At 45.8% G+C, this 70,000-nt stretch overlaps 6 protein-coding genes across 7 annotated transcripts; 5 read left to right on the top strand and 1 right to left on the bottom strand.

The window, feature by feature from the left end:
- The first annotated feature begins 22,590 nt into the window (after positions 1 to 22,590).
- Positions 22,591 to 29,954, top strand: LOC121542995 (interleukin-11-like). Its single transcript, XM_041852665.2, has 5 exons — positions 22,591 to 23,000; positions 23,989 to 24,155; positions 27,362 to 27,454; positions 27,601 to 27,762; positions 28,060 to 29,954. Exons 1-5 carry the CDS (start codon positions 22,994 to 22,996, stop codon positions 28,243 to 28,245), a joined length of 615 nt encoding a protein of 204 aa, XP_041708599.2. The 5' UTR covers positions 22,591 to 22,993; the 3' UTR covers positions 28,246 to 29,954.
- Positions 29,955 to 30,380: 426 nt separating this feature from the next.
- LOC121543839 lies at positions 30,381 to 37,717 on the top strand. Its single transcript, XM_045208326.1, is given in 10 exon segments — positions 30,381 to 30,513; positions 30,979 to 31,585; positions 31,911 to 31,983; positions 32,147 to 33,037; positions 33,244 to 33,429; positions 33,852 to 34,206; positions 34,387 to 34,541; positions 34,904 to 35,146; positions 35,312 to 35,538; positions 35,540 to 37,717. Coding segments are annotated over 9 exon segments (4,455 nt in total). The 5' UTR covers positions 30,381 to 30,513; positions 30,979 to 31,085; the 3' UTR covers positions 37,365 to 37,717.
- A 147-nt stretch (positions 37,718 to 37,864) lies between these two features.
- On the top strand, positions 37,865 to 42,662 carry LOC121542946 (N-acetyltransferase 14). 2 transcript variants are annotated; one of them, XM_041852585.2, is made up of 4 exons: positions 37,865 to 38,186; positions 39,198 to 39,381; positions 41,616 to 41,918; positions 42,088 to 42,662. In XM_041852585.2, exons 2-4 carry the CDS (start codon positions 39,301 to 39,303, stop codon positions 42,544 to 42,546), a joined length of 843 nt encoding a protein of 280 aa, XP_041708519.1. In that variant the 5' UTR covers positions 37,865 to 38,186; positions 39,198 to 39,300; the 3' UTR covers positions 42,547 to 42,662. The 2 variants fall into 2 exon arrangements, with proteins under 2 accessions (XP_041708519.1, XP_041708520.1); XM_041852586.2 differs by lacking the exon at positions 37,865 to 38,186 and having other exon boundaries at positions 38,199 to 39,381.
- Positions 42,663 to 47,717: 5,055 nt separating this feature from the next.
- aicda (activation-induced cytidine deaminase) lies at positions 47,718 to 49,915 on the top strand. The gene is made up of 5 exons (XM_041851790.2): positions 47,718 to 47,737; positions 48,328 to 48,493; positions 49,256 to 49,544; positions 49,628 to 49,743; positions 49,828 to 49,915. Exons 1-5 carry the CDS (start codon positions 47,718 to 47,720, stop codon positions 49,876 to 49,878), a joined length of 642 nt encoding a protein of 213 aa, XP_041707724.2. The 3' UTR covers positions 49,879 to 49,915.
- Positions 49,916 to 50,378: 463 nt separating this feature from the next.
- On the top strand, positions 50,379 to 59,505 carry LOC121542944 (adaptin ear-binding coat-associated protein 1). The gene is made up of 8 exons (XM_041852584.2): positions 50,379 to 50,507; positions 51,507 to 51,607; positions 52,188 to 52,292; positions 54,951 to 55,032; positions 55,416 to 55,524; positions 55,734 to 55,992; positions 57,625 to 57,730; positions 57,828 to 59,505. The coding sequence occupies exons 1-8, from the start codon at positions 50,413 to 50,415 to the stop codon at positions 57,880 to 57,882; spliced, it is 912 nt and encodes a 303-aa protein (XP_041708518.1). The 5' UTR covers positions 50,379 to 50,412; the 3' UTR covers positions 57,883 to 59,505.
- Positions 59,506 to 60,026: 521 nt separating this feature from the next.
- Positions 60,027 to 63,732, bottom strand: LOC121542943 (microfibrillar-associated protein 5). Its single transcript, XM_045208602.1, has 7 exons — positions 63,651 to 63,732; positions 62,632 to 62,700; positions 62,485 to 62,517; positions 62,297 to 62,365; positions 61,767 to 61,854; positions 61,516 to 61,589; positions 60,027 to 60,383 (listed from the first exon to the last, which is right to left on the bottom strand). The coding sequence occupies exons 2-7, from the start codon at positions 62,672 to 62,674 to the stop codon at positions 60,268 to 60,270; spliced, it is 423 nt and encodes a 140-aa protein (XP_045064537.1). The 5' UTR covers positions 62,675 to 62,700; positions 63,651 to 63,732; the 3' UTR covers positions 60,027 to 60,267.
- Between the last annotated feature and the right edge of the window lie 6,268 nt (positions 63,733 to 70,000).

Here is a 70,000-nt window from a genome sequence, read left to right as displayed (position 1 = left end):
GCCTCCAACAGAAGCCCCGGGGCTGACGGAATAAGGCCCCTGCCCACAGCCCCCCAAGCCCCCGAGAAAGGAAGAAAAAGAGAGGAAAAGGTAGAGGGGGAAGAGGAGAGGAGGGGTGCAGACATTTTAGGAAAAGACCACCAGGCCCCAGTCTGCAGCACTGACCCCCTCCCCAATACACACACCCTTCCAGAGAGCCAACGGCAGGACAGACAGCCGACAGAGAGAGAGAGACAGAGAGAGAGTAGGAGAGAGAGAGAGAGAGAGAGAGAGAGAGAGAGAGAGAGAGAGAGAGAGAGAGAGAGAGAGAGAGAGAGAAAGAGAGTGAGCAGGGCAGGGCAGCAGGGTGGTTGGTGGCGGTGGCTGGAGCCGCCTGGGAGACTGTGGGGCTTAGCTGGCTAGCCAGGCTAACAGTGGGCAGCCTCAGCATGTAGGAGCTGACCTCACAGGGGCTCTTTATAAGCTGTGTGTGTGTGAGTGTGTGTGTGTGTGTGTGTGTGTGTGTGTGTGTGTGTGTGTGTGTGTGTGTGTGTGTGTGTGTGTGTGTGTGTGTGTGTGTGTGTGTGTGTGTGTGTGTGTGTGTGTGTGTGTGTGTGTGTGTGTGTGTGTGTGTGTGTGTGTGTGTGTGGAGGAGCTGACGTAACCTGCTGGGTACAGGAGTAAACACATTTGTCCCCTAGGGAGACCTAGGCTTCTCTTCTGCCCCAACCATAACCTCAGAGAGATTCCACACACACTCACACACATAATTCCACATACACATAGAGATTTATACACACACTAACCCTCCTAGTCCATCTCTAACCTCATACACAGATTCCACCCTCCAAGTACCACATACAGTGAGGGAAAAAAGTATTTGATCCCCTGCTGATTTTTTACGTTTGCCCACTGACAAAGACATGATCAGTCTATAATTTTAATGGTAGGTTTATTTGAACAGTGAGAGACAGAATAACAACAACAAAATCCAGAAAAACGCATGTCAAAAATGTTATAAATTGATTTGCATTTTAATGAGGGAAATAAGTATTTGACCCCTCTGCAAAACATGACTTAGTACTTGGTGGCAAAACCCTTGTTGGCAATCACAGAGGTCAGACGTTTCTTGTAGTTGGCCACCAGGTTTGCACACATCTCAGGAGGGATTTTGTTCCACTCCTCTTTGCAGATCTTCTCCAAGTCATTAAGGTTTCGAGGCTGAAGTTTGGCAACTCGAACCTTCAGCTCCCTCCACAGAATTTCTATGGGATTAAGGTCTGGAGACTGGCTAGGCCACTCAAGACCTTAATGTGCCTCTTCTTGAGCCACTCCTTTGTTGCCTTGGCCGTGTGTTTTGAGTCATTGTCATGCTGGAATACCCATCCATGACCCATTTTCAATGCCCTGGCTGAGGGAAGGAGGTTCTCACCCAAGATTTGACGGTACATGGCCCCGTCCATCGTCCCTTTGATGCGGTGAAGTTGTCCTGTCCCCTTAGCAGAAAAACACTCCCAAAGCATAATGTTTCCACCACCATGTTTGACGGTGGGGATGGTGTTCTTGGGGTCATAGGCAGCATTCCTCCTCCTCCAAACACGGCGAGTTGAGTTGATGCCAAAGAGCTCGATTTTGGTCTCATCTGACCACAACACTTTCACCCAGTTCTCCTCTGAATCATTCAGATGTTCATTGGCAAACTTCAGACGGCCCTGTATATGTGCTTTCTTGAGCAGGGGGACCTTGCGGGCGCTGCAGGATTTCAGTCCTTCACGGCGTAGTGTGTTACCAATTGTTTTCTTGGTGACTATGGTCCCAGCTGCCTTGAGATCATTGACAAGATCCTCCCATGTAGTTCTGGGCTGATTCCTCACCGTTCTCATGATCATTGCAACTCCACGAGGGGAGATCTTACGTGGAGCCCCAGGCCGAGGGAGATTGACAGTTATTTTGTGTTTCTTCCATTTGCGAATAATCGCACCAACTGTTGTCACCTTCTCACCAAGCTGCTTGGCGATTGTCTTGTAGCCCATTCCAGCCTTGTGTAGGTCTACAATCTTGTCCCTGACATCCTTGGAGAGCTCTTTGCTCTTGGCCATGGTGGAGAGTTTGGAATCTGATTGATTGATTGCTTCTGTGGTCAGGTGTCTTTTATACAGGTAACAAACTGAGATTAGGAGCACTCCCTTTAAGAGTGTGCTCCTAATCTCAGCTCGTTACCTGTATAAAAGACACCTGTGAGCCAGAAATCTTTCTGATTGAGAGGGGGTCAAATACTTATTTCCCTCATTAAACATTTTTGAATTTTTGTTGTTGTTATTCTGTCTCTCACTGTTCAAATAAACCTACCATTAAAATTATAGACTGATCATTTCTTTGTCAGTGGGCAAATGTACAAAATCAGCAGGGGATCAAATACTTTTTTCCCTCACTGTAGAGGGATTCTGATTCCACACCCTCCGTCCTGTTCTAATCCAATAAACTCTCTCTCTCATAATAAATGGCTTCTGCTTGCTGATACAGTATTAGAGGAATCATTCATTGTTGTACAAGATAAAACACATTAGGGGATTGTATATGGCAGTAGGGCAGGCTGCTTTAGGATTTATGACATGATGGGCTAAGGCCAGATGTGAGTTTTACTAACACACATACGCATATTACACACACACACACACACACACACACCAACAGCGACACACCCAACGTCAGTTACATACCATGAGGCAGCAGATCACCTTCTATTGCTTCTAGGGTAAATAGTGTATGTAACTCCTCCCAACACCATTTCTCATCCCTACCATCATATATAGACTACTGTACAGTACATACCATATATAGAGATCATAGATCACAGTTCCCCCCCACCCACCCTACAGCATAGTTTCAGGCCACACCTCGCCGTGCGGTATGTGCTTGCTCACGGATGAAGGATCCTGGGAGGTGATGTAATCCAAGGGAAACGGGGGGAAACTACCCTGGTGGTAAAGTAATTTGATCCCTCCCCGGGCTATTTAGCTGCTGCCTAAAACCATTACTTTCTGCTCCCAGATCAGCCCCAGCATGCACAGAGATGAGGTTAAAGCCTCCTAGCTGCTCCCAGTGCAGCTCAGGACTCAGCGACTCCCAGCGATTTAGCTTAATCACTTCATGTGGAGTTGGATGAAGTTGCTCATAGGAAGTGATCCAATGTCAGTTTTGAGTCCCTTCCCTGCTATGGGTTGATTTGGAACTGGAGCTAATTCCAGTGGCACACTGATGTCAGTGCAGACAGAGGAACAGGGCCTACTGACTCACACTGCCCACATGAAAAAAATACTACTGTACTAAACACTGTATATCCCTCGATCATGTGTAGTACTTACTATAGAATGTTGTAGTATACTGTAGAATACTATAGTAAATATTACAGTATTATCCACAAAAAAACCACTGTAATAAATACTTCAGAACAGTCCTCAAAAACACTACAGTTTTTTTAAATGTATATAGTAAATATTTAATTTGCAAATACCCTGCCCATTCCCCTCCCCCCAATTTGTGCCACCCATATGTGAGAAACCTAAATGCCAAGTATAGACCATATATTGTGTTCCATACAGGTTATAGAAAGAGCAGAATCTCTGAACTATCCATTCAGAACCCAGTCCTACCTTCCTACAGGTTATGGAAAATGTCCTCTTTTAGTATTTCTCCAGTAGGTTTCCTCAAGGAAAAAGCCTCCACTTCTATGTCAAAGATAATAAAACAATAATACTTTAGTAAATACTACACTAATGTTCCCAAAAACACTACAGCAAATACTACAGTATACTACAGTCTGCAAAAACACTACAGTAATTACTTTAGTATATACTACAGTTTCACTAGTATTTATACTATACTAAACTGTAAATACGAGGGTTTCGAACAGAAATTATATTCCAATTGTTCAGTTCCAACAGAAACCAATGTACTGGACAGAAAATAAAGTTCTGAACTGGTTCGAACAAAAAAGGTAATGGTTCATATTGTACATTTTAGTTCATTTTTTAACCTGTGAAATCAACATTGTTTTTACATTTTAGCTCATTCATTTACTCCACCAATTAGCGTTGATAGAGCAGCTTGCTGTGGAATGGGTTAGATAGTTGTTGACATGTTTGATTGGCCAGATAGGCCTAAGTGCAGGTGCGAGACGTGACTGAATTTCTTTGTAAAAACAATAATAATAATAATAATAATATGCCATTAAGCAGACGCTTTTATCCAAAGCGACTTACAGTCATGCGTGCATACATTTTTGTGTATGGGTGGTCCCGGGGATCGAACCCACTACCTTGGCGTTACAAGCGCCGTGCTCTACCAGCTGAGCTACAGAGGACCACATGAATACTGTATGTTTATTGTCACATACACCGGATAGGTGCAGTAAAATGTGTTGTTTTACAGGATCAGCCATATTAGTACGGCACCCCTGGAGCAAATGAGCCTTGCTCAAGGGCACATCGACAGAGAGAGGGGTGGACATGGAGGGGGCTTGGCTTGAAGAGTTCAGCATCATGATGTGAATTGGAATGTGTTAAGGCTATTACTACTGGAATTTGAAAATAACGGTTCTGTTCCGGAACAGAGATCACTTTCGTTCCCGGTTCTGTTTATTTTTTAAATGTTCTGTTCTGTTCCCTGAACCGGTTCCAACCCCTGGTAAATACTACAGTATACTACAGTAAATACTACAGTATTCACTGTAGTGTTTTTGTGGACTTCAGTCTGAAAGTAACACTACAGTGAATACTACAGCAAAGTCTTTCTATTATGGAATACTTCGGAACAGATTTCTTAAATTAAAATCACTTGTCTGAGACCTAAAGACTTGTGTAAGCTCCCCCAAGCTAACGTATAGGCTTTAGCTCAGTAGGGTAAATACCATCTTGAGTCATACGGGGGACCCAGGCTCGATACCCAGTCGGTCACAAAGAGGGTCCAGTGGAGGCAGGTGGGACAGCTCTGGATAAGAGCGTCTGCTAAATGATTAAAATGTAAATGTAAATGAGAAAGGGCCTACTGAGTCACACAGAGGTGTTGTCACACACAGCTAACGACTCACCACTCAGAAATCAGGTAGTGATGCAGCCGTCTCCTCCTCTTCCTCCACAATGTCAGACCTGCCCAATCACACACAGATTAGCTGGGTTTGTCCTTCCTGTGACATACTTCTCTCTCTTCCCCCTGGCTATGGTCTGTCTGTCTGTTGCCTTTGTGTCCTACCTCTGTCTCGCTATCGGGTCATCCTGTCCCATCCCTCTATCATTCATCATCCCCCTCACTTTCTCTGTCATGGGCAATTCCACGGAAATGGAATTGTGCTGATGTTTCATTTAAAATGTATGCCAAACAAAAACCATTGATTTCAAAGTTTAGCAAACCATACAACTCTATGCACAAGGACTACTTTTATCAATTTACACAAAACATTTTACAGATTCAAAGTTTGGTAACACAATTTCTGTAAAATCTCCCTCAGTTTTTTACGTGTCCACATTTTCTCAAAACTCTGTTAGATATGTGGTCCTCTGTAGCTCAGCTGGTAGAGCACGGTGCTTATAACGCCAAGGTAGTGGGTTCGATCCCCGGGACCACCCATACACAAAAAAATTTATGCACACATGACTGTAAGTCGCTTTGGATAAAAGCGTCTGCTAAATGGCATTTTTTTTTTTTTTTTTTTAAATATCTGCTACGAATTAAGATTAGCGATGTCTGCAGAAACAATGGGGTGTCAGCTATGACATTACACATTGACTTTGAAAAAATCTATTTTGGTTATTGAACTACAGTAAGTGAAGTGGATTTACACCCGTTAAGAAAATTGGGGTAATGGAATTTCATCATGGGTCCCTGATCTGTACTACACAGAAAAGCATAATGACGGATATGAAAGTCATTCTCTTCATGGTGATGTATCCTAAATAGGTACACAAAGGTAGAAATATACAATATCCTCCTGACTATTATTTTAATGAGACAGACCAAATCTGAACCAATCATAGACGTCTATGTTTCACAAGTTTGGACATCAAAGTACACTACTTTAGAGTTCAGTACAGTATAGTAAAGTATAGTACAGTAAAGTAGAGTATAGTTCAGTACAGTAGAGTTCAGTACAGTACAGTAAAGTAGAGTATACTTCAATACAGTACAATACAGTACATTACAGTGTACTCATCTCTAGTGTGCTCTACTGTGTACTGTACTGAACTCTATTTTTCTTTACTATGTGCTGTACTGTGCTGCACTGCACTGTACTATGCTGCACTGTACTGTACTGTACTGTGCTCTTCAAACATGTGAACCCAACTGTGGTTTGTGATTACTTTGATTTCCCATTGTAGACAATTCAATAGCAGAAATTCCGTGACCAATTCTTTAGGAAATTCCATTACCGATTTGGAAACGGAATTTCGAGTTTTAATCACTTAATAATTCATAAACAAAATTGATATCAGTAAAAACACTATAACTAATTGATAGGTCTACCTTTACTGGTTACTTCTGTGAACTTTCATTATCCTCCCTCCTCATGAGGGAGAGAAACTCGAAAATGTCTTAAAGATATGTGGGTTTTTGGTAACGGAATTTCAAGGCACAAAGCATTGTTTCTTAAACTTACAGAAGGCAGAACATTTTCTCAAAAACAAAATATAAGTGTTGATATTAGTAGGTGGGGTCTTTACATCAACATTATTGTGTTTAAATGTATTTCTAATACCTTTAAAGTCTTTTTCTGGGAGATGTTCTCTAAGACCCCTTTCCCATCTGTGTGACCAGAAATCAAAGCCTTTGCTTATTCCAAAATGTTTGAATGGACAATGGTTGAAAAATGTATACAGTGCATTCGGAATGTATTACATTGTTTTTTCCCCTCATCAATCTACACACAATACCCCATAATGACAAAGCAAAAACAGGTTTTTAGAAATTGAGCAAATCTATAAAAAATTAAAACTGAAATGTCACATTTACCTAAGTATTCAGACCCTTTACTCAGTACTTTGTTGAAGCACCTTTGGCAGCGATTACAGCCTCAAGTTTTCTTGGGTATGACGCTACAAGCTTGGCACACCTGTATTTGGGAAGTTTCTCCCATTCTTCTTTGCAGATCCTCTCAAGCTCTGTCAGGTTGGATGGGGAGCGTCGCTGCACAGCTATTTTCATGTCTCTCCAGAGATGTTCCATCTGGTTCAAGTCCGGGCTCTGGGTGGGCCACTCAAGGACATTCAGAGACTTGTCCCGAAGCCACTCCTGCGTTGTCTTGGATGTGTGCTTAGGGTCGTTGTCCTGTTGGAAGGTGAACCTTCGCCCCAGTCTGAGGTCCTGAGTGCTCTGGAGCAGGTTTTCATCAAGGATCTCTCTGTACTTTGCTCCGTTCATCTTTCCCTCGATCCTGACTAGTCTCCTAGTCCCTGCTGCTGAAAAACATCCCCACAGCATGATGCTGCCACTACCATGCTTCACTGTAGGGATGGTGCCAGGTTTCCTCCAAACGTGACACTTGGCATTCAGGCCAAAGAGTTCAATCTTGGTTTCATCAGACCAGAGAATCTTGTTTCTCAAGGTCTGAGAGTCATTTAAGTGCCTTTTGGCAAATTTCAAGCAGGCAGTCATGTGCCTTTTACTGAGGAGTGGCTTCCGTCTGGTCACTTTACCATTAAGGCCTGATTGGTGGAGTGCTGCAGAGATGGTTATCCTTCTGGAAAGTTATCCCATCTCCACAGAGGAACTCTGGAGCTCTGTCGGAGTGACCATCACTAGGAAGAATCTTGGTGGTTCCAAACTTCTTCCATTTAAGATTGATGGAGGCCACTGTGTTCTTGGGGACCTCAATGCTGCAGAAATGTTTTGGTACCCTTTCCTAGATCTGTGCCTCGACACAATCCTGTCTTGGAGCTCTACGGACAATTCCTTCGACCTCATGGCTTGGTTTTTGCTCTGACATGCACTGTCAACTGTGGGACCTTATATAGACAGGTGTGTGCCTTTCTAAATCATGTCCAATCAACTGAATTTACCACAGGTGGACTCCAATCAAATTGTAGAAACATCTCAAGGATGATCAATGGAAACAGGATGTACCTGAGCGCAATTTCGAGTCTCATAGCAAAGGGTCTGAATACTTATGTAAATACGGTATTTCTGTTTTTAATTTTTAATACATTTGCAAAAATTCATAAAAACCTGTTTCCGCTTTGTCATTATTGGGTATTGTGTGTTGATTGAGGAAAACATTTTATTTAATCAATTTTAGAATAAGGTTGTAACGTAACAAAATGTGGAAAAAGTCAAGGGATCTGAATACTTTCCGAACGCACTGTATATGCCTTAATTTCTAAAACAATATAGACTCTTAGCTTTCATTTGACATCCTATTTGACATACTCCTATGAACTTCACATGGTTGTGCTCATGGGTCATTTTACATGGAAATGACCTCATCCAATTCTCTTCCCCCTGGCGATTGTCAGTCTGTCCGCCATCATTGCGTTGCATCTTTCTTTCTAGCTGGTCATCCTGTCCTGTCCCTTCCCTCTCTTATTAATCATCCCCTTTCTCTCTGTCATCCCTTTCTCTTCCCCCTGGCGATTGTCAGTCTGTCTATTTTCTTTATGTTGTCCCTTGTGTTCTTTCACTCTATTCCTGGGGAATTTCCATCTTATCTATGACTGGGGAGCATTCCTGACATTCCAGCCATTCTTCCTGGCACTGCAAGGGGTCCAGCCAGATGCAGGGGCGTCACTAATACAAGACAGACACTGACACAGCCAGGGCTAGGCCAGGCCAGCTCGACCTGGCCCCACTAACACCAACACTGACCTTCTCATAGACCCATAGAGAGGGAGTAGTGGAGAGAGAGAGTTGGGGAGAGAGAGATGGAGAAAGAGGGAGTGAGAGAGAGATTGGAAGAGGGGGAGAGACAGGAAGAGATGGAGGTGAGGGATGGAGATAGAGGTCTGGAGAAAGAAAGGGAGAGGGAAAGAAAAACAGAAAGCGAAGAAGACAACGAGAGGACAGACAGAGAGGTGGAGACAGACAGAGAGAGTGGGCGGGTGTGTAATCGCAGTGTATGTAAACTGACACAAAAATAGAATGTTGAAGAATAACTTTCATTTCCAGCCCCTGACTCACTGCCTGATATTGTTAAAAGGAGGCCAGTGAAGCGTTTGTTGCTCTTCCGGCAGAAGTTGTGTGTGATTGGGGGTGCATTAGTGGGGTCAAAGTGCATGTAAACATTCTCTACTAGAATAGAAGAGTTAAGATGACTGTCATGACTCACTAAACTGATCATGATAAAGGTGGTTAAGTGGCTTCATACAAAACCTAGTGAGTTTCAGTTGTTGTTACTGTACAGGTGAGACAGTGAGAGTTGAGAGAAATGGGGGCATGAGAGGTCAAACACTTACAATGAAATATGTTTTTCTGGAAGATATCTTTAAACGGAAAGATACCCAATACTCGTTATTACTAAGTCTGATAATTATTAATCAGGGGAATGCAGGTGGAATGCACGCTACCCTATTACATCATAGATATTAAGGAAGTAGGAAGGGATTGGACAGGTCAGTGTATGTAAACATTGACATTTTTCTTTACACAGTATTATGTAAGTAGCATATAAATGCAAACTCATACGTAGAGGGTTAATATAATCTCTACAAACAAAGATTTACAATTAGGTTATGATGAAACATGAAGATAATTCACAGATTCTGCAGATAATTCACACACAGACAGGAAATACAAAAATGAACAGGTAAACATAGACAGTCATAAAAACTCTAATAATTCCTTGTTATCTGCTGTTGTTATCTGTGTGTGATTTATGATGCTTGGGGTTTAGTGGGTTCTATTGTAATGGCCGGTGATGGAAGGGCTGATGTGCGTCAGTGTGGACAGACACCCAACCAGGCCCTGTCAGATGTATGGGGAGGAGAGGAGGAGGAGGAGGGGGAGGAGAGGTGGAGGAGGAGGAGGGGTTATAAATGGTTTAAATGGTAGATTACTGAGGTGGTGTGAGCTATAATGACTCTGTAACAGACGTAAGCATGTGTGAGTGTGTCCACAAAAGGGCATCCTTACACACACACCCCTGTGTGTATGTGTGTGTGTATGTGTGTGTGTGTGTGTGTGTGGGGGGACGGACAGACAGACAGACTGCGACGTCACAGAATTCCTGCTTCCTTTGTCCATCTGCCCCCCTCCTCCTCCCCTCTCTCTTTCCCTCCTTCTCTCCCCCCTCCTCCCCTCTCTCTTTCCCTCCTTCTCTCCCCCCTCCTCCCCTCCCTCTCTCCCCCCTTCTCCCCCTGGGGTGTTTGTCAGCAGCTCTCAGCTTCCGTAGAATAACATAATAGACTCAGTGTGTGGCTGACGCAGGGAGCATGGCACAGAGAGCAGAGGTGGTCAGCTCTGTTACAATACATCACACACACACACTCACAGACAGAGACGGTGAGGGAAGACTGACAAAGAGAGAGAATGCTCAAGTAAAGTCTCCTGGGCGACATTGCTACATGCATAAGAATGTGCTAAAAATAGGATCCCTCACTCACTCTCTCTTTTTCTCTCTTTTTATTTTCTCTCTGTCTTTATCTTTTTGGAAGTGGACCTCCTAGAGTTGCAGTGTGGGGTCACTCTGGGGAGTTAGTGTAGCAGCCAGCCAGGCCAGCTGATGTAAATGTTTAACTGTTACTGGGCTGCTGAGAAAGGTGTGTTGTGTTTTGTTTTTGTATGTGTAGTTTTTGTTGTTTAGGGCTTCTTGTCTTTACAGATCATTAAGCCTTCCGTAAAAGTATGGCTACTGCATGTTACACTTCTAATGTATTAAAGGCACACCTGCAGGAGGGGGAGAGAGAGAGAGAGAGAGAGAGAGAGAGAGGGGAGGGAGAGAGGGAGGAGAGAGAGAGAGAGAGAGAGAGAGAGAGAGAGAGAGAGAGAGAGAGAGAGAGAGAGAGAGAGGGAGAGGGAGAGAGAGAGAGAGAGAGAGAGAGAGAGAGAGAGAGAGAGAGAGAGAGAGAGAGAGAGAGAGAGTGGGTGAGATGAAGGTAAGAGAGAAAGAGAAGAGATGGACAGAGAAAGGCATAGATGGACAGAGAAGGTAAGATAGATGGAAGAGATGGAGAGGGAGAGGGATGCAGACAGGACACACACAATGACAGGGGAGGAAAGAATGTTTAGGGCGACTGAGAATGGCGGTGAGAGGAGAGGGAGCTCTGAGACTGGCATGGCTTCCCCAGCGCATTAACACTGGCCCGAGATGGAGAGAGCGAGAGGGAGGGAGACAGCCGGGCAGATGGAAAGAGTGTTTGCACAGTAAAAAGTTCCTTTTTGCGTGGGTTGCCTGCTTCCCCCCTCCCTTCCCCCCATCCTTCCTCCTCTCCCTCTCTGTCTCTGACCTATTGCTTCAACTCCATCATTCATAGATTTCTTCACTTGCAGACGCAAGACAACTTGGAAGGAGTGAGGGAGAAAGAGAGAGAGAGAGAGAGAACGTGAGCGGGAGAGCAACGCAGAGTGAGGGGGAGGGAGGATCGGAGAGGGTTTTCGGCTGGCACTCACAGTCACACACACACACACACACACTGTGTTCTGTCACATACCATATAGTTCGGTTTCCAAACTAAATGTGTAAATGTAGCTTTAATAGAGAACAGACTTAAATGTTTCTCACTCCTCTCGCTTCTCTCCCCTCTCTCTTTCATCCCTTCTTCCTTTGTAGAGAGAGAGTCTGTTAACTGATAGAGGAGAACTGTAATAATGATGCTGGTTAATTTCCTCTTCTAATGAGCCAATGAAAGGGAGCAGAGTAGATGCACCATATCACAACACAACACAACACAACACAGGACAACACAACACAATACAGGACAACACAACACAGGACAACACAATACAGGACAACACAACACAGGACAACACAATACAGGATAACACAACACAATACAGGACAACACAACACAGGGCAACATAACACAATACAGGACAACACAACACAACACAATACAGGACAACACAACACAACACAATACAGGACAACACAACACAACACAATACAGGACAACACAACACAATACAGGACAACACAACACAGGACAACACAACACAACACAGGACAACACAAGACAACCAAACACAGGACAACACAACACAGGACAACACAACACAGGACAACACAACACAACACAGGACAACACAACACAACACAGGACAACACAAGACAACCAAACACAGGACAACACAGGACAGCACAACACAGGACAGCACAACACAGCACAACACAGCACAACACAACACAAGGCAACACAACACAAGACAACACAGGACAACACAACACAGGACAACACAACACAAGACAACACAAGGCAACACAACACAAGACAACACAGGACAACACAACACAACACAGGACAACACAAGACAACACAACACAGGACAACATAACACAACACAGGACAACACAGGACAACACAAGGCAACACAACACAACACAGGACAACACAACACAGGACAACACAGGATAACACAACACAGGACAACACAGGACAACACAACACAACACAGGACAACACAACACAACACAACACAACACAGCCATATCTGCATTTAGAAGGCAGAGAGAGCCAAATGGAAAGGAAGAGAGTAATTGACACGCATAATTTGTAAATCCCATCTGTGGGGAGTTTTCCTAACTAAACTAGCCAGGGGTGTCACGGTTTACTAAGCCAGAACCCAGAAGCAGACCAGGACAAGGTAAGTGGTGTCAAAAGGTGAGTGTTTATTTACTGAACCAAGGGTGAAGGGAAATAATCCAGGGAACAGAGCGGCGGCGTGGAGGAGTTGTAGAGGGTCCAGTGGTTGATCCGATGATGGCTCGGCAGCCGCCGACCATCAGGCAGAGGTTGGGTAGAGGTTCCGGACGAGTGACTGTGGGGAGAACAAAAACGGAGGTAAGTACCAGGCAGGTCAACAGGGTGCAACAAAACAACAAAAACTAACTCTAGTACTGAGGCTGATACGCCGGCAAAACATACTGTTCATGGCTAACGATCCGGCAGGAACTGGATGTTGGGCCAGACCCTAAGAAGGGTGATGATTAGGCCCAGGTGTGCCGATTGCTGATGGGAAGCAGGTGCGGAAACAAGCGCGCTCCCGGAGCGTTCCCCGAACCCTCGGGAAACAGGAGCTACGACCAGAAACACTCGTCACCAGACAGGACCCGACTCAGACCGCCGGGATCGTTACAGTACCCCCCCTCCGACCGAACGCCACCGGGCGGACTCCCGGAGCGCCAGGATGGAGGCGGTAGAAGTCCCTGATGAGATCCGGATCTAGGACCTGTCGCCGCGGAATCCAACTCCTCTCCTCAGGACCATACCCCTCCCAGTCCACGAGATACTGGAAACCCCGGCCCCGCCGTCGGGAATCCATGATGCGCCGCACCGTGTAGGCAGGACCACCTCCGATCATCCGAGGAGGAGGAGGAGGAGGCGGAGGAGGCAACAGAGGACTGAGGAGGACAGGCTTGAGGCAGGAGACATGAAAGGTGGGATGGACTCTGAGCGTCCTCGGTAGTTTGAGTCGAACTGCCACTGGATTGATCACCTTCTCCACCACAAACGGACCAATGAACTTCGGTAACAACTTCCTAGACTCAGTCCGTAACGGAAGATCCCGTGTGGCCAACCAAACCCTATCTCCGATGGTATAGGTGGGAGCGGGGATCCGGCGACGATTCGCCTGGAGCTGATACCGGTCCGAACCTCTAAGGAGTGCCTTTCTGGCCCGATGCCAGGTCCGGTGGCAACGACGAATGTGGGCCTGAACAGAAGGCACTGAGAGCTCCTTCTCCTGAGAAGGGAACAGGGGAGGTTGGTAGCCATACAGGCACTGGAAGGGAGACATCCCAGTGGCAGATGTAGGGAGAGTATTGTGGGCATACTCAACCCAAGGCAACTGAGAGGCCCAGGAGGTGGGGTTGGAAGAGACCAGACAGCGTAGCGTGGATTCCATCTTCTGGTTGGCTCTCTCCGCCTGACCATTGGATTGGGGGTGAAAACCAGATGTGAGACTGACTGTAGCTCCAATGGCCGAACAGAAGGACTTCCAGACAGCAGAGGTAAACTGAGGGCCACGGTCGGAAACGATATCACTGGGCAAACCGTGGACCCTGAAAACCTCCCTAACCAGGATCTCGGACGTCTCCGAGGCAGAGGGAAGCTTGGCAATCGGCACAAAGTGGGCGAACTTGCTGAATCTGTCCACGATAGTCAGAACGACCGTGTTCCCCTCAGAAGCGGGCAACCCCGTGACGAAGTCCAGGGCCAGATGCGACCATGGACGCCGGGGAATAGGAAGGGGGGTGAAGTAGTCCAGAGCTGGGCCGATTGGTACTCTTATTCTGCGCACACACTGGACAGGCAGCAACAAAACCCCGAGTATCTCGGCCATGGCAGGCCACCAAAAACGTCTGCGAAGAAACGCCATAGTCCGAGCCACGCCAGGGTGACAAGCCATCTTACTGGCGTGGGACCACTTGAGAACAGCAGGACGAACCGACTCAGGCACAAACAACCGACCGGGTGGACCGTTACCGGGACCGGGCTGAGTCCGAAGGGCCGCCAGCACCTCCTCCTCAATCTTCCACATGACTGCTCCCACGACGCAGTTCCGGGGGAGAATAGTCTCGGTCTTGGACCCACTCTCCTCCGTCTTGGAGAACATCCGGGACAAGGCGTCCGCCTTGCCGTTCTTAGACCCAGGTCGGAACGTCAGGACAAACTTGAATCGTCCGAAAAACAACGCCCACCTGGCCTGACGGGAGTTGAGACGTTTCGCCGATTGCACGTAAGCAAGATTCTTGTGGTCAGTCCAGACAATAAACGGTTGCTCCGCCCCCTCCAACCAGTGGCGCCACTCCTCCAAGGCAAGTTTCACCGCGAGAAGCTCCCGGTTACCCACATCGTAATTCCTCTCCGCAGGTGAAAGGCGACGAGGTAGTAGGCGCAGGGATGGAGTTTACTGTCCGTGGAGCATCGCTGCGACAGGATGGCGCCAACTCCCACATCAGACGCGTCCACTTCAACAACGAACTGACGGGCCGTGTCCGGTTGAGAGAGAATCGGTGCGTTGGTGAATCGCCTCTTCAAATCCAGAAACGCTCGATCCGCCTCCGGATTCCACTTGAAGGTCCTGATGCTGGAAGTCAAGGCAGTTAATGGAGCGGCCACACGGCTGTAATCCCGGATGAATCTGCGGTAGAAATTCGCAAACCCCAAAAATCTCTGGAGCTGCAATCTCGTACCGGGCTGGGCCCATTCCAGAACCGCTCTAACCTTCTCCTGGTCCATCCTAATCTCTCCCCTGGAGATGATGTACCCGAGAAAGGATGTTGTGTGGGCGTGAAACTCGCACTTCTCGGCCTTCACGAACAGGCGATTCTCCAACAATCGCTGCAGAACCTGCCGGACATGCTGGACGTGGTCGGTAGGTTCCTTCGAGAAGATCAGAATGTCATCCAGGTAAACAAACACGAAGAGACCGATCATATCTCTCAGGACGTCGTTTCACCATACTCTGGAATACCGCTGGAGCATTGGTCAGTCCAAACGGCATCACCTGATACTCGAAGTGCCCCATCGGTGTATTGAAACCCGTCAACCACTCGTCCCCCTCTCTGATCCGGACCAGGTGATACGCATTGCGTAGGTCTAACTTGGTGAACACCGTAGCACCCTGTAAGGAGTCGAAGGCAGAACTCATCAAGGGCAGGGGATACTTGTTCTTGACCGTGATGTCATTCAACCCCCGATAGTCAATACATGGTCGAAGAGAGCCATCCTTCTTACCCACAAAGAAGAATCCTGCCCCCCAGGGGTGATGACGAGGGACGAACGAGACCAGCAGCTAGGGACTCCTTGATGTAGGTCTCCAACGCCTCACGTTCAGGTCGGGAGATACTGTATAACCTTCCCTTGGGGTAGACAGCTCCAGGGACCAGGTTGATGGCACAATCATATGGTCGGTGGGGAGGGAGTGACAGAGCCTTCTGCTTACTGAAAACCTCCCCCAAATCGTGATATGTCTCGGGAACCAGGGACAAATCTGGAGGTTTAGCCTCAATCACCTGACTGGGAACCGAATGGGGGCAGGCAGTCTTGAGACAGTTAGCATGACAATCCAGGCTCCAACTCGTTACCTTGCCCGTCACCCAATCGAACGTGGGATTGTGTTCCTTCAGCCAGGGGTATCCAAGGACCAGAGGAACATGGGAAGACGGCAGAATGAAAAATGAAATCATCTCAGAATGATTCCCTGACAACCGCATCTTAACCGGTTCAGTCCTCATCGTGATACGTGCCAGACTACTGCCGTTCAGAGTGGTCGCTTCAATGGCTTCCGGCAATTGCTCCTTGGAAAGCCCCAGCTGTTCCACCAACTCGGCATCAAGAAAGCTTCCACCGGCACCTGAATCGATAAAAGCGTTAAGCGCTAAGCTCTGATTCCTGTTCACAAGGGTAGCCGGGAAGCGGGGTCTGACAGAGGTACTGAGAGGTTGAAACTGGCTCGCTAAAAGTCCTCCCAACTTTAGCGAGCCGGGCAGTTTGACGACCGCCGGGGAACAAGTGGAGATGTAATGTCCCGAGCTACCACAGTAGAGGCAGCAGTTGGTCTTACGTCTATGTTGACGCTCCTCCTTGGTTAACCCGTGCCGCCCCACTTGCATGGGTTCCGAATCGGGAGAGAGGACCTCTCCACTAATCCACTGTGGTGGAGAATGATCGATGTGTTCTGGTCCACCACCCGACCCGACTGGGAACTGAGAAACTGATCGATTGGACGGACCCCATTGCTTCTCCCTCCTTCGCTCTCGGACTCGATTATCCACCCGAATGGACAAGGCTACCAAGCTGTCCAGGTCACTAGGCTCCGGATAGGAGATCAACTCATCCTTGAGCTGCTCCGACAGACCCTGGTAAAAGGCCGCTTGCAGAGACTCCTCGTTCCACCCACTCTCCACAGCCAACGTCTTGAACTCAATCACGAAGTCGGCCACGCTGCGAGTTCCTTGGCGAAGCGAAAACAGGCGCCTAGCTGCGTCCCTCCCTCGGACGGAATGGTCGAAGAGCTTCCTCATCTCGGTCGTGAACCCCTGGTATGAAGCCATGCGGGGATCCTGTCGTTCCCAAACGGCTGAAGCCCACTCCAGCGCACGACCACGCAGCAACTCAATCACAAAGGCTATCCTAGCCTTGTCTGTGGCATAAGAGTAGGGCTGTAGATCGAACACTAGTCCACACTGCATAAGGAAGGAACGGCATCTTCCCAGCTCCCCCTCATATTTATCCGGCGTCGGAACCTTGGGCTCACGGATGGCCACAGCTTCAGAAGCGGCAGGCGAGATGGATGAAACCGGTAGTGGATCCTCCACCGGCCACTTGCGTTGGTTCTGGACCTCCGTCAGACCGGTAGAAAGGTTCCGAACTGACAACGCGATCTCCTGTAGTACCGTGCTATGATGACCCAACATCTTCTCCTGCTGGGTAATAGCATGGCGAACAGAGTCCAGGTCCGCTGGGTTCATTACTGGCCGGATCGTTCTGTCACGGTTTACTAAGCCAGAACCCAGAAGCAGACCAGGACAAGGTAAGTGGTGTCAAAAGGTGAGTGTTTATTTACTGAACCAAGGGTGAAGGGAAATAATCCAGGGAACAGAGCGGCGGCGTGGAGGAGTTGTAGAGGGTCCAGTGGTTGATCCGATGATGGCTCGGCAGCCGCCGACCATCAGGCAGAGGTTGGGTAGAGGTTCCGGACGAGTGACTGTGGGGAGAACAAAAACGGAGGTAAGTACCAGGCAGGTCAACAGGGTGCAACAAAACAACAAAAACTAACTCTAGTACTGAGGCTGATACGCCGGCAAAACATACTGTTCATGGCTAACGATCCGGCAGGAACTGGATGTTGGGCCAGACCCTAAGAAGGGTGATGATTAGGCCCAGGTGTGCCGATTGCTGATGGGAAGCAGGTGCGGAAACAAGCGCGCTCCCCGGAGCGTTCCCGAACCCTCGGGAAACAGGAGCTACGACCAGAAACACTCGTCACCAGACAGGACCCGACTCAGACCGCCGGGATCGTTACAAGGGGTGAAGGGGGGTGGATGGGGAGAGTAGGCGGTGGGGTGGGGGGGAAGACAACAGCATATTAACCATGATCACTGACTGTGAGAAAGAGAGAGTGAGAGACGTCACTTTATTGCCCAATGACTATCCTCCCCCTGTGTGTCACTACTTCATTCTCTTTTTCCCAAAAAACATTAACACACTCACTCGCTCTTTGACGTACATAGATGCATAAGGGGCATGTGGGGAGAGGGGGTAGGGGGGGAAATTATGGAGTTGGGGGGGGTGAGTTAGGGTTACCATAACAATTGGCCAGATAGGATGCCCTACTCGAATCACGCACTCTGAGGCAGGAATGGAAGGATGGAGTGAGGGAGGGGATGGAGGGAGGTATGTCCGAGAGGAGTGAAGTGGAGGTTATGGAGAGAGTTTAGGGGTCGTCCAACTACCAAGTCATAGTAGAGTAAACATTAACAGTATGTCGGCCCTCGTCCTTTCCCTTTGAGCGTAAACGCTGCTTGTGTTTATTCTAAGGCTTGGCGGAATTCCCTGGAGGAGGAAATGATGGAGCAACATCAAAATGATGAATTGATTACCCGCACTCTCAAAATCACGTTTGCCATTGGAGTGTCCTGTGTTTCCAGCGTTGCATCATGTTCAACATTCCCTCTGTTTACACATCCAAGGCTGTGAGGTAGGCAGGATCAGAGCCTTAACCTTCAGCTCTATTACACTACAGTCACTTACAGTAGACATACAGTAACCAATGGAGTCATTTGGAACAGGAGTTTTACACTATATAAACCAATTGGAATACCAGAAGGGTTATTTGGACAATACCAACATTTTCAAATATATGTAAATGTAAAAACTAATGATGAATATTATGAAATCATTAGAATTAGCCCTTGTTGTATACCAGGGATGATCAACTTCAACTCCCAGCCAATCAGAGCACAAGGATCAAACCCAGCAGACACTCTGACCCATCAAAAGGCTTCATTTGACAGTGAGGAAACCATGTAAGAGACAGTCGCGTGCAGATCTACACAGCGCCAGGGTTTGTCAGGGCTACGCAAAGATTGACTAACCCAGTAAAGTTGGACTAAGTGAGTCAGGTTTGTCTGGCCAGAAGGGCAAGGGAAGGCAGTGTCACAGGTTCCCTACTCTCCCTCTCCCTCTCTGATGTCTTACTAATATTTAATACACACACGGACATAGGGAGGGCTGTAGTAATTTGCGACACAGTCACAGACATAGGGAGGGCTGTAGTAATTTGCGACACAGTCACAGACATAGGGAGGGCTGTAGTAATTTGCGACACTGTCACAGACATACGGAGGGCTGTAGTAAGGCGCGACACTGTCACAGACATAGGGAGGGCTGTAGTAATTCGCGACACAGTCACAGACATAGGGAGGGCTGTAGTAATTCGCAACACAGTCACAGACATAGGGAGGGCTGTAGTAAGCCGCGACACAGTCACAGACATAGGGAGGGCTGTAGTAATTCGCAACACAGTCACAGACATAGGGAGGGCTGTAGTAAGGCGCGACACTGTCACAGACATAGGGAGGGCTGTAGTAATTCGCGACACAGTCACAGACATAGGGAGGGCTGTAGTAAGGCGCGGCACTGTCACAGATATAGGGAGGAAAGTAGTAAGCCGTTATACAGTCACAGACATAGGGAGGGCTGTAGTATGCCATGTCACAGGTTCTTCTGATGTCTAACATTTTAACACACACGATGGTACAGACCATGTCACAGGTTCCGTTCTCTCTGATGTGTTTGAGGTTTAATTCAGTGTCTCACTCTGGTACTCCTCCTCCGGTGGTTTATACACATTGGTGACGTAATGGGTAGCACATCAAGGCCACACACACACACACACACACACTCAGACACACACACACACACACACACACACACACACACACACACACACACACACACACACACACACTCACACACACACACACACACTCACACACACACACACACTCACACTCACACACACACACACACACACACATACACTCTCACACACACATACACTCTCACACACACACACTTAATGTTCTTGAACACATATACAGACACCACACTCACACCACCAGCCTACTAATTACCCACACACATGCGCACACACCCATCCACACACACTACCCCTTCTCCGAACACACACACACACACCATGGCACAGAGACCTTATTTCCCAACAAATAGCTCCCCATGAGCACACACACACACACACACACATATATAGTGACAGTGTGTGTGAGTGATATGAGTGATCACCTTTGGCAGGTTGTCTAACAGACTCTCAGTGCCTCAGAACCACCCAGGAGACCCCCATCATGGCAGGCAGACAGAGAGAGAGAGAACGAGGGAGGGAGAGTGACTAACTTCACTCTTTCTCTTCTTCTTGCCCCAGCTGTGTCTTCAAACAGTCCTTTGATGTGGGAAATTAAAAAGAGCGAGTGTGTCAATATCTCCCTCGATCCCGCCACATTCATCCATTTCCTCTCCTCCTCTCCCCTTCTCCTTCTCTCCCCTTCGCCTTCTCTCCCCTTCTCCTTCTCTCCCCTTCTCCTCCTCTCCTCTCTTTTCTTCTCTGCTGTTGACCCAGAATGCAACTTGTTTCTCACAACACCTTTACCACCCAGCCTCCTCGCCACTACGCCCTCATAAGTGTCAGTGTGTTTATTTGTGTGTATCCATGTGTGTGTGTGGGTCCATCACTTAACACTTGTAGCCACTACCATATCATTATTAGTGTGAGTGAGGGGTTCTCCCTTGAAGACCCGCCCTCTAAGCATTTTATTATTTTGTTGGTTTATGTGTGTGTGTGTCTGTGTGTGTGTGTATGTGTGAGTGAGTAAGTGCACCTGTATACAGTAAGTGTGTGCGTGCGTGTGTGTGTGCGATTGCGTGTCTGTCCATGTGCGTGTGCGTTTGTGTATGTGGGCGTGAGTGAGTGCACATGTGCTCGTGTATACATTAAGTGTGTGTGTGTGTGTGTGTGTGTGTGTGTGTGTGTGTGTGTGTGTGTGTGTGTGTGTGTGTGTGTGTGTGTGTGTGTGTGTGTGTGTGTGTGTGTGTGTGTGTGTGTGTGAGTGAGTGTGTGTCCACCGGCCCACTCACCTGGGGTTTATGTCTATGCTGCATTAATCCTCCGTCTCTTCCTTGATGACTGGAAACTAATTTCTGCCTTTTTGCAACACTGTGCTACGCTTTACTGCACCTGATGGGGTGTTTCCAGGGCCACTCAGTCAGTGACTGAGAAAGTGTGTGTGAGACAGATAGAGCGTCAGGGTATGGGCTTGTGCACACATGTGTATATGCGTACTTGCTTGCACGTCTTTGTTTGTTTGTGTGTGTGTATTTATGCTGTCGTGTATGTGTGTGCATTAAGCATTTTATTATTTTGTTGGTTTATGAGTGTGTGTGTGTGTGTGTGTGTGTGTGTGTTTGTGTGTGTGTGTGTGTGTGTGTGTGTGTGTGTGTGTGTGTGTGTGTGTGTGTGTGTGTGTGTGTGTGTGTGTGTGTGTGTGTGTGTGTGTGTGTGTGTGTGTGTACTGTTTTATCCCCATCTTATTCCCCCTCCCTGACACTGTGTTACTGGACTGGAGTCCAGACACTGTTTCTATGCAACACTTTAGGCCCCTTCTGGACAACACCTCTCTCCCGTCCCGCTCTGTCTCTCACTCTTTCCTTCACCCTGGAGAGGGAGAGAGGGAGAGAGGGAGAGAAAAAAGAAGGGGGGAAAGTGGAAATAACAGGATGATGTCTCAGGAGGGACTGTCTGAAAAAAAGGAGAGTGAGGGGGGTGAGAGAGAGGTGTTTGCTCTGTGTATAAACTATGAAGTGGGGAACGTGCCATATGTAGCAGAGTCCTACTGTAAAGCCACAGTCAGAAAACATTTTTAAAGCTCAGAGAAACACAATAAACAATGAGAGAGAGAGAGAGAGAGAGAGAGAGAGAGAGAGAGAGAGAGAGAGAGAGAGAGAGAGAGAGAGAGAGAGAGAGAGAGAGAGAGATCCAATGTATAAAGGATACAGTACTGGAGATAGGCTGATGTAAAATTAAACAATGGCCTTTTAAAACTTCTGCAGTGATAGAGAGAGGGGGGAAGAGATTTGGAGATGGCAAGATAGAAAGAGGTAGATGGACTGATAAATAGGTAGCGGGATGCGACGGAGGAAGTGTAGGCTACTGGAGATAGGGACAGGATGGACGAGAGAAAGTGATACAGACAGAAGAAAAAAATGAAAAAACAACGGAACATTTTAAAAAATTTGCTAAGGGAGACAGACAGCGCTGGGAGGGAGGGGAGGAGGAAAGAGGGAGCGCGTGTGTTTTTATGAATGAATGTCGGTGACTCAGTCGATGTGTCATACAGCCCAGTCTTTATAAAAGGACGTTTTAAACAAGCCTAAACATTTCACTGCGCGAAATTTTGACTTACACACACTCGCATCCATCTCTCTGCACTCGTCCGTCTATCCCTCCCTAACCATTTGTCTGAGTGTCTGTCTATCGTTACTATCAGTTCATTACCAGAACTGATCTCAAACTTTACTGAACAAAAAGTTTGGAGGCATTGTATTTTATTTATTTATTGGATAGTTCGCACTCATTCCTCTACTTTTTCATTCATTCATTCATTCTCTCGTCCTTTTCCCCTTCTCCTTCTGCAATCTCTTGCGTCCTTCACTCTTTTCGCGGAGTGTGAAAGCTAGAAGAAACTGGAGCACGTGACAATTTCCGGAGTTCGATTTATTTATTAATTTTCTTACTTTTTTTATTTAACTATTTATTTATTGCAACTCGTGCATTTATTTATTGGACACGAACAAAAATGAAATGTAAGTGCCTATGATCTTTTTCTTTCAAAAAGCCATTATTCTTTCAATAGATTCTTAATTTTCTTATTGTCCTTTCTAACTTGTCTTGTTTAGTTAAGCCTATGTCTAATATGTTGGCATAATAATATGCTGATACGATTCTGAGGGTATGCTCATTGATTGGGCTATTCCATATTCAAATGCAATTACTGAGCATGCAAATGTTACTTAATTGTCTGTTTACATAGCTAAGCATTGCCATGTTCAGTGACCACTGAGTGCTCCATTTGTTTCAAGAAGCCTAGACACTAACGTCTTATAGCAGCAGTTGGTTAAAGTTTGAACAAGGAGTGATGCTCTCCTGAGTCCTGGCTTGTGCTTCTTGTCGTTCTCCTGTAATTACCCAGGCATTTATCATTTCAGCAGCAATTGGGACTTTCTTTACCTTGTATTTGAACTTGAAAGAGAAGGAATGAATGAGCTTACTGTTACAGAGCTGTCTTGGCTTAGGCTATGTAATTTATGTCGCATCCAACAACTGATGTATACTATTGCAGGTGTGACAATTGGAGGCATTCATGAAAGTCGATTATTGTGAAGGAGATCAACATAATATTATAGTGTGTCATAGCATTTAATGAATTAGGCCAAGTGATTTGCATTTAGGACTCTGGTCACATCCAACAACTGATGTGCAGGTGTGACAATTAGAGGCATTCATGAAAGTCAATAATTGTGAAGGGGTTGTTATTGTTAATAATATTATAATGTGTCATCGGATTTAATTATTTAGTGATTTGCATTTAACCTGTGAAAACATGACTCTGCTGGCTTTGTGTAACTCTGAAGGATTTCACTGCCAAGTCTGGGTTTATGTTTACATTATGGTGCAATATCTCTGGAGAGATGAAAGCCGTACCCCGAGGTCATTATCATTATATCGACATGACAGCACTTCTCCGCGGTCATATAAACCTAATAATTGCTTCCGTTTCCTCCCACCCCCCAGTGCTGGTCGACTCCTCCTCCTCTCTGCTGCTCTCGCTGCTATTGGCCCAACTGCCTTTATTTACATATGCCGTCCCCGCCCCCTACCGGCGGCCGAACGTCGTGCACGAACTGGACAGATTGGCCAATCAGACGAAGAATCTGCGGCAGATCACAGCAGATCTATTGGTGAGTGGAATGTTAATGTATTCACTTCTGATGTCAGGATGGGGGGATTGCTATGCTGGTCTGGGTACTGTATTGATTGTGTGATAGCGATCATGCCATTACAACTTACCTGAGGCACATGAAAAGAGACTGGCTGAAGTTGTTGTCCAATAGCTCACCTTTATGACCCCTTAATAACTACTATGGTTTCATAGTGATTGCATAGAGCAGTCATAAGAAGCCATGCTCCTCCTGCCTCACTCTCCCTGACTTTGTGACGCAATACAACTCTGGACAGTTGAATTGGATAGTTGCCCTAGATGTCTTATTCTTCTTGTGCTTCTAGTTCCGACAGTGCAGTAATATCTAGCAAGATATAACTTGCTAGATATTACTGCACTGTCGGAACTAGAAGCACAAGCATTTCGCTACACTCGCAATAACATCGGTAACCATGTGTATGTGACCAATACATTTGATTTGATTTTGATTTGAAGTTAAGCTGCTTGTGTTGTGCTGTCAGCCAGTGTATGAAGAGTCCCTTAGCCGTGTGAGGAGGACAGCCAGGGCTGGCGTCATTAGCCGTGTGAGGAGGACAGCCAGGGCTGGCGTCATTAGCCGTGTGAGGAGGACAGCCAGGACTGGCGTCATTAGCCGTGTGAGGAGGACAGCCAGGGCTGGCGTCATTAGAGATTTCACTATGTGAGGTCAGCCTTAATCCAGACAGGACAGGATTGGGCTCGGAGGCCGACCGACCGTGGGGAGATCTGACTCAACCTCCTGGTCTGACTGAGCCCTCATAGTAGGAGAAAGGTGCCTCTAGACACTGATCTCAGGTCAGTTTAGTGTTTCCCCCCCTAATGCTAAGGGTTAGGATTGGGGGTAGGTACGCTAGTCCTAGATCTGTGCCTATGGACAACTTGTACCTGGAGTAGAAAACACACACACTCAAAGAGAATAGAAAGTAACTACCGGTAATAGTTATTTCTGGAACTGATTAACTCCGTTTATTAGCTGTGAGGAAATGGAATGTGGATTGGCACCTGTTGCTTATCTGTTGCTGTTTCCTGAAGTTGTTCTAATCTAGATGGCCAAGTAAAAGCGTCTGGGGAGTTTGTATTGAAATGGGAATGATTGCGGTGTACGTTAGGCCTACAGATGTGATGGAAGTGTCCTGTAAGCAATGTGTTTGAACAGGTGAAGCAGAACATATCCTTATCTTTGGTTATTCATGACCGCAAGAGATTCTATTTTTATATGATGTAAATCAGAAACCACATTTGTTTAAGACACGTAACTGAAAATAGTTACACACTCTCTAGTCTCTGGTAAGAGGATTGTTCAATAAGTGTGTGTGTGTGTGCAGTATCTCTGTATGAGGGCACAGTGCTATAGCAGTAGTGTAGTATGGGGGCCAGATGTGAGGAAGAAGCTTTATCAAAGCAGACAACGCTGCACAGCAATGGCAATATGCTGCTTTGACAAAATGTTGTGTTCATTTTTCAATGACATTAAGGATTTATTTTGGTTTATTTTCTTCTTGTGCAGAGTTCCAATGAACAGGGGTCAAGGCTAGAAAAGAAAAATAGAATTGGTGTCAACGGAAAGTCCCTGCAAGAAAGCAATACAACTGTGTGTGTGTAATGTTTCTACATGTCTGTTGTGTGTTTTCATGTGTGTGTCCATGTGTTGTGTGTGTCAGAGTGTGTGTGCATTGAGGGTGCTGTAAATAGTTGTGGTTGTGTAGGTGTGGTGTTTAGTGTTTGGTTTTCGGTCGCCACAGCAAAGTGACCTGATAAAAATCACAGAGATTTATCACATTCCAGTATTTGCATTCAGGAAGATTGTTGGGGGGGGGGGCACACACACAGTGATGGGGTGGGGGGTGCAAGGTTCAGTTGAGTGAGGTCATGATGGAGAGAACGAGAGAATGAGAATGGGAGGATAAGAGAATTACAGGCTGAGACTGAGCAGATAAAGAGATCAGAGAGAGATGCAGGAGAAGTGGTCACCAGTGTGTGTGTGTGTGTGTGTGTGTGTGTGTGTGTGTGTGTGTGTGTGTGTGTGTGTGTGTGTGTGTGTGTGTGTGTGTGTGTGTGTGTGTGTGTGTGTGTGTGTGTGTGTGTGAGGAGCAGAGGGTAAGATGGAGGGTAGAGAGGAGAGGAGAGAGAGAAATAACCCAAAGAGGGGTGGAAGGGATAAGAGGGGTGGGATTGGATTAATTCTGAAAGAAAGACAAAACATTAAGCCACAAACATTAGTGGTGTTTTGTAAAAGACAGAGAAGCAAGTGAGTGAGGGAGGGATGAGAGAGAGAGAGAGAGAGAGAGAGAGAGAGAGAGAGAGAGAGAGAGAGAGAGAGCAGAGAAAACAGAGAGAGAGAGAGCAGAGACAGAGAGAAGAGAGAGCAGAGACAAGAGAGAGAGAGAGCAGAGAGAGAGAGAGAGAGAGATATGAAATGAGATGAGGGAAAACAACAACAATAATAATAGAAAAACACGATGGTAAAAGCACAATGAGGACAGAACAACACAATAGCATGAGGAAGCATTAAGTGTACACAACCCATTGTGTACCACCATCCATAATGTTTTCCTAATGCTGTTATGTTTCTCCACTGATTGGTGCTCTGACGCACATGGCGTTAGTCACTGTTGCGCTTCATGTCATTCTCAGTCATTTACATTCTACTCATAAATCACTTCTTCACCTGTTAAGGGCCCACAGAGATACAGTAGCCAGTAGCGGTGCCCCTGAGTCTGCTGTGATGTGGTCTGTCTCCCCCTAGTGGTGGCTGTGAGCAGTGCAGACATACTCTGGGGATTGTACACACGTTACTACACAGCATTACGTAATCTCACATTTTTTATAGCTGCGACCCTGGAGTTTCCCTGCAGCTCTGTGTTGTCTATCCCACTCTGAGCTCTCTTAGTCAGAGCATATGTTGTTCTCCTCCTCTCCCAGTAGAAAACATCCTGTGGTTTCAGGTCACTTGCTCTTATTGTTGACGTTTTCGGGTTACAATCTGGGTGAACTCTCCCTGACCCAACCACACTTTTCTCAGGGAAAGCTACGGTCTCTAGTCGTGGCCAGACCAGACAGTCATCTGATCTAAGTGCTGCTGGAATAATAATTTCCTTATGCTTCCGTGACTCTTGTGAAGATGTGCAAATTTGTGAGGATGTACTTGACTGATGTAGCGTGTTGTTTTGTCTGTTTTTCTTACAGAAGGAACATGCGTTCGAGACAGACCCAGAACAGCATAGATTTAAGTCCCTGCCAGTAATGAACAACAGAGCCAGTGACATCAACTCCCTTGAGGTAAATGTGTTTTAATTTGTTTGTGTGTGTGTGTGTCTATATGTATTTCTGCCTTCCAGATGTGTTCTGTTATGTCCCAGACATTGATACTAAATCTCTCTCTTTTTCTTCAACTCTCTCCCTGCCCCTCTTCTTCTATCATCCAGATGAGACCCACTCTCTCTCAGCTCCACTCGGACTTGAAGTCGTTTGAGCACCATTTTGCCTGGTTGAGCAGAGCATCAAGGAAACACCACCACCCTGCTCTCCCTAAACTGGGACAGATGATCTCACTCATCAAGTCTCTCACCAGCATGCTAGAGCATCAGGTAACTGCTCCGTCCAACACTAATACGGCTGATAGATACAGTATGCAGCGTAGTACATTTCTATAATTTGGATATTATATACATATGAGATTTTATCAGATAGTTCTACTGTTCTTACGCTGTGTGATGATCTAATAATGGGATAGCTCTGTAGTTCTTGCACTTAGGTTCAATCATTACATTACATTTAGGCCTGTTGCATCACATTCCTTGGATGGGAAGTACAGTAGTCTAGCCTAGCACTTCAGACAGGAAATCTAAACCATCCCTCTCTCTCTCTCTCCGTTCTCCTCATAGATGGTGAGAGTTGATGCTCAGCGTCTCTCTCCTCCCTCTCCCTCGCTGCCACCTCCCCCCCCATCCCAGTTTGATGTGTTACAGTCTTCCCAGGAGCTGCTACTACAGTTCAGACTCTTCTGTGATTGGGCCCAACGAGTGTTCTCAGTGCTCAGTACAAAGTCCAAAATGTCTGCAGTACAATGATGATTCCTGAAGTGCTATAGTCTATAGGGATGCACAGAATCCACACTACAACCAATGGGGATCTACTAGCTTCAACCGGCACTACAACCAATGATGATCCAAGAAATCCACACTACAACCAATGATGATCCAAGAAATCCACACTACAGCCAATGATGATTCAAGATAACCACACTACAACCAATTATGATCCAAGAAATCCACACTACAACCAATGATGATCCAAGAAAAACACACTACAGCCAATGATGATTAAAGATAACCACACTACAACCTTGTACTGTTGTCACTGAACCTCCATCCTCATCGTAGCCAATGAGGGAGCTCCATATTCAAACTACAGCCTATGAGGATCCACCATATTCACACTACTACAACCAGTAATGGTCTTCAATATTCACTAACATGTCACTGCCACCCCATCCTCTCTCTTAAATACCTTGTTCCTGACTATGTGTTATTTATGTATTTATTTATTTATTGTTAGTTATTTATTTGATGTCATTATTTATTTGATATTGTAACGTGTCACTTATCATTTTTACTTACATTATTGTCGTGAATTTAGTTTCTTGTACCTTATCAATACTCCTATTCTGTTCTCTCTCTCCCCCTTCATCCCACCTCTCAAAGTAAACAAGGAGACCACACAGTAGCACTTCCTGACTTCTTACAGTCTGTAATGATATGGATTGTATTTTCAACCATTTAACTTTATTCGTTTATCACACCTGTCTCTTCACAAAGAGTAGCCTATTTCCGCCAGTAGATGTAGCAAACATACTTGGCTTGTAGCAACCATATTTTGGGAGAGCGTACATGTATTTTTCTTACAGTGCTGTACTTTACCTTGTAGATTTAGGGTTACTCATAGAATCTTCCGAACATGTTAAATGTGTCACCTGTTTGGTTTTGTAAACTGTTAAGAAAGAGATTGTTATGAACCATGCATCAATCAGGATGTCAACACAACATAGGGTAGATAGTTTTTCCATGGGTTTAGTTGCTATTTACAGAGTCTGTGTCCCGCATGGAAAAATAACAGGTGGCATATCTAACGCTGTGGTAAAGGTTAATGAATATGCCCTGTTGCTAAGCACTGATCTAGGACCTGATCTAATCTCTTTGCACAAACTTGTTAGGATTAGCCTTTTGAGTCAGCTGATTCTGAATCTGTGCCTTGGTACACATGATGTTTGAGCATTTTAGTGACATAAATAAGAAATGAAAAAACACCCCAAGCCTTAAAATACTATGTATTGTGATATTGTGATACTACGGTTCTGCACAGTTGTACATACTTGTACAATAATGTAAATTGTTGTATACAATGCAATTGTGTATTATAGTTTTCTATGATATAATGTAGAATACTCTGTCAATGCTATCCCTATCGTTTTGTCGCAATATCAATATTATTATATTCTAGTATTTTGTTACAGTATTTACTATTTATTTAAGTTACTTTGGTGGAACTATTTATTTGCGCTGCAGAGGAGCAAGTCTCCTGTCGTTTTTGTACTTTTATACTGTTTTTATTCATATTTACCATTTTCATTGCTATCATCCATGTTGAAATCATTGTAGTACCATGCCTGAATGCGGTGGGAAACCTTGTGCTTGGGGTCTCCACCACACAGACTGACTGATTGGCCTAAATGTGAAATGTGTGTCTTGAAAAAAAAGTAAATAAAGAACATGAACAATGAGATGGGCTATTCGTGTTACTTTGTCATCTTTTCACTATTAGGTAGGCCTACATATCATACTCTTTCTTTCTTTCCTTCCCTCCACCATTCACTTCGTCAAGCATCCTCCTGTGTCTCCTCCATCATCACACACAACAGGGCCTTGCCTACATTCTACCAGAAACTTCATTACCCATCAGGCACTGTAGCAAGCAGAGTTGATAAACCTGTTTCCAATGAACCTATAATAAGCCTTTTTATATTGGGGGTTTTAACATTCAAATGATGTGTGAATTCAAGTACTAAATCACAAATTAGTACAGTATTATATATTTTTTAAACAGATATAGAGACAAGATTTGACTGTTGAAGCTCGTACCCAATGGCAGTGGTGCATTCGGGGCTAGACCCAGCCTATAGCGATCGTCGTTGTTGGGAGGAGGCAGCTGGTGGGTGACTGCTAGCTAGCTAGTTAGTTTGTGCTCGGGTTTATTGTTAAGGTTGTATGGACTAGCACTGCAAGTCTCAATCCCTTTTTACAATATCAACAAAAGCATTAACCATGAGTTAATGATACTAGGTGAGTAATTGTTGCAATATTACTAATGCACCATTCGTATCAAACATTATATAGCGAAGAATGCCGTACGGACGAAGGCTTATAGATTCGGAGGCCAGTTGCAGAGGAGGTATTGAAGGCGGCAGCTGTAACATTTTCTGCTTAGAGTTAGCATCATAGAGTAGGTGTATTTGTTTTTTTCTGCATTTTAGCTTGGAGAAACCCCTCTTTTTCGCACACGCTCATCAGGGACAGACCGATATAAACAGAAAGACGAGGAGGGAGAGGGGAGAAAGAAGAAGAGGAGAGGGAGGGATCGGGAGGAGGTGGGATTTAAAGGGATAGGCTGGTCAGTCTTTTGGCCGACTTTATTATTTGTAGACGTCTGAATAATTGTAGATGGAGATCAATGGTTGATGTTGCTTTGGTGTTAGTTCCTGGACCTTGGACATTGATCAATACTTTGTGTTTTATTTTATTTCACAGTCCTACTCTTAAGAAAGGAGACCACAAACTACATCAGCTCAGCTGTTGTTTCCTCACACCGAGGAACACAGCCACATAAGCAGAAGGAACCTTTTCACCAGCAATGAATGAAACCGGGAAAGAAGAGACACAGCTTCACCAACACTAATACACACACTTACATTAATACCAAACATACAAGCTTTTATTCTCTAATTGCGTCTTGCCTCAACATGGCAAACTCAGTGGCCACTCTAGTGGTCCAAGCGGAACTATTACCCCCTCAATCGTCCTCCTCCCTCTCTCCCTTCCCCTCGCTGCAGGGATCAGGAGAAGGGGAGGAGGACAGGGAAAGGGGGGAAGAAGAGGATGGGGAGAAAGGGATGGTGGAAGGGGGTGAGGATATAGTGCTGACCGGGGTGGAGATGGTGACGTCATCGGTCCTGGCCGCACCCCATCTCCAGGAGCACCCTGAGCACCCGTTCCAGTGCCTGGACTGTGGCAAGAGCTTCAAGTGGTCTTCAAGGCTGGCACACCACCAGCGCAGCCACAACAACGAGAGGCCCTACCGCTGTAACCTCTGCCCCAAGGCCTTCAAGGGCTCCTCCGCACTCCTCTACCACCAGAGGTACTGCAGGGAAGGGGGGGAGAGGGAGGGAGAGGGGGACTGGCACAGTGAAAGTTAGCAATAGAAATGTTAGCATCTTATGCATCTCAGTTTATGAAGGGTATTCTTCTCCTTGTCTCCATCTGTTTTCATCTGTTTAGTTCTCTCACAATAATACAAATGAGGGAAATGCGAAAAATGTGAGCAATTTAATGGAAGCCTATTTAGGGCCGTGGGAAACTAGTGGAATAGAATAATCAATACAACTATGAACCCTTTCTGTAGATGATATGATGTCCTGTAGATCGGTTGAAGGGTCAGTAGATTGTTTGTTTTTCCTGTGCAGGTCTCATTCAGGGGAGAAGCCCTATAAGTGTGACGACTGTGACAAGGCCTTCAAACGCTCCTCTCTGCTCCAGGTGAGAAACACTGGGCAGTAATGGTTCCCCCTTTTTGTGGTAAAAATTTGTTGAAAGTTTTTTGCTTTAAAAAGTTGAATGTTACAGTAGTAAAATGATCCTCTTGGGGTTAAGGGACCAGTCACGGATGTTCTCCTCTCTCTCTACTTGTGCATGTCTCCAGGTCCATCGTAGTGTCCACACAGGCCTGCGGACCTTCCAGTGCCCCTACTGCCCGCTCACCTTCAAGTGGAGCTCCCATTACCAGTACCACCTGCGCCAGCACACGGGCGAGTGCCCCTACCCCTGCGACAGCTGCCCCAAGGCCTTCAAGAACTCCAGCAGCCTGCGTAGACACAAGAACGTGCACCTGGGCCTGAAGCCCTACGTGTGCACCGTGTGTACCAAGGCCTTTACCCAGTCCACCAACCTCAGACAACACATGAGAATCCACACAGGAGAGAGGCCCTACATTTGTGGAGAGTGTGGACGCAGTTTCACACACTCATCCAATCTGGCCCTGCACCGGAACTCTCAGAGTCACACTGGTGAAGGAAAGGGGGGGAAGACAGGGGGAGGCAACATGGGGGATGAGATACGGGAAGTGATAGTGGGGGAGGAAGTGACATCACAAATGTTGACAGACATGGGCTTTGTGAGCCAGGAGGCCATGGTGGGGGTGGGGGTGGGGGTCGGGGAGGTGTTCCTATCGTCAGGTCACCAGACCCTCCTGCCCCATCTCACCCTAACCCCCACCCAGGGGGGCGTGTGCACATCCAGGGCCATCGGGACAGAAGTGCACGTGAGCACGGAGTCGGGCGCCAGCGTGCTGCTGTACAGCTGTGGCAGCTGTAGTCAGACGTTCAGCACGCGGACAGAGCTAGAGGACCACCAGGCCATGCACCTGGGTCCCGGGGAGGAGGGGGGCAGCGGGGTGGGTGAGGGGCCAGGGGGAGAGGGAGAGGTGGGGAATCTGCTGGCTGACTTTGAAGAGGTGGTGGAGACGACGGCAGCAGCAGAGAACGGACACACTACGGCTGAACTACTGGGACTGACCGGGGGAGTGGACGGAGGGGTGAGTAGTGGGACTCTCTCTCTGCCTGGGGAGGTTACCCCTAAGGCACTGTTTTAGGATCACAGCAGATTCATCCATTCATGATCAATATTTGGTTTCTTACTCTACACTCTAGGTCAATATCTCAGCTGATATGACTGCCATGATGTTGATGTTGATGTTGTTGTGCAATGACTCTGGCCTAATAGTGTTTTGTCCCATGTCAGAATATGGGGACTACCCAGGCCCAGTTTGACCTGCTGCAGAGCTTCACAGTGGGGGCTCAAATCCCTGCAGACAGCGTGGAGACAGGGGGTAACACCACAGGTCCAGGGACGGGGGCGGGCACAGAGTGTGCCTACTGCGGGAAGAGCTTCAAGACCAGCGGAGGGCTCAACAGACACCTGGCACAGGTAGCAATCAGCTGATGGGCTGCACATCCTCACTACTATGTCATAAGGTCTCTGTCCTGGATGCCAGTCTGTTTCTACTTCGTCTAACTTGGGCCTAGATTCAATCAGTTCAGCATTAACCTGTGATAACCGACAATTGCATAGCATATCATTGCTTTTGTTTGAGAGCTGTCAAATCCACATGCAGCTCCTGGCGGTATGCCTTTCGCCGACATTGCCATTGGATGCATTAATAGAAAGCCCCTCCAGCCATGTTACAAGTTCGAACACTGGAATGTGTGATGGAATCTACACTTCGATTAGTCTGAACTGATCTACTCCTTGGTGTCAGTAAAGCTGACGTTAATCGGATCTATAAATAGTCTGTTTTGATGACCCTCTCTCTTCCCAAATCTTCTTCTCTCCCTCTGCTCCCTCTCCAGGTCCACTCCCTCTCTCCCTCCCAGTCTCGCTCCCAGTTCAGCTGCTCTGCGTGCGACCGCTCCTTCACCCTCCTCTCTTCCCTGCTCACCCACCAGCACTCCCACACCCCCGAGCAGCGCCTCCTGGCCGAGGCTGAGGCGGAGATCGTCTGCCCCCCGTCCCTGTCCCTGTCCCTGCCCCTGCCCTCCTCCCCCAGGCAGGGGGACAAGCACCAGGACACCCAGGGGGAGATCCACGTCAGCCTGATGGCTGTGACAGAGGAGGGGGACAGGGAGGTGGCCAAGCCATCCACCAGAGCAGTGGTCAAGGGCCAGAGGAGAGGAGCGGCTAGTAAGACTGCTGGGGGGAACAACGGTGAGTTAGTCTTTTTCTTTTGGCTTTTTGATAGAAAATACTTTAAAAAGGGAGATACCTTGACAGTAACAGAGCCTAGCCTACAGCTGCTCATGAAATTACCTGTATAATTCATTTGTAAAAAAATATATAACATTCTTCACCATTCTCCCTCTCCTCATCACTGTGGGTACGGTACAGAGAGGCCGTACCGTTGCTCTGAGTGTGGTAAGGCCTTCAAGGGTTCGTCAGGTCTGAGGTACCACATGAGGGACCACACAGGAGAGAGACCCTACCGCTGCACAGAGTGCGGCAAGAGCTTCAAGAGGTCCTCACTGCTCTCCATACACCAGAGGGTAAGACGTATCAGTCAATTTCTAGCTCGCTAAGGCTGCGTTAAGACAGGCAGCCCAATTCTGATATTTTTTTCCCCTAATTGGTCTTTTGACCAATCAGATCAGCCCTGAAAAATATCTGATGTGACAATATCTGATATGATTGGTCAAAAGACCAATTAGTGAAAAAATTATCAGAATTGGGCTGCCTGTCTAAACCCAAGCTATGGCATTTGTCACAAGGTGCGAACAGCGACACTGCTACGTTATAGCAGTTTATGGCCTGCTTTTCTTGTTCAAACTTTTGAATGTACCTGTACTTTCAGAAGAATCCAGGCCGTCAACATTTATTTTCTGACTGATCCCTCATCTCTCCTCTCCAGGTGCACACAGGTGTGCGAGCGTTCCAGTGCCCCTACTGCCCGCTCACCTTCAAGTGGAGCTCCCATTACCAGTACCACCTGCGCCAGCACACGGGCGAGCGGCCCTATGTGTGCCAGGAGTGTGGCAAGTCCTTCAAAAACACCAGCTGTCTGAGGAGACACAGTCAGCTCCACTCTGGCCTGCGCCCTCACATCTGCCCCATCTGCTCCAAGTCCTTCTCACAGACCTCCAACCTCAAACAGGTCAGCACAGATAGCTCTGCTATGGCTGATGCTAGGATTCTTATGATATTGTGTACAGTGGCTCCTTTGCTCCATCTCTCTATATATATATCTCTCTGTCACCCAATCTTTCTCCTCTCCCTTTATCTTTCTCTCATCCTCCCTACCCTCCTCTCTCTCCAACAGCACGAGCGCACCCACTCAGGCGAGCGGCCCTTCCAGTGTGCCCAGTGTCATAAGAGCTTCACCCACTCCTCCAATCTCCAGCTCCACCTGAGAACCCACTCCTCCAGGAAGGACTACAAGTGTCCCTTCTGTGGGAAGGAGTTTGTCATGCACTCCTACCTGCAGAGGCACATGAGGACTCATGGGAACGGGGCTGTGGCAGGGGACGCTGGGGTGGGGGGTAAGGAGGGGGGCAGGGGAGGTAAAGGGGGGTGGAGGGGTGACAACCACCACCACCTTACTAAACCCCATCACCCTGGAGACCACAGGGAACTCTGGGTCTCTGATCGTGTCTCAGCCAACGCTGGACATTCCCCCCAACACCTCCCAGAACTACTTCATGATCCAGACAGCCAATGGGCTTCAGCTCATCCCCCTGTCTGCCCCCGCCCCCCCTCCTCCCCCTCCGCCTCCCCCCCAGACACAGTACATCCTCCTACAGTGCCCCTCCACCAATGGGAGCCAGCCCAGCCTGATTCTCGTCCCCACCACAGCGACCAATCCCCAGCCCACCCTGGATCCCCAGGGCCTCCCATTGGTGCAGACAGTTCTAAGCCCTGCCCAAACCCAGATGCAACATTTTCAGAACATATCCCAGCAACAACAGCAGCCCAGGTTCATCATCACCACCAACAACGTAAACAACCCTCCCGTTTCTAAGACAACAACTCCCTCCCAGAACTCTATGCTGAACAAGCCCATATTAGGGAAAAGTAACCGGACAGCCAGGACCAGGAGAGGACGGAAACCCAAAGCCGCTGTAGGTCGGAAAACGACCACCTCAGTTGCTACGACAACCACCTCTGTCACCATAACAACAGCCCCTGTCAGTCAGTCGGGGGATGTAGTACCTGTGTCTAGCTGTAATGTAATTAGTGTCACTCCAGCTACTGTTATTGCTGCCAACACTATGACATCATCATTGCCATCGTCTCTACCCGCCAAGTCACAAGGTCCTTCCTCACCACCAACGGCCTCTGTCTCTGTTTCTACCCCCTCCTCCTTTACCTCTGCAACTGTTACCTCAGGACCCCTAAAGGTTGCCACAGTTAACTCAGTTACCATGGTTACACCAGCCTCCCTGCCCTCTGACCCTGTGGCCTGGGTTGGGGAACCCCAAACCGCCCCAGAGTTGGGCAATACCACTGAGCAGGACATGAGAGGGGAACAGTATGTCCTCTGCTTCCAGAAAGAAGGAGGGAAGAAGGAAGAGGTAAAGATAGGAGAGGAAGGAGGGTCCTACGTGTTGCAGTTTGAAGGGGAGAGGTGCGGGGAGGTGGGGCAAGGAGGAATGGGCAGAGAAGGGGATGGGGAGTCATACGTGCTGCGTTTCCAGACTGAGGGAGAGACTGAGGGAGAGGGAGGGAAGGAGAAAAGAGGTCTGGTGTCACTGCTGCAGGAGTGGGGAGGAGAGAGAGAAGGAGAAAGACGAGTAGGGGAGGATGGCGGAGAGGGAGAGTCCTTTGTGCTTCATTTCCAAACAGAGCATCAGAGCGAGGAACGGACCACTTCTGACAGTAGCTATCTAGAAGGCCCCAGCAACAGCCTGGAACTTTCCTGCCCGCCTCCCCAGGCCTTAATGCCTCTGAATGGGCAGGAGGTGGTGTTTGAGCTGGGGGATGAGAACAAGATGGTGGGCCAGGGGTCTGGAGAGAGTGTGCAGATGATAGCCCTGATCGAGGGGGAAGGGGAAGGAGAAGGGGGCAATTACAGTGGGGCAGTGGGGGCAGTAGGGGAGGGCAGGGGGCCAATGGAGGGCATCTTTCAGCTTGAGGGAGGAGAGGGGATCGTCATAATTGAGGTTAGCACCAGCAGTCTAAGAGAAGGGGGGATGGACAGAGGAGGGGAAGGAGGAGTAACTTTAGAGAGGAGTGAAGCAAAAGGAGGGAGTGGAATAACTGAGAGGCCTGAAAAAGACAGGAACTCAGCAGAATGCATTGAAATAGAGACTGGAGCGAATGAAGGAGAAAACACAGCTACGAATGGCCCTACACCTAACTCTCAGTTCAATTAAACCTAAACCAAACAACCACTGTCAGGAAATGTGTGTGAAGGCGTGTGCATGTGTGTGCACACATGAATGTACATATGTGTGCGCGCAATGTGTGTGTGTGTGTGTTTTCGATGTGGAGGCCTTTTCCAGCTACTGAACTAAAGGAGAGTAATTCAGAAAGAGACTATAGAAAGTACTACAGGAAATAATACCAAGGTGCCAGAAACACAAAGAGTTAAATTCAGTGACTGTTATCAAAGAGGGACCTCAACAAAGTACTAATGACTTATGAGTTTCAATTATACTGTCATGTTGACAGTGTTGATATAAAATGCCTATGAGTTTTTTTGCGAATGAATACATGGCTATATTGGCTCGGTTTCACTATAAATATTGATACTAGGAAATAGTCATTATTAATAAAGTTGTTAATCAAATCAAATCAAATAAGTTCTAATGAATGTTGATTAATTCACCTTTCTAATTTCGTTAATATAAATATGTTACTTTATCTAAAGAGGAAGAGGGTCTGCTTATAATAATTGACAATTCCACTTTATTATGGGAAATAGCGGTTCTCCACTGCGTAGTGCGACTGACCACGTTCACGTAGCAGGTTAGTACATTTTCTGCGGTGCAGGTACTCGCTACGCAAATGGCGTAAAGACAGCATTCATGACAGTAAATGTGATCGTAACACTACATTTGCAATGGTGGCCACGCAAGTATTGCGAGTCATTCAATCAAATATAAGAAAAATCGGTTTGAAGGAATAAATACACAGCGAGTATATAAATCCGTTTCCCTGCATTTGGCGGTGGTCCAACGCTGCAAGTTTGCAAGGTAGGCTATGTGGCTTCGGCTGGGTTGAACGAGAAGATTCGACGTTTATTTAGACATTACGCATGAATAACCCTTCTGCACTCACCATATAAGGATTTAAAACATATTTATTTATTCAAAACATGGCCATTGGTTTAAAACAGGCTTCAAATATATGAATACTGTGTGTTCTGATTTGCCTTTTAATTTTCATATTACTGATTTCCAAACTACGTTTATTTTACATAGAAGCCCAACATTGTTCTAAATGAGCCTCGTTGTTTGTTGTTGATAAGCCTTGTAGAAGCAGTGTGCCCATGCAATAGACAAATCCCTCCCCGACCCCCTCAAGTAATCCCCCATTTAGTTTGATTTTGGGAGGAAACGCCACTGCACTCACAACTGACACATTGTATCAACCTGCGCCAATGTGATGCATCAGTTGTTACATTGTAGTAACAAATGTTATGCTGTTAATTTGTTGCACAATGTAGCTACATACTGTATCCTGGCATACATAGTGTCTGATAAGGGGATATCATAGGGGTCTGCCCCCTGACTATAATTTCATGTGTTTTCAATGTGTATCTGTCAGGGTTGGGCTAAATTGGAATTGAAGGCAGTCAATTCAGGAAATCAACAAAAATGACAATCCAATAATTGAAAAAAATTGCATTTATTTTCAATAACTTCTCAATAAACTGAAAAGTAGAAGCTATTTATTTCAAACGTTTTTAAACATAAATTAAACTGAATTGACTGGCTTCAATTCGAATTGAACCCAACCCTGGTATCTATGTAGGCTATATATACAGTGTTACAGGGATGGATTGTTTTCCCCCTGAGTCATGGCATCAATCCCAAAATAGCCTGGACCAAATATAACACACCACATTCCCATAATCTTGAAACCGATTTTATACCATTTAGCTACTATGGTAACCACAATGTAAATATGCACAATTTAACCACAAGGTGTATCTGTACAAAGCAATGTATTATTTGACCATGAGATATTTCCTATATTTGCAGACCGGTGTGTGATGTGTGTATGAGGTGTGTGTTGCAGCGTGTGTTGGTGTGTGAGGGGTGTGTGTGTGTTGCTGTGTGTGTGCGGTATGTGTGAGGTCCAGACATGGTAAAGCTGGAGCTAGATCAGGTGGTAATGAGGAGGATGAGGGAGGATGACATCGAGACTGTCAAAGCTATCATCAAGGTGTGTGTTTTATCCTCAAAGTTATGCACGCACGCACACACACACTTCAAGCCTGAGTTATGCTCTGTCTCTACACTCTTAGAATAAAAGGTACTATCTAGAACCTAAAAGGGTTCTTCGGCTGTCTCCATAGGAAAACCCTTTGAAGAACCCTTTTTTATGTACACTACTGTTCAAAAGTTTGGGGTCACTTAGAAATGTCCTTGTTTTCGAAAGAAAATCATTTTTTTTGTCCATTTAAAATAACATCAAATTGATCAGAAATACAGTGTAGACATTGTTAATGTTGTAAATGTCTATCGTAGCTGGAAACTGCTGATTTTTAATGGGATATCTACATAGGCGTACAGAGGCCCATTATCAGCAACCATCAGTCCTGTGTTCCAATGGCACGTTGTGTTTGCTAATCCAAGTTTATCATTTTAAAAGGCTAATTGATCATTAGAAAACCCTTTTGCAATTATGTTAGCACAGCTGAAAACTGTTGTGCTGATTAAAGAAGCAATAAAACTGGCCTTCTTGAGACTAGTTGAGTATCTGGAGCATCAGTAATTGTGGGTTCGATTACAGGCTCAAAATGGCCAGAAACAAATAACTTTCTTCTGAAACTCGTCAGTCTATTCTTGTTCTGAGAAATGAAGGCTATTCCATGCGAGAAATTGCCAAGAAACAACGCTGTGTACTACTCCCTTCACAGAACAGCGCAAACTGGCTCTAACCAGACTAGAAAGAGGAGTGGGAGGCCCCGGTGCACAACTGAGCAAAAGCACAAATACATTAGTGTCTAGTTTGAGAAACAGATGCTTCACAGGTCCTCAACTGGCAGCTTCATTAAATTGTATCCGCAAAACACCAGTCTCAACATCAACAGTGAAGAGGCGACTCCAGGATGCTGACCTTCTAGGCAGAGTTGCAAAGAAAAAGTCCAGTGTCTGTGTTCTTTTGCCCATCTTAATCTTTTATTTTTATTGGCCAGTCTGAGATATGGCTTTTTCTTTGCAACTCTGCCTACAATTTAATGAAGCTGCCAGTTGAGGACCTGTGAAGCGTCTGTTTTTCAAACTAGACACTAATGTATTTGTCCTCTTGCTCAGTTGTGCACCGGGGCCTCCCACTCCTCTTTCTATTCTGGTTAGAGCCAGTTTGCGCTGTTCTGTGAAGGGAGTAGTACACAGCGTTGTACAAGATCTTCAGTTTCTTGGCAATTTCTCGCATGGAATAGCCTTCATTTCTCAGAACAAGAATAGACTGACGAGTTTCAGAAGAAAGTTATTTGTTTCTGGCCATTTTGATCCTGTAATCGAACCCACAATTGCTGTGTGATAGAAGGAGTCAGGCGCAGGAGAGTAATACGCATCCAAAGAGTTTATTCCATCGATAAACAGTTGCGCAAGCATGCGACAACAACACTCAGGCACAGGGGAAAATTCTACCCTGGCAACAATAAGGTAAGGGTAGCTCAACTGAGCTACACACCGCTCACAACAAACAATCACCCACACAGACAAGGAAGCAGAGGGAACACTTATACAATGACTAATTGGGGATAAGGACCAGGTGTGTGTGATTAATTAGACAAGACAAGTGGAGTGATGATAAATGGATCGGCAGCAGCTAGTAAGCAGGTGACGACGAACGCCGAAACCTGCCCGAACAAGGAGGGGAGGCAGCCTCGGCGGAAGTCGTGACATGCTGATGCTCCAGATACTCAACTAGTCTCAAGAAGACCAGTTTTATTGCTTCTTTAATCAGCACAGCAGTTTTCAGCTGTGCTAACATAATTGTAAAAGGGTTTTCTAATGATCAATTAGCCTTTTAAAATGATAAACTTGGATTAGCAAACACAACGTGCCATTGGAACACAGGACTGATGGTTGCTGATAATTGGCCTCTGTACGCCTATGTAGATATTCCATTAAAAATCAGCCGTTTCCAGCTACAATAGCCATTTACAACATTAACAATGTCTACACTGTATTTCTGATCAATTAGATGTTATTTTTTGTGGACAAAAAATTGCTTTTCTTTTGAAAACAAGGACATTTCTAAGTGACCACAAACTTTTGAACGGTAGCGTATATTAGGCGTTTTATGGTTATCACTCAAACTCACCTTTCGAACTCTGTCCCCCCCTCTCTCTCTCTCTCTCGCTCTCTCTCCCCCCCTCCCTCCCTCCCTCGCTCTCTGTCTCTCTCTCTCCTTCCCCCTCCCTCTCTCTCTCTCTCTCTCTGTAGGAGGGTTGTCAGGGCACAGAAAACCGTCTGATCCTCCACATCCTGACTCGTCCTGTCTGCCTCCTACTCCTGGCTACCGTCTCTTCTGTCCTCCGCTGCTTCCTTCACTCCTTCATCCTGGCCCTCATCATTCCTGTCTTCCTGCTCATCGTCTACCTCAAGTTCACCATGCCACGCTCCACAGGGGTGCTGGGTACCAGCCGGCCCTACTGGGACTATGTGGGGAGCAGTTACCGAGGGGCGCAGGACGAGACCCTCGTCAACCCCTATAGCAGGATCAGTGGGAAACCCCCGCCGGCAAAAGTAGGTTTCATATAGTACATCTCCTTTTCTTTGACTTAAGGTACTGTATGTTGTGGATGTTACATGTATGCATTGCTCAGTTTTACTACAGTGTTTTAGAGATTTTGACTTTTAGTGCTTTGGGCTGAGTTGCTGCACAAATAAAGTTGATTATTATCTGTCATTAAAGGGCAAGGCCAGACGGAGGACCAAACCCAAGGCAGAGGACAAGGACAAAGACTTGTCTCCTGAGATCGTAGACGTGGAGAGGGAGAAGGCAGCAGGGCAGGTGTGGGTGGCGGACTGTGAGGGGGAGATCGTGGGCTGTGTGTCCAGGGAGGGTGACTGTCGTCTGGGGATGAGGAGGTTCTGCAGGGTGGTGGTGGGGTGCTGGTACCGCCGGGAGGGCCTGGGCAGACTGCTGGTCCAGAGTCTGGAACAGAGGGAGAGACAGACGGGGGCCAGGAGGGTCTACGCCCACGTCCCCTACCCCTCTGCAGTAGGAGAGGCCTTCTTCAGGAAGCTGGGCTACCGGCTGCAGGGGGAGGTGGGCTACGACGGGGAGGAAGAGGAGGAGGATGAAGAGCAGCCGGAGAGGACATTTCTGGGCTTCCATGTCACCAAGGTGTTTGTCAAAGACCTCAAATGATGGAGGAGACACAACGAAGGGAATGTGGAAAATACCAAAGGGAAAAAGAGGAGGAGGAGGAGGAGGAGAGATACTGTTATTTTACTGCTTTTATTTTTTACTTATCTATTGTTTACTTAACACTTATTTAGCTTAAAACTACATTGTTGGTTAAGGGCTTGTAAGTAAGCATTTCACTGTAAGGTCGACACCTGTTGTATTCGGCGCATGTGACAAATAACATTTGATTTGATACTAAAGGGAAATAGAGGAGGGGGAGGAGAGATACAGTGAAAAGAGGTGGACTACCTCTCTTATCAGGGCAATAATGAGGGTAAACAATGGACAATCTAGTGAACGGAACCTTACTTAAATGACGTTTTTTCCTCTCCTGATTTGTAGTATGTATTTATTTATGTATTGCTTTTACAATTGTCATTGAGTTCTTATTGTATTGAGTTCTTATCATCTTGATTGTTGGTTGAAAACAAAATCCAACATTTGATGTAAAATATATCTGTTTATATGTCTTACTGGCTCTTTATTTGTAAAGATTTGTTTTACAAAAAAGTGATTTTGCAAATAAATGTGTGCGTCCGCAGGGATGTGTGCACACCTCTGTCAGTGAGTATGCATTTACTGTGTGTGAGGAAGTACGTGGTTTATGTGAGTCTGCAGAACTTCTCTGTTCTTTCTCTCTCACTCCTCCTCACCTGCACCTGTGTGTGGCTTTGAATGAGTCTGCAAAACACATGCTCTCCTCCATTCATCACTCTCTCTATCCTCACCCCACCCCCCTTTAATGACACTTAATATCATTCCTCACACTGCACACCTGTCACATGGCAGGAAAAAAGTGTCAGATATATTAACCCTGGTACAGATTGCACATCATGGTATTAGTAGTAAATTATAGCAGTAGTGTAGTGTGCTGTTTGCAGGTGAATGTCAGTTTGTGTGTGGGTGGAAGGGTATGTGTGACACTGCTCTTCAGCCCTGTCTCGGCGTAACCAGAATTAGAGCGTGGTTAGCTACACGTGTGCTCACCGTGCTAACCTCAGACCGTATCATAACTACATTAACCTGTTTCTCACATAGATACAGTGCTGGAGTGTTGTAAATGAAATAGCTAGTGGCCTGTGTGTGGTCTTGGGGGAGGAGTATCTCCCCTAATACTAAGTGTTAGAAAAGAGAACCACCCAAGTTTGCATCAACTGTTTAACCAGAGCAAAGCCTTCGCTTTAAGCCTCTAGGATTCTGTGTAATGTAAAGTGATTTCTCTGCAGTGAAACAATGTGTAATCTTCAGAATAAATACATTACAATGACACAACTCTTTTTAGTGCTGGGATTACAGTAAAACCCTGTTAAGAATCACTCCCACACACACATTTACTGCTACCCATGGCCATGCACGTCAGTGAAGGAAACGTGCAGACAGACAGATGTAATAGTGAGTGTGGGAGTAATTGTTATCCTTGAAACAGTCTTCCCCATTCTTCCCGTTGAGCATTAGGTTATTTTATTATTTGAGAGTCATGGTTCTCTCTCTCCATGCCTGCCCTGCCCTGCCCTGCCCTGCTGCAGACACCTGTTAGCTGGGCCTCTATCGTCTAACCGATCTGAAACTATTATTGTTGTCAGGAAACAGATGTGAGTTCACGCCATTGGAAAGTAAGCCTGTTTGTGACTGTGGTCATGTGGGTCTGCACGGTATGGCTGTGTGTGTGTGTGTGTGTGTGTGTGTGTGTGTGTGTGTGTGTGTGTGTGTGTGTGTGTGTGTGTGTGTGTGTGTGTGTGTGCTGTGTGTCTGTGTGTCTGTGTGTGTGTGGGCGGGTGGGTTTCGGAAAGTATGACTTTGCACATCCTGCTGCCGGTTGGTTCCCCCCCCCTGACTATGGGTTAGATGCACAGCCATGTCTACCATAGCCTACTGTACTCTGACACACACACTGTCTGTTACAGTAGGGCTGTGCACGTGAGTGTTGGTTTGTGACCGAAAGGCGACCTCGGTCAACTGTGGTCAAACCATGGAAGATGGTGATGTATAATCCATCTGTCTTACTTAAAACCACACACGCACGCACGTTTGCAGGATCATATTTAAAACAGACTGGAGGTTATGAATGGTAACATTCCATAGACACATTCACTTGCACAGTGACTTTTAGGTGCTTTATCAACATAGTGCAAGGTTACTAAGGTTAGTTGCTGTCAACACATAGAGTCCCTTTCTCTCACACACACATACAGCACACAGACAAACATTGCAGATTAGTGTAAATCTTGATGTTGGGGCACCGCACCACCGGCGGTTGGTACGTAAATGGCAGAGTGGATAAATCTGTTCCAGATGATGTGTATAGATCATATTTATGACACACTCACACAGATGGGCTCCACAAGCCAACCAAACACACACAAACACTCACACACACACACACACAGTACAGATTAGCTCCAAATACACCCACCCTGGGAAACGGTGAATTCCCCAAACCACAGAGTGCATGAGCGGGTGAGGAGAGTGGGGAGTCATGGGAAACAGAGAGGCACAGGATGCGTGCAGCTGCAGTGAGCGGGACCGGGCCGGAGTAAAAACAGACAGAACGACGGCACAGAACAAAGCGAGAGAGAGAGTGAACACACCCTCGTCTATGGAGGAGGATGGATGAAAACATTTCATGGTTCAAAGGCTGGTTGGTCTGAGTTATACACACTGTGCGTAAGGGGAGAAAGCCACACACTGCGGTGGTGGAGCAGAGAGGGAGGCCTGGGGTGAGAGGGGTCACTCACAGCTCCTATGTTTGTTATGATTGACACACTTTGGGAAAACCCAAATATGACATGTGCAAGCACATGCACTCACAAAACCCAAATCAGAGGTATAGGTATCAGGGCCTCTGGGTTTTGGGGGATGCCCATGTCTACCCCAACTCTGGGGCATGGAAAGGGTGGGGAGGGGGAGGGGAGGGGAGGAAAGGAGGGAGTGAGTGGAGGGAAACGGGAAAGGGTGGTAAACCCAGTCTGCATCAAGGCGAGAAGGTATCTGGACGTTTTTCTTTAATGATCTGGGAAAACCAGAGTGGAGGGTTGGGTGACTGGCTGGGGGAGCGAGCGAAGCGCCTTTAGAAATTTCCATCCATTTGGCTGAGTTTACTGACGTATGTGAGAAAATTAAAAGGTTACAAATCACGTCAAACACTCCTGGACTCATGTGTGGTCACTGTAATTGCTTTGTGTTTCCTGCATTGTGAAATGGATTTGTTTCTTGTGGTTCTCGAATTAGTCATTAGTCAGCTCATGGACTGTATCTATCTAGTATTACTATACTGAACAAAAATATAAACGCATCATGTAAAGTCTTGGTCCCATGTTTCATGAGCTGAAATAAAAGATCCCAGAAATTTTCCATACGCACAAAAAGCTTTTTTCCCTCAAATTTTGTGCACAAATTTGTTTACATCCCTGTTAATGAGCATTTCTCATTTGCCAAGATAATCCATCCACCTGACAGGTGTGGCATATCAAGAAGCTGATTAAACAGCATTATCATTACACAGGTACACCTTGTGATGGGGTCAATAAAGGGCCACTCTAAAATGTGCAGTTTTGTCACACAACACAATGCCACAGATGGCTCAAGTTTTGAGGGAGCATGCAAATGGCATGCTGACTGCAGGAATGTCCACCAGAGCTGTTGCAAGATAATTGAATGTTAATTTCTCTACCAAAAGCCACCTCTAACGTTGTTTAGAGAATTGGCAGTACGTCCAACCGCCCTCACAACCGCAGACCACTTGTAACCACGCCAGCCCAGGACCTCCACAGCCGACTTCTTCACCTGCGGGATCGTCTGAGACGAGCCACCCGGACAGCTGATGAAACTGTGGGTTTGCAAAACTAATAATTTCTGCACAAACTGTCAGAAACTGTCTCAGGGAAGCTCATCTGCGTGCTCGTTGTTCTCACCAGGGTCTTGACCTGACAGCAGTTCGGCGTCATAACCGACTTCAGTGGGCAAATGCTCACTTTCGATGGCCACTGGCACTCTGGAGAAGTTTGCTCTTCATGGATGAATGCCGGTTTCAACTGTACCGGGCAGATGGCAGACAGCATGTATGGCGTCGTGTGGGTTAGCGATTTGCTGATGTCAACATTGTGAACAGAGTGCCCCATGGTGGCGGTGGGGTTATGGTATGGGCAGGTATAAGCTACGGACAACAAACACAATTGCATTTGATCGATGGCAATTTGAATGCACAGAGATACCGTGAAGAGATCCTGAGGCCCATTGTCGTGCCATCACCTCATGTTTCAGCATGCACGGCCCCATGTCGCAAGGATCTGTACACAATTCCTGGAAGCTGAAAATGTCCCAGTTCTTCCATGGCCTACATATTCAACAGACATGTCACCCATTGAGCATGTTTGGGATGCTCTGGATCGACGTGTACGACAGCGTGTTCCAGTTCCCGCTAATATCCAGCAACTTCGCACAGTCATTGAAGAGGAGTGGGACAACATTCCACAGGCCACAATCAACAGCCTGATCAACACTATGTGAAGGAGATGTGTCGCGCTGCATGAGGCAAATGGTGGTCACACCAGATACTGACTGGTTTTCTGATCCACGCCCCTACCTGTTTTTTAAGGTATCTGTGATACAGATCCATATCTGTAGATCCATATCTGTATTCCCAGTCATGTGAAATCAATAGAATAGGGCCTAATGAATTTATTTCAATGACTGATTTCCTTCTATGAACTGTAACTCAGTAAAATCTTAGAAATTGTTGCAGGTTGCGTATATATTTTTGTTCAGTGCAGTATTAGTCATGATCAACTCATGGACTATATCTATCTAGTATAACTAGTATTCTTTATTTAGTTTCACAGTTTGTAGGCCTACCTTGTTGTTTGCTGAATAACAATGTCCTGTAGTATAGTGTATCTATACGACTCTGGCGTAGCTTTGATATTTCTGTCACCCCTCCCCTATTCTTGTTTTGAAAAATATCTCCATCCAACCAGAGTGCCCTCTCTACACAAGCTGTTTGACTGAGCGTATAGGTATATATATCTACCCTGTCACCTCCTTCCCTTCCCCCTCTCCTCCCCCCCACACTCTCTCACTCATCTCATCACTCGCTCTCGCCTGATTGACTGTGTGAGACAAATTAGGCTTTTGAAATGATCAACAAATTTGACAGGTGAGTAAAAATGCACATCTGTTTTTTTGTGTTAATTGTTTAATGAGTTGAGCAAATTGATATGATATAATATCATATGACGTGATCAACTAATGCATGGTGTAATACATGTTCTAAAGCTAATGCCTACTATTTGGTGATTGCTGTCCTATTTATCATTGATGATTTATTATGAAACCACTCCTGTCGTCTTTATCTTATGCAGCACAATCAGAAGTTTCGGTGATGATGACAACAACATATTGAATAGCTTTCGCTAGTTTCGCTGAAAGCTGTCAGATTGAAACTGAGACTGAGAGAACCAGGGCCAATTTGTTAGACACCAGTTAATTGACAGAGGTTAACCAAACCAGTGGTTTTGTTAAAGAAGAAGAGGAAGGTGTTGAGTAGTCAGTGCAGTCCTCATAACAAGAGTATATGGCTTTTCCACACCAGATAAGCCACTACAGGGGCAGATGAGTGAAAAGCAATAGCAGTGGCCATAACCATTCACCTTTTCACCTTAGGCCTGCCTCAGTGTGCTTATGGAAACAGATTTTGCCAGCATCTCTACTACTTATTTGAGGGAAACCCTATTTTCTGTGTCTCAGTGTGCTGTTGGCCCAGAAGAAGTTTATCTACCACTATAAGAACATGCGCTGGGCCAAGGGCCGACACGAGACCTACCTGTGCTTCGTGGTCAAGAGGCGGGTGGGACCAAACTCACTCTCCTTCGACTTTGGACACCTACGCAACCGGTCTGGCTGTCATGTTGAGGTGAGGGAGGGAGGGAGGGAGGGAGGGAGGGGAGCGGGAGGGGAGGGGAGAGGAGAGAGAGGAGAGGAGAGGAGAGGAGAGGAGAGGAGAGGGAGGAGAGGAGAGGAAGGAGAGGAGAGGAGAGGAGAGGAGGGAGGGAGGGAGGGAGGGAGGGAGGGAGGGAGGGAGGGAGGGAGGGAGGGAGGGAGGGGAGGGAGGGAGGGAGGGAGGAGGGAGGGAGGGAGGGAGGGAGGGAGGGAGGGAGGGAGGGAGGGAGGGGGAGGAAACAGAGGAAAGGGGTAAAAAAAACATGGAACAAATCTTGTCATCTGTCATTTTTTATTTTGTCTGCCCCTGTTGCTCCAGTTCTCTCCCTCTTTCCGTCTTTATATATTTTCCTATCTCTTCCCTTTTCTTTCCTTCCTTCCCATTTCTTCATCACTCTCTTTCCCCTCATTCTACTCTCCTTTCTCTCTATCTGCATCTTCCTCCCTCAATAATTTCTCTCTCTCTCTTCCTCAACTATCTCCATCACTCTCTCCCTCATTCCTCACTCGTCTACCTTCCTCACCTATCTCCATCACTCTCTCTCCCTCATTCCTCACCTATCTCCACCACTCTCTCCCTCATTCCTCACCTATCTCCATCACTCTCTCCTTCATTCCTCACCTATCTCCATTTCTCTAATTTCTCACCTATCACTATTACTCTCTCTCCCTCATTCCTCACCCCTCTCCCTTTCTCACACACCTCCATCACTCTCTTTCTTTCCACCCCCCTTAGCTGCTGTTCCTGCGCCTCTTGGAAGCTGGCGCCCTGTGTCCGGGCCTGTGGGGTTATGGAGCTCCAGACAGTGTGGGACTGTGTTACTCTGTCACCTGGTTCTGTTCCTGGTCTCCCTGCTCAGACTGCTCCTACAGACTGGCCCAGTTCCTCAGCCAGACCCCCAACCTCCGCCTCAGGATCTACGTCTCCAGGCTCTACTTCTGTGACCTGGAGGACAGCCGTGCGAGAGAGGGTCTCCGCGTGCTGCAGAGAGCCGGGGTGCAGATCACTGTCATGAACTATGAAGGTAGATAGGGTGTGTGTGTGTGTGTGGGGGGGTTGTCTCTTTCATAATGCATCTCTCATTATAATTCTGTCTCTTCCCTATAGACTATTTCTACTGTTGGCAGACCTTTGTGGCTCGCAGACAGCGTGTGTTTAAGGCCTGGGACGGACTGCATCAGAACTCTGTTCAACTGGCCAGGAAACTTAACGACATCCTCCAGGTAGGACACACACACACAAAAACAAACACACACACTGTACCCTTGAGTTAGTAGGCTAGTGATATTTACTGATTTGTCTTTCAGCCTGGTGAGGCAGAAGATTGGAGAGATGCTTTCGAGCTGCTTGGATTGTGATTCACGTCTTTCCCTGTCATGTATGCTGATATGGAGCTATTTATTTTTGCTCCTCCCACTGGTGCTACCTGTCAATGTTAAACTGTAAAGATCACTTTAATCTATCACTGTAAAATAAAAAAGAAGAATAAAAGAAAACTGAAATAGGTCAACTGTTCAACTCAATTGCATAATGTGTTTCTATATTGTTATTTAATTTTTTACCCTTTGTAGCATTATTACTGCCTTGTAACACATCCATTAAATAATTTCCTCCAACTGTGATTATGAGTGGTTTTGTGTTGACATTATCCTACCCTGATTTCAATTTGACCAGCTCTTTATCTCTCACATAGCCTACCATAATCAACCAAATAAAGATTAGGCTAATTGATTACAATTATCTCTAAACTATCACTGACAATGGTTGATTAATCTGGATGAATGACATTAGAAACGGATGTGAATGCTTCTCGTGCGCAAACACACAGTGTATTACGCTCCCGTACCCGTTAACGTGCACGATCACCACACACCGATTGAATTAAAGTCAAGATGGCGACCGAGGGCGAATACGAGTCGATCCTGTGTGTGAAACCTGACGTCAACGTTTACCGAATCCCGCCGCGGGCATCGAACCGGGGAGTCAGGTAAGAGACCCGGTTCCGGCACCATCAACCGGTGACCTTGCCCTGGTTTGACTCCAGCATCATTTGTTTGGCGTGGCAATATATCAACCTCCCCGTAGGCAAAGCTCTTGTCCCCACATCAAGGCAATGCATTGCCCATATAATGGCTATAATGGTCGTCTCTGTCGCCTTTGCAGTGCGCAATAGCTTTTCTAAGGTGGCCTACCAGGCAAACTGGTTGACTTCTATCACGGAGGAATAGTCTACCACCAGATGTGCGTAGTGGGATGGATAGGGAGAATACACCTGTTATTATTGTAGTCCACCTGACCGTATCAGACAATGATATTGAATCCTGTTTACAGTGCGAAAACGTGACCGTGTCGTGTCCCCCTTTGACAGAATGTGCTTTGACTGCTCTGTGCTTTGGGGCGAATGTTTAGTGAAATGATATAGCGGGTACTACGGTATTTAAAGGTCCATAGGATTAGTGAGATTTTTACTCCCTCGTAGGATTATCTGGGTATTTTCTCTGTTGTAGCCTACCCTATTACTTTCTAACCAGGGTTCGTTAAAGGATCTCTTGTTGACAGTGACTTCAGTCCTATTAGGCTACAGTCTACGGTTGGCAGTGTGTGTGTGTGACTATATTGTGTTTACCTATTTGTTCATTGGCTGGTGTTTTAACGTGATCCAGTCTATCTGTATGCTGACTGGACAGCGTTCCATACTGAATCTTTCTCCTGGGAGCTGATTGGCTGACCATCAGTAACTTGCCATCACCAAGCACAAAGCTGAGTCTGTTGTGTGATGTAGTAAGTAATAATAATGAGGGAATATTCCACCCCAGGTCTGGTGAACTGCCAGCCCAGTCACCTTGTTATTTCTTCTTCTCCTGACTTCACTCTCATTTCAGTAGCAAGGTGTAGTGGTTGGTTATCAACAACATGGTATCCCTCTTTCTGACACACACCTATACAGTCAGTCTCATCTCTGATTGGCTGTCTGTGTCTCCCTCAGGGCGGCGGATTGGAAGCTGGATGCCCCTGATTGGACAGGCCGTATGAGAGTGACGGCTCGGGGAAAAGTGGCTTTCATCAAACTGGAGGACAAGATCTCTGGTGAGAGGCCAAATCGTCCCCTAGCCCCTAGCCCCTAGCCCAGGGTTACCCAATAGGTGGCCCACAGGCCACATTTTATTCGGCCCCCCAAGTTTTAAATGTTTACATTATTAATTTTTTTGTTCTGCGATATAAAAGACTGTAAAATCACCAGGAGATTAGTTCAAGGTAATTTCTATTTAGGAGATCTGTTCCCAAGGATCCTCACGCATAAATAGAGAGGCGTATGTGATCGTATCCCAATGTAATCAACGTTTGAAATGATTCTGTTTTTGTCAAATACTATATCTGTTTCTTGCAGTCAATTTGCAGTGTACAAATTATTTATAGCTATGTTCCAACCATCCGCTCAAGGAAAAATTGGCCCACGGCTGAATGTAATTGGGGACCCCTGCCCTAGCCCCTAGCCCACCTCTAGGTACTTCTAGTCAGAAGGCCGTCATGCCCAATTCCAAATCGTCACCTGGGCACTTCTTGTTGACCTGAAAGGACTATGTTAACTGCTCCACCTTGCCCTCTGACTATTGACTTGAACCGTTAGTTATAAGGCCTAAGTTATAACTACCCCCCGTCTCTGCAGGGGAGCTGTTTGCACAGGCACCAGTGGACGAGTACCCTGGCATCGCCATAGAAACCGTCAGCGACTCCAGTCGTTACTTTGTGCTTCGGATCCAGGATGAGAGTGGTGGGTTGTTGGTCGTCGTCACTTGTCACCATCTGGCCATATTAGAAAGGACAGAAGTATCACACACTACTTTTCTATTAGTAGTTACAGTGAGGGAAAAAAGTATTTGATCCCCTGCTGATTTTGTACGTTAGCCCACTGACAAAGAAATGATCAGTCTATAATTTTAATGATAGGTTTATTTGAACAGTGAGAGATAGAATAACAACAAAAAAATCCAGAAAAACGCATGTCAAAAATGTTATAAATTGATTTGCATTTTAATGAGGGAAATAAGTATTTGACCCCTCTGCAAAACATTACTTAGTACTTGGTGGCAAAACCCTTGTTGGCAATCACAGAGGTCAGACGTTTCTTGTAGTTGGCCACCAGGTTTGCACACATCTCAGGAGGGATTTTGTCCCACTCCTCTTTGCAGATCTTCTCCAAGTCATTAAGGTTTCGAGCCTGACGTTTGGCAACTCGAACCTTCAGCTCCCCTCCACAGATTTTCTATGGGATTAAGGTCTGGAGACTGGCTAGGCCACTCCAGGACCTTAATGTGCTTCTTCTTGAGCCACTCCTTTGTTGCCTTGGCCGTGTGTTTTGGGTCATTGTCATGCTGGAATACCCATCCACAACCCATTTTCAATGCCCTGGCTGAGGGAAGGAGGTTCTCACCCAAGATTTGATGGTACATGGCCCCGTCCATCGTCCCTTTGATGCGGTGAAGTTGTCCTGTCCCCTTAGCAGAAAAACACCCCCAAAGCATAATGTTTCCACCTCCATGTTTGACGGTGGGGATGGTGTTCTTGGGGTCATAGGCAGCATTCCTCCTCCTCCAAACATGGCGAGTTGAGTTGATGCCAAAGAGCTCCATTTTGGTCTCATCTGACCACAACACTTTCACCCAATTCTCCTCTGAATCATTCAGATGTTCATTGGCAAACTTCAGACGGGCATGTTTATGTGCTTTCTTGAGCAGGGAGACTTTGTGGGCGCTGCAGGATTTCAGTCCTTCACGGCGTAGTGTGTTACCAATTGTTTTCTTGGTGACAATGGTCCCAGCTGCCTAGAGATCATTGACAAGATCCTCCCTTGTAGTTCTTGGCTGATTCCTCACCGTTTTCATGATCATTGCAACTCCACGAGGTGAGATCTTGCATGGAGCCCCAGGCCGAGGGAGATTGACAGTTCTTTTGTGTTTCTTCCATTTGCGAATAATCGCACCAACTGTTGTCACCTTCTCACCAAGCTGCTTGGCGACGGTCTTGTAGCCCATTCCAGCCTTGTGTAGGTCTACAATCTTGTCCCTGACATCCTTGGAGAGCTCTTTGGTCTTGGCCATGGTGGAGAGTTTGGAATCTGATTGATTGATTGCTTCTGTGGACAGGTGTCTTTTATACAGGTAACAAACTGAGATTAGGAGCACTCCCTTTAAGAGTGTGCTCCTAATCTCAGCTCGTTACCTGTATAAAAGACACCTGGGAGCCAGAAATCTTTCTGATTGAGAGGGGGTCAAATACTTATTTCCCTCATTAAAATGCAAATCAATTTATAACATTTTTGACATGCGCTTTTCTGGATTTTTTTGTTGTTATTCTGTCTCTCACTGTTCAAATAAACCTACCATTAAAATTATAGACTGATCATTTCTTTGTCAGTAGGAAAACGTACAAAATCAGCAGGGGATCAAAAACCTTTTTCCCTCACTGTATTATACTGAACAAAAATATAAACGCAACATGTAAAGTGTTGGTCCCATGTTTCATGAGCTGAAATAAAAGTTCCCCAAAATGTTCCAAACACACAAAAGCTTCTTTCTCTAAAAAATAGATCACAGATTTGTTTACATCCCTTTTAAGCGAGCATTTCTCCTCTGCCAAGATAATCTAACCACCTGACAGGTGTGGCATATCAAGAAGCTGATTAAAAAGCATGATCACAACACAATGCCACAGATGTCTCAAGTTTTGAGGGAGTGTGCAATTGGCATGCTGACTGCAGGAATGTCAACCAGAGCTGTTGCCAGAGAATTTAATGTTCATTTTTCTACCATAAGCCGCCTCGAACGTCGTTTTAGAGAATTTGGCAGTACGTCCAACCGGCCTCACAACCGCAGACCACGTGTAACCACGCCAACCCAGGACATCCACATCCGGCTTCTTCACCTGCAGGATCATCTGAGACCAGCCACCCGGACAGCTGATGAAACGGAGGAGTATTTCTGTCTGTATTATAAAGCACTTTTGTGGGGAAAAACTCATTCTGATTGGCTGGGCCTGGCTCCCCAGTGGGTGGGCCTGGCTCCCAAGTGGGTGGGCCTATGCCCTTCCAGGCCCACCCATGGCTGTGCCCCTGCCCAGTTATGTGAAATCCATAGATTAGGGCCTAATTTATTTATTTCAATTGACTCAGTAAAATTGTTTAAATTGCTGCATGTTGCGTTGATATTTTTGTTCAGTACAGTAGAAGTAGTATAACACAGTAATAACAAGGTATGTGTTGGATCATTTGAGTGTGTAGAATGGAACCGTATTCTACTACAGCATTTGGAGTACACAATCAGTTGTTTCTCACTGTGCTATTTCGCTGTGTTTTAGGATCAGTGTGTGTACGAAGTGATTTGATTTGTAACTTACATTGGTTTATTGTTCTTCTCTGGCCTCTGTCTCTCAGGTCGCAGTGCGTTCATAGGCATCGGGTTTGGGGACAGAGGGGACTCGTTTGACTTCAACGTGGCGCTGCAGGACCACTTTAAGTGTGTTGCTCTTACAGCAGTCAGCTGTCACAACAGAGATAACATTAGCAAAACAAGTACAGCTCAGAGCTAAAATGTTGACTTCTAACTGACATGAATTAGTAATAGCCTGACATTTGTTTCACTCTATAACTCTCAATTCAATTCAAAGGGGCTTTATTGACATGGAAAACATATGTTTATATTGCCAAAGGAAGTGAAATAAACAATCGCAAATTAACAGTAAACATTATGCACACAACATTTTTCAAAAGAATAAAGACGCTTGAAATGTTATAACGCTCTCTCCCTTTTGCCCTCTCATTCTCTATCTATTTACTGTATATATATATATATATCTTTCTCTCTCTCTTGTTACCTCTCTCTCTCTGTCACTCTCTCAGGTGGGTGAAACAGGAGCTTGAGATCAGTAAGCAGTCTCAGACTCCAGACAACACTCCTAAACTGGACCTGGGTTTCAAAGAGGGACAGACCATCACTCTCAATATCGGGGTAAATTTCTCAACTCACACCCATAATGCTCCTACCATGGTACCATCTGGTTAGCGCTTAACAACTCAAAAGCGAACATGCACGCACACGTTGCAAACCCATGCTCTGTTTCAAAGCTTTGTCAAGCTATCACTCAAACACCTATTCCTCTCTCCTTCCTTCTCACCCGTCCCCTCCTCTCTTTCTATCCATTTCTGTCCCTCTCTCAGCAAGGCAGAAAGAGAGACAAGTCCCGCCCCCAGAGTGCTGGTGGCTTTGGGCTCCTCCCTCCTCCCCCTGGTGGTGGTGGCGCCAAGATAGCCCCTCCCCCTATGTCAAGCTCCTCCAATGACAATGAAGGGTTATTCTCAGGGGGAGACTTATTCTCTGCGGGAAGTGACTCATTTTCAGGGGAAAGTGACACGTTTTCAGGAGGAAACAACATATTCTCAGCAGGAAGTGACATGTTCTCAGGGGGAAGTAACACAGGTAGGTGAACAGCATTTTGGGCCACATTCAGCGAGGTGTAATGCTACTGGTTGTTCAGATAGATATACACTACATGACCAAAAGTCAAACATCTAATTCCAAAATCATGGGCATTAATATGGAGTTGGGCCCCCCCTTTGCTGCTATAACAGCCTCTACTCTTCTGGGAAGGCTTTCCACTAGATGCTGTGGGGACTTGCTTCCATTCAGCCACAAGAGCATTAGTGAGGTTGGGTACTGATGTTGGGCGATTAGACCTGGCTCGCAGTCGGCATTCCAATTCATCCCAAAGGTGTTCGATGGGGTTGAGGTCAGGGCTCTGTGCACGCCAGTCAAGTTCTTCCACACTGATCTCGACAAACCATTTCTGTATGGACCTCGCTATGTGCACAGGGGCATTGTCATGCTGAAACAGGAAAGGGCCTTCCCCAAACTGTTGCCACAAAGTTGGAAGCACAGAATTGTCTAGAACGTCATTGTATGCTGTAGCATTAAGATTTCCCTTCACTGGAACTAAGAGACCTAGCCTGAACCATGACAAACAGCCCCAGACCATTATTCCTCCTCAACCAAACTTTACAGTTGGCACTATACATTGAGGCAGGTAGATTCGTCCATCAGACTGCCAGATGGTGAAGCGTGATGCAATTGGCATGCTGACTGCAGGAATGTCCACCAGAGTTGTTGCCAGATCATTTAATGTTAATTTCTTTACCATAAGCCGCCTCCAACGTCGTTTTAGAGAATTTGGCAGTACGTCCAACCTGCATCACAACCGCAGACCACGTGTAACCACGCCAGCCCAGGACCTCCACATCCGGCTTCTTCACCTGTGGGATCGTCTGAGAACAGCCACCTGGACTGCTGTTGAAATTGAGGAGTATTTCTGTCTGTAATAAAGCCCTTTTGTGGGGAAAAACTAATTCTGATTGGCTGGGCCTGGCTCCCCAGTTGGTGGGCCTATGTCCTCCCAGGCCCACCCATGGCTGTGCCCCTGCTCAGTCATGTGAAATCCATAGATTAGGGCCTAATGGATTTATTTAAATTGACTGATTTCCTTATATGAACTGTAACTCAGTAAAATCATTGAAAGTGTTGCATGTTGCGTTTATATTTTTGTTCAGTATAGATTATGAAGACAGGTATTCTGCTCTGGCATGTAGAATAGGGGATGTGGTACGCTCCATACAAGACAATTCTATGTGCAACATTCAAAACGTTGTGTTCTCCTGAACGCGACCCTGTTCTCATATTGCTGCTTCTGATTCATCTGTTTGTTTATCTTGTTCGGTTACCCTAGTAACTGCTTTTTCTGCATAGCGCTTTTTGCTAACATTGTTGAAGACTATTTTTACAGTTCCCCAAACCATGCTGTGAATTCATTTGACTGAAGGGAAAAAGTGCATGTTTATATGCCACTGTGTAATTAGGTTAAGGATTGAATGGGGCCCTGGGTGTTTTTTCTTTTAGTTTTATGAGCTAACCAAGAAAAAGGCTATTGTCATTAGAGTATGAATGGGGAGAAAGCAGTAGAGGTTGTGTATTGAAAGGTTTGATGTGTGTTGTCTCCATAGAGATCCTATTAAATTAGTATTCTAATTCCTAATTCTATGGTTGTCTCTCTGTTCTCAGGCTGTTTGTTAGACCTGGACAGCAGTAACTCCAACTCTGTGGTGCAGCCGAACCCCAACCCTACAGGCGGCTCGGACATGTGGGGAGACTTCTCTGCCCCAGAAAAGTAAGGGGATAATCTTCTCTCTCTTTCATCCTTTTCTCTCTTCTTTCATTATTCTGTTCCCCCCATTAATGCTCTCCTCTTTTTCCCCTTAACGCAGGTCAATGTCTCCGCTCGCCAACGATGATGGTTCCACCAACTGGCAGCAGTTCTGAGGCCATCCCACAATCCCTTTCACCTGACCTTCACCTGACCTTTAACCCCTGACCAGAGGAGGACACTGTATATTATCACCTCAACCTCAGTGCACTCTCTCCCTCTCTTCCCCCTCTCTTTATTTGTCTCTCTCACACCCTGCCCCCACGCTCATCACCCCTCTCCTGGCTTCCTCTCCCTCTACATCTTTCCCTCTCAGTTTCAACGCTACACTCTCTCCCCCTCTGTCCCCCTCTCCTTGCCCTCCTCTCCCTCTGTCTCTTTCTCTATCTATTGCAACAGAGTATTTATTTACTACTGAGGGAAAAGACTGAGGTTAAATCGCTCTAAATGAAAGATGGTACAGAAAGGAATGATGGTGACTCACACTAATATAGTCTTGATAAAAAACAAATGAATTAATTAATGTACAGAATATATTATTGTAAATGTATATATTGTCAGTAGTTTGTAATTCCCGTTGTTGTGGTAGTGTCGTAGCTAATTTTCCTTTAGAATCTCCAGTACAACTGGAATTATCGCCTGAAATAACTAATTTACAGGCTTGCCTGGATGCATTAGTATATGACCAAGTTATCTGATATCTGATCTAAGGTCAGTTTTGCTTTTTCCTCTTAATTACTAAGGTTAGGCCACGGTGAGTCTGGAGCTGGGCTTTGGAGCAGCTTCTGCTTTGAGTGGACACTGATCTACTGTAAGTTTACACAGCAGTCATGCTGTTTGGCGCCCCTTAGTGGGCTATTGCGGTCCTACAACCACAGTCTGACAGGGAGAGTGGTGAGATGTGGACATTATCACTGCTGGGGATAGGAACTTGGCTGGGTCACTTGGCTGCGTTGTTTTAACATGAGGCTGGTGTTAGTTGGTCAATTAACACCGAAATGGAGGGAGCGATAGGAAAAAAGAGTGGTCTGATTGAGTGAAGGGATAGCAGAGTGATGGGATGAAAGGGTAAGATGGGTGGGGTCTGAGGAGGGATGGAGGGTGAGGAGGGGGTTAAACCCATGGGGTGATAGACAGGCCTGATTTAGGCCTTGTGATGTAATCAACAGTCAAGGGGTTTCTGGGTAGAGATGACTCATTTAGGTCACGACTCTTGCCCTGCTGGATGAATAGCCCTGTGTGTGTTGTATATACAACTGTCTGTCCGTCCGTCCGTCAGTGTTCTATACGTTGAACCCTGGAACTAACTTTAACTCTGTCAATGCAGTGAGACCATTCCAGTCCTTGTGAGATGCAGTGTTTTACTTTACTGTTGTGTTGTTATTTTGAGAGAAAGGAGGGAGGGATGGAGGGATAGAAGGGGATAATGCAGTACAGGACATCATAGTGCAATATTACAGTAAGCCATGTATGTGGCTTTTGTACCTATCATTGTGTGTGTCTTTCTCTCATGGACTCAAACATATGCATTGATTGATGACATGATGTTTATTAATGACGTGATAATTGATTGATTTCCTGTGTGAGCACACGGCTAGTTGGAGAACTGGTATGAACTGGTGAGTCTGTGTAGACCCTACCTATGTTTGTTTATGTGTTTCTTCTTGTCATTACAAATACAATATGTGTGTATATAAATGTGTATGTATTGAAAATAAAAGTATAAAGATATCAACTAATGTTGAATCACGGATTACTTTTCTTTTTATCTGCATGAGGGAAAAAAACTGGACCAAAAACTGGACTACATCAATAAAGCAATCCACACATAAACCAATTAATTACATTTTATTGGGTAATATTGCACTACTTTGGTATTGGATTGTGATAGAGTGCTGTACAGTAAGGTGCCAGTGATGACAGAGTGGATACTTTGTTCTCAGACTGCCTTTACACAATGAACTACAGGAACCCAACAGCGTTCCATCTGAGCAGTATTATACAGCCCGGAATGGCACTGAAGTAAACCACGAGAACATGATCCGTGTCAAATAAAACACAGAGCAAATCTGTCGGGAGTGATTTCTCCCCATGATATTCACAGACAGTTATAATAAAACAAGAGGCTAATAGAAAAACTGAGAAATATGACTCTGACTGTTCTTAACTGGAGTTACGAGGACTGTGTTGTCGTTTGTGTGTGTGTGTGCGTGCGTGCGTTTGTGAACGTGTGTGTCTGTCTGTGTGTGTGTGCATGCGTTTGTGCATGTGTGTCTCTGTGTGTGTCTGTCCGTGCATGCGTGTGGTTGTATATGTATGTGTGTGTGTGTAATTAGGCACAGGCTAGCACCAGGTGTTGAGCGGTGGATTTATGGTGTTTTGGGGTGTTTTTATGGAGACAACCCAGTGTTCTGTCTCCAAGGGTGTCCTCCCTCCTCCTCCTTCTCTCCTTCCTCCCTTCTTCCTCCGCCCCTCCTTCCATCTCCGCCATCTTGGGCCCATCAGGCCTTGTTTTCCCAGGTTTTGGGGTTGCCACGGCGATTGCGACAGCGTTTCTTATTGGTGGTTGACCTCTGGAAGCGTTTAGGCCAGCCGGACCTCTCCCTGCAGAGCTCAGCTGGGATGGAGAGAAGAGAGAGAGCAAGAGAGAGATTGAATACAGATAATGTGTGTGTGTGTGAAAGAGAGAGAGGATGCTGTGGGCTCAGATGTACACTACCGTTTGAGGTCACTTAGAAATGTCCTTGTTTTCGAAAGAAAAGCAATTTTTTCCCATTAAAATAACATCAAATTGATCAGAAATACAGTGTAGACATAGTTAATGTTGTAAATGGCTATTGTAGCTGGAAACAGCAGATTTTTAATGGAATATCTACATAGGCGTACAGAGGCCCATTATCAGCAACCATCAGTCCTGTGTTCCAATGGCACGTTGTGTTTGCTAATCCAAGTTTATCACTTTAAAAGGCTAATTGATCATTAGAAAACCCTTTTGCAATTATGTTATCACAGCTGAAAACTGTTGTGCTGATTAAAGAAGCAATAAAACTGTCCTTCTTGAGACTAGTTGAGTATCTGGAGCATCAGCAATTGTAGGTTCGATTACAGGCTCAAAATGGCCAGAAACAAATAACTTTCTTCTGAAACTCATCAGTCTATTCTTGTTCTGAGAAATGAAGGCTATTCCATGCGAGAAATTGCCAAGAAACTGAAGATCTCGTACAATGCTGTGTAATACTCCCTTCACAGAACAGCGCAAACTGTCTCTAACCAGAATAGAAAGAGGAGTGGGAGGCCCCGGTGCACAACTGAGCAAGAGGACAAATACATTAGAGTGTCTAGTTTGAGAAACAGGCGCCTCACATGTCCTCAACTGGCAGCTTCATTAAATAGTACCTGCAAAACACCAGTCTCAACGTCAACAGTGAAGAGGCGACTCCGGGATGCTGACCTTCTAGGCAGAGTTGCAATGAAAAAGCCATATCTCAGACTGGCCAATAAAAGATTAAGATGGGCTGCCTGAGATATGGCTTGAGACTGTATTTCTGATCAATTTGATGTTATTTTAATGGATAAATTTTTTTGCTTTTCTTTCGGAAACAAGGACATTTCTAAGTGAGCCCAAACTTTTGAACGGTAGTGTACATGCTGTCCTTAAGTCAGTAAAAGTTTCATGCACTCTAAGATTGTTATGTTGTTGTAATCCTAACAACTGGTCTAATGAAGTGCTATCAGGTTGACTGTCTTACCCTTCAGGTACTCATCCTGTTGGCACACAGTTCTCACACAGATCTCCTTGTTGATCACATAGACACGAGGGAGGCTGAGACAAACCAGGAGACAGACATCATTACACTATAATCAGACCGCAGCTGCTGTCTCTAAAACATGCCTCTCTGCACAGGCTCTCAGGTTGAAACCCATGGACTTTGACTGCATGACCAGGAGGCACTGAGTGTGTCTATGTTTTCCTGAGAGAGAGCCTGTAGTTGCAGTTTACCTGTAAAGACAGAGGGAGTGGATGCATCTCTTGATGGGCCGGTGGACAGAGTACATCCTGGTGCAGGGGTACGTCTCTTCCCTACAGTCTAGCACAGAGGATACACACAACATCCAGATAATGATAATGGTCATCCCTGGCCTAACATTGTTCAGTGATGTTTCTGTCCCACACTGATGACCTCACTCACCAGGTGGTAGGGTAGAGACAGACACCTCACTCACCAGGTGGTAGGGTAGAGACAGACACCTCACTCACCAGGTGGTAGGGTAGAGACAGACACCTCACTCACCAGGTGGTAGGATAGAGACAGACACCTCACTCACCAGGGGGTAGGGTAGAGACAGACACCTCACTCACCAGGGGGTAGGGTAGAGACAGACACCTCACTCACCAGGTGGTAGGGTAGAGACAGACACCTCACTCACCAGGTGGTAGGATAGAGACAGACACCTCACTCACCAGGGGGTAGGATAGAGACAGACACCTCACTCACCAGGTGGTAGGGTAGAGACAGACACCTCACTCACCAGGGGGTAGGGTAGAGACAGACACCAGAGCCTCCTCTTCATTCCAGTCACCTCTGGGGAGATCCACCTCTACCAACAGGGAAACAACACAATCAGCATGGGAGCGACCTCTACCCACGGCCATGATTCACATGCAACTTAATCTATTTTGAAATAATGTGTGACCATTGAATGGAGGGCATTATTACCAGCCTGTGGGGCTTGGGCTACAGCTGTGAGAGCTGTGGAACAGAAAACCATATGATGGGAAGTGTTTTATGGAGTTAAAACAAACAGAGATGGACTCAAACCGAATTGAAGGTGATGATTTGTGTGTTGTGTTTGTCAGGGGTTACCGTGGAAACCGCAGAGGAGAAGGGCGATTGGAAGACTGCCCATCCTTGTCAGAGCTGGATGTTTACGAGCTGAAGGAAAGAGGACCCACAAAAGCCCAAAGAGGAAAATAGTTTATATGTTTCAATTCACACAGAGGAACTCTTCAATATCTCGACTTTACATTTCCTCTCTCTTCCTTCTGCTCTCCCCCTGGCCCTGCCTCTGCTGTTTCTAATGCAATGTATACTCTTCTCTAAGGCAGTTGTAGGAAATGTGTACCTGGTCAAATCCAGGTAAATGAGATAGATACAGTATGTGTGCTGTTGTTAGTATCAGAATTAATCAAGCAGTTTGAATCAGGTTGCTGTTTTTTCTCACAAAGTAATCCTCTCTCTCTCTCTCTCTCTCTCTCACACACACACACACACACACACACTCCCTCAGCTCTCTCCCTGCATCATTCCTCTTGTGATGTGTCAGTGTGAGTTTGGAGTCCAAGACATGAGTTCTCACAAAAGAATGTGTTTTCTGTGCCCTATTTGAGCACCCCTCTACTCCTCCTTTCTCATACACACTCTTTTCATACACCTCTCTTTTCATACACCTCTCTTTTCATACACCTCTCTTTCCATAAACCTTATTAAGAACGATCTAAAGAGTCCAAACTGTTTTGTCACTCGTTATGTTTAACACCCCATTTCTCCTTTACGACCATCTTGCCCAGGCCCTGAATACGCTAAATTGATTTATCTTGCTTTGACTCATTTATACACTCTTGTATGCCAGGGCACATAGCTTTGCAAAATACATTCGTTCTGAATGACATATTTTCATCCATGATAGGAGTTCACAGACAGTATTCTATTATGATGACTTCATGTAAAGTTTGTTTTTTGCAGTAAATGTAGTTTCTCTATGCATATTTTGTACATGTACCTCATGTTATTTATAGTAAACATTCTATATACAGTACTGCAGTGCTACTAATGCCTTTATAGTCTTCAAAAGGAAGAAAAGAACACAATGTTTTCATACTCACAACTTTTCCTGTCGTCCAAAAACGTCCTTTGTTTTGAATCTTTTGTCTTCTCTCCTTTCCCCTCCTTCTCTCTCCCTCTCCTCCTCCATCCCCTCCTCCTTCTCCTCCTCCATCCCCTCCTCCTTCTCCTCCTCCACCCCTTGTCCTCCCCTCTCATTATAAGTATCTTGCTCTCTCGCATTCCTCCCCTCCAATCTGGTAGAGATTTAGGGAGAATTGTTCTAGTCCAGAGTTGGTTTCGTATACACCCAAACAACACAAACTCATTATCAAAAATATGTGTCTATGCACTGTGTTGATTTCACAATAACTATCACTAATAGTAAACAAATCTATCAGCGTATTGAACTAGGGACTTACACTTTACAAATACAAAAAACTGACAGAAGAACAACAATGGTCAACACACGATGACAGGTAGAACATAAACAAAGAGCCCAATATGCTTTAGAGCAACTGAGGGAATATGACAGAATGACTGGTACAGGTCTGGCAGACCTTGCATTTGCAGGGATCCTCTTTCTCCACTAGGCGGGGCAGTGTACTTGGTGAGTGTGGTCTCAGCTCAGAAGTGGCCAATCTTGGTTTCGGAAGAGCAGCAGTGTGTGCAGGCTTTTGTTTCAGCCCAGCTCTAACTGTAGACCAACTTATCGTGGTCTAGATTGAAAGATATATGCTAGTGCTGGGCTGGAGTAAAAGCTTGCACGGCCTGTATCACTGTCCAGAGTTGCTTGTCACATATTTCTATATTTATGCTGTTCTTAATCCTGGGCCTGGGGACCCACATGGGGTGCATATTTGTGTTCTTGCCCAGCACTAACACACACCTTATTACACTAATCAATGGTTTACAGTAGTTGAATTAGGTGATGGGCTGAAGCAGAAATGTGCTGTGGGACTCTAAGGACCACGCAGGATTAAGGAACTAGAGTAGACAATTATATTGCTACATCAGAAGACAGTGCAACAAGGATGAGTGAATATCACGACCAAAACTCCTGACCCTTTGTTTGATCCCCTACTTGTGTTGAAAATAGGGTTTCCATAGGGACCATTAATAGCTTGTATGGGGGAAACCTGAGAGCAGCAGGCTTCCATGAACTTAACCAATATAAATATTGCCATACATACTACCAGAGTCACAGACAACAAAACTCCCCTAACGCTCTCTCTCCCTCTCTCCCAAAGTCAATTCAACAACAGGGACACACACTCATCATCCCCCTGACACATTGGGGCTACATAGTCTCTGGGGGTGAGGCTGGGGGGTGAGGCTGGGGGGTGAGGGGGGTGAGCGGGAGAGAAGCGCTGGCCTAACAAGGTCGGGTGGGCATGGCTGATGACAGATTGAGTGATGGAGAGATCAGGCCAGGGAACACACCGACCCGCCATTCTGAACACTCTGCTTTCACCCTGAGAAATAGGGAGGGAGGGCATAGTGAGCAACACCCAGTCAGCAAGACATTGAAAATATGACTTTGCCTTATGTCCAAAGGACGTTCGGATTTGGTACAGAGTGAAAGTTTAAACAACCTCTATTATGGATGTTGAAAAAAATAACGATTTTGGGGCCAAATCTAGGCCGGTCCGGAAAGACAAAATATGTACCAAAAAACAACTATCTTTGGGCCAAATCATGGCCAGGCCAGATTGGCCCAAAAATCTACGTATGTAGACGTTGAAATCAAGGCATGGGCGGACTGACCCAATTTTACCAATAAACAACGTCCATGCATCATGTCGGTGCTCACTGGGGAGAGAATGTATAGACAAAGTATAGAGGAGAACTTCAGCATTGAGAGAAAAGTGTGGGAAGAGGGACAGTAAGTGAGATTATGAACATAGAAAAAGCTTTAGAGGGAGAGGCTCAGGGACATATTGGGAGGTAGAGGGACAGTGAAATTTGGCAGAGAGAGAGAGAGAGAGAGAGAGGGCAGGGCAGCAGGGTGGTTGATAGAGGGAGCCCAGGAAGCGTCCTTTTTGGTAGCGAGGATGGAGAGATGCCAGGTCATAAACACTGATAAACTTCCAGACTTGTTTATTAGTTGAAGGCCTTTCTCCCCCGCCCCTCTGCAAGACTTCCCATTCCTGCCTGGTGTATGTTTTCTCCACACAACCCCCTCTTAAAGATGCACTCTGGGATCTTAAACATAACAAATGTGTATGATATTGCACAAATTATATTCGTAAAATATCACACGAATTTTGCAAAAATCTGATGATATTTTTTTAAAATTCTTTTTTTAGTCATTTAGCAGACGCTCTTATCCAGAGCGACTTACAATTAGTGAGTGCATACATTTTTCATACTGGCCCCCCGTGGGGATATCACACAAATTGAAAAATTCGTAACATATCACACGAACTGGATGACATAGTACACAATATAATGGTAATAGTACACAAGAAACAGGTACCTGTTTTTGCTCGTGAGCACCACTTTCAAAACTAGTGGCTGAAATTATACATGTTTGAGAGTGCATCTTTAACCCTGCAGCATCTTTCTCTCCCTGGATTGTTTATTTATTTATTTTACATTTAGCAGACGCTCTTATCCAGAGCGACAGAGCGACTTACAGGAGTAATTAGGGTTAAGTGCCTTGCTTAAGGGCACATCGACAGATTTGTCACCTAGTCGGCTCTGGGATTAGAACCAGCGACCAGCTACCTGAGCCCTCCCTCTCTCCACTGTCTTTTTGTTCTCCTTTAGTTTTTCTTACTCCCACAGGTCCACACAAGTGTTCCATATCTACTTGCAACAACACAAACATGGCTTTAACTACATGAGTAATTTTGTCTAATTTGGAAAGAAAATTCATAATTTATATTTTGTACACAATAAATTAAATCAATTATGTGTCAATGTTGTTGTGTTGTTAGGGTTCAATGAATACACCGTAATGAAAAATTATGAATGTTTACTTAAAAATATATAGTTTTTACATCTTGTCTGTAGGCACGTATTCATACAACTCCCTGTCACGTTCAACTGCCACCTGAGTAGCTCTCCTGCGCATCCGTTATCCTGCTCTGGCATGGTAATCAATCTAGCAAAAACTATTTGCTTATATCATTACATCTCCCTTTCTTTAAATACAATTATTTTACTTTTCAAAATTAACTATTTAATTCTGTACTCAAAGTGTAATAACAAATTCATTAATTAATTGTAAACAGCAATTCAACCGTGTTAACAAAATGGTATTAACTATATGCTTAGTAGGACCACTAGTGAAAAAATTGTCCTTAGAGTCCTTAACAACTCTCAATAAGTATTTCTGGTACTTTCACTTGCCGTGTCGATCTTCTGATGGGTTTGTTCATCACTCTGGGCTGCTGCCAGAGCTGTGCTTTCAGCCACTTCAACAGTCATGACTGTCTGTTGCTGGTCCCTTAGAAAATCACGACGATTTCTCCGTAGAACAGCGCCATCTTCTGTTCGTATGTTGTATGACCTTGGCTGTACTTCGGTAACTATTCTTTTTAGTGTCCATGTGTTTGTTTCGTCTTTGTACCTCAAGTTGTCATCAGGTTGGAGTTCAGATAGGTTTCTTGACCCTCTGTCGTAGTAGAACTTTTAATTAGTTTTCTGTTGTTCCTTGAACTTCCTCACTTTCTCTCCCTCTTTCGTTTTTAGGAGGTACTCCTTGATTGGGCAGTTGGTCCTCAGTCTGCATCCCATGAGGAGGTGTGCTGGGGAAAACCCACAGTCAAGTGGCATCGTGTGGTATACAAGCAGGCTCCTGTAGAAGTCAGTTCCACTGTCTTTTGCTTTGTCTCTTCACTGTCTGAACAGATTTCTCCACCAGGCTGTTCGATTGTGGGAAGTGTGGACTTGATGTAGTGTGGACGAAGTCCCAGTCCTTGCTGAATTGTTTGAACTTTTGCATTAGAGAATTGCGGTTCATTATCGCTGAAGACTCCACTTGCCACCCCGTTTCTGGAGAAAATTGATTTCATACAGGTTATCACAGTGTCTGAGGTGGTGGTGTTCAGCCTCCAAACCTCTGGATACAGGGAGTAGTATTATGTGACAACAAGGTGATCCATTCCATTACATCTGGTCTCAGGTGCAGGGTGGGGCTTTAATGGCTCTGCAGGGCTGCTTGATATTTCAGACATGCAGTACAGTTTGATACTTCATCTGTCACATCTGGGTTCATTCTGGGCCAATACATTACTTCACATGCTCTGTTCTTGCACTTCTCGATTCCTAGGCGATTCATGACTCTTTTTTTACATTTCCTTCCTCAGACTTTTCGGAATTACTATTTTGATTCCATTGTAGACAATGTTTTCAACTACTGTCAGCTCAGCTCTGTAGTTCCAGTATTCGGTTATGTCTTGTGAGCAGTCTTGTTTCATGTTAGACCATCCATTGATTATTATTTTCTTCAGGTTTGTCAGTGTTGTGTCTTTTTCTGTCTCAGTCTGTATGATTTCCATCTTCCATCTGCGACTGGCAATGCTGTTGTGATCATGTCCACTTATGTTCTCACTTCTTCATCTGCTTTGGTGCCCGCTGGCACCTTTGGGTCCACAGCTCTAGAAATAGTGTCTGCTGTGTGCATCATTTTTCCCGAAATGTATGCTACATTCAGAGCATAGCGTTGTAGTTTGATCATCATTCTTTGGACTCTCAGCGGACAGTCATTCAGTGGTTTTTGAAACAGCGCAATCAGTGGTTTGTGATCCATTTCAACACTGATCACTTGTCCTGACACAAACTGATGGAATCTCTCACAAGGAAATGTTATGCTGAGCAACTTCTTTTCAATTTGAGCAGGTCTCAGGGTTGGTCATTGAACAAGCTGCATATGCCACTGGTTGCCAGTTGTCGTACTTATGCAACAGAACAGTCCACTCTGTGATGCATCTGATGATATCTTGATGGGCCTCGCTGGGTCATAAAATCTCAAGACTGGTTCCTCTGTCAACTGTTCTTTCAAGTTGTTCAATGCAGTCTCATGTTCATGATTCCATTCCATTCCCATTCTATTTTATTTTCCGTGAGTCTTCTCAGCGGAGCAATCTTCTCTGAGAGGTTGGGTATGCATTTTCCCAAGTACTTGACCATCCCATTAAACCTCTGTACATCGTTTTTGCTCTATGGTTTTGGCATGTTATCCACAGTAGATATTTTTCTCAGGTCAGGTCTGATGCCTTCACTGCTGATGATGTCTAAAACAAATGTCAACTCCATCACACCAAGCTGACATTTCTCTTTGTTCAGTTTCAAGTTTGATTTTCTTATTGCTTCTAGCACTTTTTTCAGTCTTGCGTCGTGCTCTGCTTTCGGCGTCCCCCATACAATAATGTCATCCATCGATGTGTTCACGCCTTCAGTGTGTTCGTATATCAGATGTATGGTTTTGTGATCAACTTCAGGAGCTGAGGCAATGCCAAACGGTAATCTCAGGAACCTGTATCTGCCATAAAGGGTGTTGAATGTACATCAGAGTTGTACATCATACAGAGTTGGCCTCGTCTAACTTCAACTGCCATGAGTAGCACTCCTGCGCATGCGTTATCCTGCTCAAGCGTGGTAATTAATCTAGCTAACACTATTTTCTTATTTCATTACAAATATCTAAACGTATTCTTGATCTGACTGAGTTCGAATTGCGCATGCCTCTTTGCGAACGAGTGGAATCATGAACAGTGGATTGTTTATTATGTCGCCTGCGTCCCCCGGATTTGCCTCCCAGATTAGCCTTTTTAGCAGCCCATTCACCCCCCCACAAATGGTTAACTTCGTCCTCTCGCGGCACAGGCCGAGGGACTGAGATGTGAAACGAACTACTCCAGCTCGAATCTGGCTCACTAGAGAAGTAGGCAAAACTAGAGACGCTGCTGACAATGTGTTTGCGAGATGCCGGACCAAATGCAATTTTAAAACAGTCCTGCGACTCCTGCCATGTCTACAGACATCCCCCAAACAAACAAAAAACAACTCTTGGTTAATGAGTGCACAAATGGTAGTCGCTTATAGATACAGTATGACAGTCAGTCAGGTGTCTATAGCTGCCGACAGAGACTTCTATTGCAGTAACGTTGAAGGGCTCTGGCTAGTATTACTTAGCCAGCTAGAACGATGAAGTAAGAAGCTAACGTTAAACGGAGCCTACCTCAGCAAGAGCAAAAAAATAGGCTACAAAGTTCTCATCATAATTTTGCTTTACAAAGAGTGGGCTACTAAGGCAGACAGCGATGTTGCGCTCAGTTGTGAGGCTGAGGCAGGCTGCAATGCATGCAGGAGGAAACTGAGACAGAGAGAGCGAGAGGAAGCAAGCAGAGAGAGAAGTTAGAACAGTGGTTCCCAAACTTGGGGTCGGGGCCACATGTGTGGT

The sequence above is a fragment of the Coregonus clupeaformis genome, chromosome 28, assembly GCF_020615455.1.
Source record: "Coregonus clupeaformis isolate EN_2021a chromosome 28, ASM2061545v1, whole genome shotgun sequence".
NCBI lineage: Eukaryota > Metazoa > Chordata > Actinopteri > Salmoniformes > Salmonidae > Coregonus > Coregonus clupeaformis.
Note: the sequence above shows the minus strand (reverse complement) of the source record. Positions and strands in the feature narration are given on the sequence as shown.

Coding starts and splice junctions, on each gene's coding strand:
- LOC121542946 (XM_041852585.2), top strand. CDS start 39,301: ATGGTAAAGCTGGAGCTAGATCAGGTGGTAATGAGGAGGATGAGGGAG. Junction 39,382..41,615: donor CTGTCAAAGCTATCATCAAG/GTGTGTGTTTTA, acceptor CTCTCTCTGTAG/GAGGGTTGTCAGGGCACAGA. Junction 41,919..42,087: donor GGAAACCCCCGCCGGCAAAA/GTAGGTTTCATA, acceptor CTGTCATTAAAG/GGCAAGGCCAGACGGAGGAC.
- LOC121542943 (XM_045208602.1), bottom strand. CDS start 62,674: ATGGGCAGTCTTCCAATCGCCCTTCTCCTCTGCGGTTTCCACG. Junction 62,518..62,631: donor TCTCCTCTGCGGTTTCCACG/GTAACCCCTGAC, acceptor TCTGTTCCACAG/CTCTCACAGCTGTAGCCCAA. Junction 61,590..61,766: donor CACTCCCTCTGTCTTTACAG/GTAAACTGCAAC, acceptor GGTTTGTCTCAG/CCTCCCTCGTGTCTATGTGA.
- LOC121542944 (XM_041852584.2), top strand. CDS start 50,413: ATGGCGACCGAGGGCGAATACGAGTCGATCCTGTGTGTGAAACCTGAC. Junction 52,293..54,950: donor TCGGATCCAGGATGAGAGTG/GTGGGTTGTTGG, acceptor TCTGTCTCTCAG/GTCGCAGTGCGTTCATAGGC. Junction 55,525..55,733: donor CCATCACTCTCAATATCGGG/GTAAATTTCTCA, acceptor TCCCTCTCTCAG/CAAGGCAGAAAGAGAGACAA.
- LOC121542995 (XM_041852665.2), top strand. Junction 24,156..27,361: donor AGATCACAGCAGATCTATTG/GTGAGTGGAATG, acceptor TTTTTCTTACAG/AAGGAACATGCGTTCGAGAC. Junction 27,455..27,600: donor GTGACATCAACTCCCTTGAG/GTAAATGTGTTT, acceptor TCTATCATCCAG/ATGAGACCCACTCTCTCTCA.
- aicda (XM_041851790.2), top strand. CDS start 47,718: ATGATCAACAAATTTGACAG. Junction 48,494..49,255: donor GGTCTGGCTGTCATGTTGAG/GTGAGGGAGGGA, acceptor CACCCCCCTTAG/CTGCTGTTCCTGCGCCTCTT. Junction 49,744..49,827: donor AACTTAACGACATCCTCCAG/GTAGGACACACA, acceptor TTTGTCTTTCAG/CCTGGTGAGGCAGAAGATTG.